This window comes from Brachyistius frenatus, unplaced genomic scaffold, assembly GCF_029030835.1.
Source record: "Brachyistius frenatus isolate BFR_SWC_R1_liver_20210118 unplaced genomic scaffold, ASM2903083v1 Contig_441, whole genome shotgun sequence".
NCBI classification, from domain to species: domain Eukaryota; kingdom Metazoa; phylum Chordata; class Actinopteri; family Embiotocidae; genus Brachyistius; species Brachyistius frenatus.
The window spans coordinates 32,931-105,019 of NW_027211040.1; the positions used below are offsets into that span (position 1 = coordinate 32,931).

Here is a 72,089-nt window from a genome sequence, read left to right on the forward strand (position 1 = left end):
TATACTTTTTAAATAAGAAGATCAGAATCATGTCATCCTTTTAACGCAGTCTAGTATAATACCATAAAACAGTTGTTTACTTTTGTCTGAACTTGCATGTATGCTTGTACCAGTTGTTTGATCCACATATAATTATTAGACTACATGTGTTTACACACAGAACAAGAAGAGGCAGTGACAAGTAGCAGACATATTAATCAGTGAATCTATGCACGCTCTGTGGCCTCTTTATTTGGTAAACCTGTACAATCTAATGCACTCCGAGGTAACAGCTCATTGTCAACTCAAGTGTTGACAGGGTCGTAAATTAGTTGATTCAAATTTACATTTATTACTGAGGCCATAGTTAAAGTGATTGATTAAATGAAATGCCATCCTCTTCACCACATTAACTACGACCTCAGAATTAAACACCTCTATGACAACAAAACTGAACGTTATACACATCATAAAAGAGGATTTTATAGCGGTGCATTTGTATTGGACAGCAATAGATTGTACAGATGTGCCTAATAAACTGTAAGCTCTTAATGAGATATCACAAATTCTCTAAATGTGACATCGCAGATGGTTGTGGGTGCTGTGACAAATATACTGGTTCATGTAAGAAAGATATTGAAATAGGTGTGCTCCTCAATACAGCCACAACTGTTCCATTATAGAGATGTGTTCGATGATTGCTGCTGCACAGACATCAAATTCTTTTTTTTTTTTTTTTTTAATCTTGCTACATCATTGTGCTTCACAAAAATGATTTGTTGATCAGAACGGACACAAAAACAACAACAAGTGAACGGCAGTTGAAAAGGTAAGCAACACTTACCATACTTCCATCATGACTAAATAGATTGCAAGTCAAAGACACAAAGACTGTGAACACCTATAGAATGTGTGTTGCTCCTAACGTGCAACTGCATTTGTATAAATGATATGTATTTGGAGAAAAAACCCATAAAATCCCCAAATATTATTTCTATCGTGGGCCTCATTGGACAAATATTCATTGTGAAACAAAAGACCTTAAAGTCAAACAATTCCAGCTAAATACATAGACAACAGATGAAATAAGCAAACTTGCAACACGACTTCATATTGATAATTCAAAAGCCATTTCTTCACCAAGAGTTTAAACCCCTCTCAGTCTGCTGTTGCTTCAAGGCTGCTTATTAGAACTGCAGTAATGTATAAGAATATAATTTACTGAAGAACTTACTCAATCTGAACATTACTTTTATTGGCATTTTTGCTGCCTATTTAGAAATGACAGACAAACATGTACGTCTACAATTGTGTATGCATCCAAAAAAATACAGTAAGTTTTCTGTTGCTTCATGTCACGTGTCCTGATTACGTAGCGGAAAACACACTGATGTAACAGACTGAGTAATGACATCGGAAGCTAACGTAGCATCACTAGCTACCATTACGATGTAACAACATCCCCAAAAAAATCTTTGCTTTCCCCTCTGCACATATTGTTTGGAAAGTGCAGCCCCCTGCTCACCTCCTCCGCAAACCCTGAGAAATCCTGGGGATACACATGACTTACTGATTGAGTGTAGACAACCTGATAGCAGTTTAGGATCACAGTAGCGTTAACACACTGTCAAATGCCAGGCAATGAGCACCTCAACAGGGGACAGATGAGAGTAACATGTGAGCGTATGCTGGCCGTGTGCATATGTATGCGCATAGTATACGTAAGGGGTGAGCATGAAATGAGTGTGTATCTTGTATGTGTGTGTGTGTGTGTGTGTGTGTGTGTGTGTGTGTGTGTGTGTGTGTGTGTGTGTGTGTGTGTGTGTGTGTGTGTGTGTGTGTGTGTGTGTGTGTGTGTGTGTGTGTGTGTGTGGAAGAGCAAAGAGTGTGTATACGTCTGTTTGTGTGTGTGTGAGGGCTACCCTGCTCAGGGCATTGACTGAATTGTTTCCACATGTGTCTTAACGCAGAGTTCTGGGCGGGTTTCGGAGGACAAGGGAGCAGAGGGGGGCTGCAAAAGTTGCTGGTGGTGGTGGTGGTGGTGGTGGGGGGGGGGAGGGGGAGAGGGTGGGAGAGGGTGGTCAGGTTTCATAGCACCATGCAGCAGCACATCTGGGCTGCAAGAGCAGAATTAGAGTTCCCACGACTGAAAACACATAGTCTACACAACCTCACATGCGTCTACACACACCTTGATAAACTACTATTTGTACACAAACATCTGTGGTGTATAAGCAGTCGGCATGTGCGCACGCTCCACCGTAAACACCGCTGCAACACACAATATGCGAGCTACCACACACATCGTACAACCAGTTACATAGTTCCTCATTAATGCAGTGCAAGTGCTGCTTATTGTGTCACGCTCTGTTGCTTTTTAACCCTGGTCTCTCTGATGCTTAAGATGCACACTGTCATGCATGCCCACACACACAAATACACTTAAACACAACTTCTTCCCTGGCACAGCTGTCCCAAATGCTGCGGGCACACGGGCGTTTCACTGGCAAGACACATGGAAGGAAAATCTGAATGTGTTCTCACTAATCAGTCCCCTATTCCACCCAGAGAGGGGGATGGGGGGGGGGGTGGACTAAAGGATGAGGGATAGACCTGGGACTGTACGACCTGTATAGCAGGTGTTGAAAGGTGAGGAGGCAGGAGACAATGTGAGTGTCAGAGTGAAAACACGAGAAGAAAGAGAGAGTGACAGAGCGAGATAAAAGCAGGTTAGAGGTGAATGGACGGTGAGAGCGGGGCGGGAGAGACACAGAGGGAGAGAGAAAGACGGAGTGAGATGGGATAAATGGGGGCATGCCAGTTCCATAAAATGTTTAATTGCCAGCAGGTTTATTCATGTTAAGAGAGAGAGAGAGAGAGAGAGAGAGAGAGAGAGAGAGAGAGAGCAGAAGAAAGAGAGAGCTTAAACAGTACAAAATCTGTCTCGAGCCCCAAATCTAATTTACACAACAAACAGAGAGAGGAGAGAAGAGAGGGCAAAAACGGAGGGGAAGGGGGGGAAAGAGAAAAGGAGAGGGAGAAACATGCTAATTGGCTACAGTTGGGCATGTCTGGCCTGAGATGAAAGAGGAAGAGGAGCGAGAATGAGGGAGTAGGAGGGAGGGATGAGAGTGCAACTGGAGGAATCAAGGAGACAAGGAAGAGGGAGGATGGATGGATGGATGGATGGATGGATGGATGGATGGATGGATGGATGGATGGATGGATGGATGGGTGGGTGGGTGGGTAGGTAGGTAGGTAGGTAGGTAGGTAGGTAGGTAGGTAGGTAGGTAGGTAGGTAGGTAGGTAGGTAGGTAGGTAGGTAGGTAGGTAGGTAGGTAGGTAGGTAGGTAGGTAGGTAGGTGGGGTAGGTAGATAGATAGATAGATAGATAGATAGATAGATAGATAGATAGATAGATAGATAGATAGATAGATAGATAGATAGATAGATAGATAGATAGATAGATAGATAGATAGATAGATAGATAGATAGATAGATAGATAGATAGATAGATAGATAGATAGATAGATAGATAGATAGATAGATAGATAGATAGATAGATAGATAGATAGATAGATAGATAGATAGATAGATAGTGTCATCTGTACCATATAATGTGTTGCAGGCATTACTGTTGCTTCCTCTCTGTTTCTTCCTCCCACAACTGTTATTGAATATTTGTTTTCTTTCTGAAAAACAGTAAATGATCAAATGAAAGAAAATAAGACCAAACGACAGTCATCTGCAGAAACGTGTTGGTGTTGGGAAGGAAGATAGTACAACTCAAGACCATTTCAGTAAGGAAAAATATTTATTTTTATTGCCACCATCTCTGTGCTTAATTCGTTGCAATTTCTTGTTTGACCGCACCATCAGTCAAAGAACACAAAAGATTATTTTTAAAAGGAATTAAAAAAAAAAAAAAAGGAAACCCAATTAAAATGTCAGTCATTTGATCACATGTGGCGAACATTTGGTCGGCAGCTACTGTTCATTGGTATAATCATCAAAATAGATGAGGGGAGAAGACGGGGTGGTGTTGCATTTCACTGTTCTTATTAACACTGCAGTGGTATTTCTCCATCTGTAGATGCATAGACTTTGAATGAAGTCCACAAATGTATCAGATTGGACTTTCCCAGCTGTGCAGAGGTTTGGCGTTGTCAGCTGCACTGGTGCAGGAATACTGGAACTGTTTTGGAGAGTCCTTCATGAATTGCAACAACTTGTAACCTCGACTTCTGCACAAAAGGCTTAAAATTCTATTGGTCTCTAGCACATGTCGGGACCGTCTCCCCCTCATCTCAGCCCATTTTACCTCTCAGTCTGTATATCTCCCCCGTTGTGTCTGTCCTCATCTCCTGTTTCATCACATTTTACACCTCCTCCTCTCTGCCTCCCTTTCTGTGTTTTTACTTAAGCTTATTCCCGTATTACTCCAAATCCCCCTACGAGCCACATGTGGCGAGCACAGCCCAAATGTCACAAAGAAAACATGATACCAACTTAATAGGTCAGCTTTGTCCCGAGAAAGGTCAGAGCGTTTCTTGGACTCGGCCAGCCTTTGGACCTGGCGAGATGCAGTTGTGTGTTTTAGCTAAACGAAAGGTGGGGACATTCTTAAAAAGTCTATCTCTTTGTGTTTCTCCCTCTGTAACGCAGACCTATGTCTTCAGGCTAATAGAGCATCTGTGCTTTGTTAAACATATTACTGTTACGCAAGAATCTGGGGCAAAGAACAACAACACTTGCTAAATATGTTGTTTATTGAAGTTAAAAATGCATTCAATTGCGGTCATGAATTCTGCTTGAGAACCCTTCACTCCGATTAATCATGAAAACAAAGCAGCATTTAAAAGGTAAATAAATGGAGGCCGCTGGTGGAGACTTCACCTTTGGTGTGTACCTGACCAGCTTTGGACTTGGGCCAGAACCCGGTCAGGAAAGCAGGTCAGGGGGTGCTGTTCTGCGGGAGATCTGCTTGGAGTCTGCTCTGTGTGTGTTTTCATGTTTAGCACGGTTTAGTCAGTCTCCGATTTACAAACATTGAAGGCCCCGCTGCTGCGCTGTTTCATTTTTCATTTAGTTGCAGCCCAAGGCCATGTCCCAGATTGGAGACTGCTACACAGCACACCGCTGCACTCTGCACCACACCGAGCCGCTCCCCTCCTCATTGTCTGGTCTGGTCTGAGTAGATGAGGACCTGCCGGTGACCCCATAGCCCGACACACACACACACACACACACACACACACACACACACACACACACACACACACACACACACACACACACACACACACACACACACACACACACACACACACACATTCTTGCACACTCACACACATACAAACCCACTCCGTAAGCAGACATATTTCTGCTTGTGCACACAAACACACACTCTTTCGAGGGAGACGCAGACAGAACACACACAGTCAGACAACATACGGAACAAGCCGTCTAATTCCACTAATACGAAGAAATCTGCAGGGACAGACAGGTATAATACAGCAGCCATTACAAACACACACAGAGACATTACATACACTCTAGTGCACAGTTATGTGTTTAGCGAGGTTTAACTCTAACACACACACACACACACACACACACACACACACACACACACACACACACACACACACACACACACACACACACACACACACACACACACACACACACACACACACACACGCAGACAGTTACACATACACACACTGAAACACCTGATAACCAGTCACATCCATACTATACAGTCCCTAATGTGCACACACACACACACACACACACACACACACACACACACACACACACACACACACACACACACACACACACACACACACACACACACACACACACACACACACACACACACACACACACACACACACACACACACACACACAGGTTTAAACACACACAGATGCTTTACTACCACATCTGAACCTTCTAACACCAAAACAGAAATACGTACACACAGAACATTTACACACACACACACACACACACACACACACACACACACACACACACACAACAACAACTTACAGTAGATACAAGTGTGTGTGCACAAACACACACCTGTGGTTTCAGGCCAGCACACAGAGAACTCTTTAGTCTTTGAGCTGTCTGTCCCACTTAAAGTGAGCGCTGCTTGTGAAGAGGACCTGACAGACAGAAAAAACACACACATACACACAACGAACACACACACACTGTGATGAGTACACTGCAGGACCAGAAGACCTGACTAAGCTGAATTTCCCCCTGCTCCCCTTTCCTATTTTCCATCTGCCTCAGCGTAGGAGAACCTGCGTAGGGAAAAATAATGCCCACCATACACACGCCACGCTTCACTTTCTCTACTCTCGCTGTGACACTCCTTTAAACACACACACACACACACACACACACACACACACACACACACACACACACACACACACACACACACACACACACACACACACACACACACACACACACACACACACACACACACACACACACACACACATTGCTAATCCAGGCTGTCAATCTCTGCAGTTTCCCTCTGCTTTCTATTCACTGATTTCTTTTCATGCAGCCTCTCAGTATTCTGTCTCCACTCGTTCCCCTAATTTCCTTAAATCCGGCCTTATCTCTGTTCGGTACCCTATCTTCTCCATCTCTCCATCCCTTTGTTGATTCTGTGGTGCTGTGTGGTTGACCAACAGCCAGGGAGAGACAAGTGCAAGAGTTCTGGCCAAACTTGCCTGCCTCTCCGCCCAAATTACATGGGACAGTCCCAATTACCCTGTGGCCAACCAAAGCATTTCCTGGGTTAGCACTGGTGACGCGTGCCCCCCCTTTGCTGTGGTTACAGGGGGTGTCATTAGACGCTTGTTTTACTGCAACCCCAAGAACGTGCCCGCCGGCCGCATCCACGCCGCGGGAAGCACAACTGCAATGTTCCAATAACTTCTCTGGGCCTGATGGATGACAAATGGAAGAACCTTCGGGGTAACACTGGAGCTAGTAGTAAATTCCTGCTGGCCAAGAGGGAGATGCAAAGGGAACGTTTCAGGGAAAATAAGAAATTCTAGACGGGCTGCTGTGACTTCTGGGACGAAAAAAAGAGTGAGCTGTAATATTTTGTGGGATTAAAAACACCGGGATTAAATAAACTTTTTGGACACGTTATAGCTTATACTATACAAGGTATAGGTCCTGAGGTATATAAACCATATATTCAGAAAAGCGTGGGTTTAACAGCAGTGTTGTTGGTTGTAGAAAAAAGAAGTTGCAATTAAACATGCAATCAGTTCAGAAGTGTCAGATTGAGATATGAAGGCAACAAAAATGATAAAGACATAGATTTCTCAGGGTACAGATTATTCTCCAGTATCTATACCTTGATTTTTCTGCAGACATATTCTGTACATATCCATTGATACACCTGTATGTGAAAGTCCATGAGAGAGGGTGCATGTCACCCTTCATGGAACATTTTATTTCCTCAAGTAATGTAGATATGGAAAAAGTGTATTTCAATTTTATGCTACTTCATACTCCTGACAAAAAAAAAAAACTTTTATGGCTGATATATTTATTTGACAGTTGCATTTACTCATTGGTTTACAGATTAATGTTTTATATAAGGGTTTATACGGAGTACATGTTCACAATTTATAACATAATTCAAAGATATTTATAATATTAAACTAATATTGCTTACTTGTTAATGGATAAATAATAATTCAGTATTATAATATATATAATAATATAGCCCTCAAAAGTACTTTTGCTGCTAAATGTAAATGTGTTTTGTTTACATAAACCGAATGAGCTTTTTTAAATATGGGACCAAACAAAGCAAAGCGGGAACAGGGGAGGGAAGGAGAGAAAGCGAGAGAAAGAGATGGATCTTGGAGAGGAGAGCAGGAAAACAGAGAAGGGAAAGTGTAAGGGACTGACGCACAGAGCAGGATGAGGGTTTTGGGGGGGTGAGGGTGAAGGGTGGAGGGGAAGGGGGGGCTGGCGAGAGGTAGAGTGACGGAATGGATGAGAGGAGAGAGGGATTAGTTGAGTGACAGAGATGAAGGGATGCTCCTTTGTGTCACCCGTCCTCACTCTCACTCTGTCCATCACTCATCGGGAGCATCGTGGGGCGAGTGTGTGGCAGCTGTGCATGCCAGCTGTGTGCAAGTGTACGTGTGTAATCAATTTGTTTGCATACATTTCAAAGTCTGTTTATGCACATGTGTGTATTGTAGGTATTAATATTCCTTCTGTCAATCTGTCAGCATTAATATGCACCATGTGTCTGTGTACAAAGTGTGTGTTTCATGTACGTATGCAGTGTGTGTATGTATTGTGAGTCTACATGCAATGTGTCTGCTTCTTGTTGCCCATCTGGTGCTGCTATGCTGTGCTGCTAAGCCAGCTCTCTAATAGCTCCAATAAGCCTGTGGTTTGCTGCCTCATACACACACACACACACACACACACACATACATATATACACAGTTATGTACACACTGGCACATGAATACACACACACACACACACACACACACACACACACACACACACACACACACACACACACACACACACACACACACCTATACACACATGCTTGTCTCGCTGTTAGTCTTCTTCCAAGAGAAAGAGGCCGAAAAATGACCATTTATTTACTTTGAGCTCTGGGGCTGCGGCAACACAGCCTGCCAGTACCAGGAGAAAAAAAAAAAAAGAAAGAGTCAAAGAGCGAAACAGAGGAGGGAGTAGGAAGGCGAAAGGTAGGCGAACAACAGAAGAGGACAGAGGGAGGAACAGTGGACGAACAAGAAAAGAACAGAGAGCGCTACAGGTTGTGAGAGAGAGAGGGGGAGAGAGTTTGCTGGTGGATGTGGAGTAGCGAGCTGTGGTTTGGTCCGGTGCAGCGTTTGGTTGTGTTAGTCTGGCTGTGGCTTGTGTGGGTTGGGCTGCAACAAGCAGTGAAACAAACCCGGGCAGAGAAAGTGGGTGAATTCACTCCAAGCACTTGAAAACACATATTACAAGTTCTTAATAAACTTATCTTCCAGGTGATTTTCATCCATGTCAAGGTTGTGTAAGTGTCTGATGAGACGAATTAAGGTTCACCTCAAGCATTTCAAATATTTTCAGGCATATTTATGTTTGTCCAGGTCTGCTGGAGCGAGCAATGCGTGCCCTACCCAGCCGGCTCCTGGCCCATGCAGCTGTTGGGGCTCCGTTCAGTAGCAGAGTGTCTTTCCAGCTCGTAGGGCCACACCAGGTCCAGTTCCAACAAACTGAGAACTTATTTACATTCGGCGGGGGGGGAGGGATACGCCTTTTCAAATATGCCTTACAAGTCATTTCTAGCCAGATAAATATTTCTACACATGTAAACAGGACAAATTGTCAACTTAACTTTGACGTGATTCTCCTGGATGTGGTGGATTACGCTCAGATTCAAAGTTGTTCCAGTTTATCCAACAAAACAGGTCTCTCTTCAACTAGATGTTTATTTGAATCCCACTGGGAAAAGCCAGGTGTTGCCAGTGTACACAGGCCTAATGTGGTTTAGGGAGTTTACCTCAGAGTGCAGACTACAGGTGCTTGTAGGAGTGTGCAGCAGTGCTCAGAAGATAAGATGCTGAGATGGGACGGGAGAATGTAGCCCAATATGTACAAAAATACAGACAAGTAGATTGACTGACACACACACACACACACACACACACACACACACACACACACACACACACACACACACACACACACACACACACACACACACACACACACACACACACACACACACACACACACACAAACAAATGCCTGTCTACTCTGAAGGCTAAGGTTGCCACAGTTACCTGCTCTCTCTTTTTGCTCCCTCTTCTGCTCTTTTTCATCCCTCTCTTTCTCCCTCCCTCGTCTTCTGTTAATCTGTTCCAGAGCATTGTGATCACATGGAAAAAAAACATAGCAAGTGCACATATTTCCCCCCTAGCCAAGAGTGAAAAAAACACATACACACAGGAGTGGGGTGGGGTGCAGGGGAGTCGGGGTGGGGTGCAGGGGAGGCGGGGTGGGGGCCTGGGGGTGTGATGGGGAGAAAAAAAAAAAGAAAAAAAAAAGCGAAATAAACTGTTTATTCAAAGGCAGCGCTGAGCCCTTTTGTTGTGGTGGGGACCTGTCTTTTATTAGCAGCCTGAAAAGCCTTCAAAGGCTGGAAAGACAGAGGACATGCCAACAGACGAGTGTATACAAGGCAGAGGAGAGGAGAGAGGAGGACGGGGTTGAGGTGGGGGTTGGGGTGAGGGGGGGCAGAGAAAGGGGGACGGTGAAGGGGACAAGGGCGAAAAGGTTTAGAGAAAGGCAAAACGAATGGGGTCCGAGGACATGAATGGGTAGAAAGGTCTTGCGGACGAGCTGACGGAGGGTTGCGAACTTGAAATTGTGCCACTGGCAGTGAGGACACAGAGCAAAGACCAGCGCAGAGGGAGGGGAGGTGGCAGGGGGTTGGGGGTGTGGGTGTGTGTGTGTGGGGGGGGGGGTGCTGGGACATTTCCAGATGGACCATAATATGGGGAAACTCTTCATGCCTGTTCTCATATGTTTGCAGCTTTTTACACTGGCAGGAGTTTAACAAAGTCTTGTAACTGATTTTGTCTGTGCGTGTGCATGTGAGTCTGATGCAGAGGTTAAGGGGAGAATGATGTTGTTGTTTTTTTATCAAATCTTGAAAGATTCAAAATATTCTGGCAAAGACGATTTGGTGTGCGCGTCTGTACCTACATATTCACACAGTTATGAGAAAGTGTTTTTCGGCGTGCTGTGTGGTAGCTGTTTGTGTGTCTGTATTAGGGAAATGGATGTATTTGAGGATAGCTTGGAGAGGCAAAGGAGACATTCCCTCATTGCGTAACTTCATTTCTCTTATCTCTGCTCTCAAAGCAAACTGTCAATGCTGCGTTCCCACCTCTCTCCATCTCTCCTTTCATCCCTCTCTCTCTCTTTGTCAGAATCAAGTCTTCAGGGGCACAACCTTTCTGCCTTCCTGCCCTCTCACCGTGCTTTCATTGTCATCTACTGAGCATTCAATCTGTTTGTCTACTCTGGAAAAGTGCTGTGAAAGTGATGTGGCCACGATGATCCAACCTTAAATCACTTTGTGTCTCCGTGTGTGTGTGTCGGTGCGTGCCCTCAAAATATGCTGATGGTATGAGGCGTTCGTGGGCGTGTGTGCGCGCGCGCGCGTGTGTGTGTGTGTGTGCGTGCATAATGCGTGCAATCTATTTTAGTGTTTGTGCGTTGCGTGTAAGCGTGCGCACGACAGTGCGCGGTGACCGCTCTTGAAGCTGAATCAAAGTGCTCTGCTTTCAATAAGAGTCACAATCAGTAAAGTGGCAGCAAGCAATGACATCACTGCAGCTGGGTCCCCAGCTGGAGCACAGAAAGGACTTTGGCAAGTGTGTGTGTGTGGATGTATGTGTGTAACCAGTGTATGTTTATTTGTAATATGCATATTTCATGCAATTCGTAAACTCTGTGGCAGAGCAAAATGCAGGCAGGTTCATGCCAGTGTAGAGCCTTTCCTTGCAGCGTTTATGAATAGGTGTGTGTGTGTATGTATATGGTGGCTGAGAGTATAAGTGAGATTTCCAACCTCAGTCGTCCCCATCAGTCTCTCTGCACATTCTGTGCCTTGTTTCTATTGGAGCAGACAGTGCTGCGGTGAGAAAAACAACAGGAATTTCATCTGTCATTGATTAAGCCCATTAACGGTGGTGTCTGATGTCTTTTACACTCATTCCACACACACCGACATGCAGCTGCACTCACAAATACACAAAGTAACACACACACACACACACACACACCCAACTCCCCCTACAGTGCACTGCTACCAAGACTACCATACAGTAACGGACACAACATGGAATATCATCAAGATCCACACCATTTGTGAGTGAGTGAGTGAGTGAGTGAGTGTGTGCGTGTGTGCGTGTGTGTGTGTGTGTGTGTGTGTGTTTGTGTTTGTGTTGGGTGTGAATGGATTTTCACACGCTAAGTCATGCAAGCCGGAAAATACTGATCATAAACTTCCAACCAGCATGAAAAACCGACAACCCCACAGAGAGCCAATACACACACACAAACACACACACACACACACACACACACACACACACACACACACACACACACACACACACACACACACACACACACACACACACACACACACACACACACACACACACACACACCACGCTTACTGGACGCTCAAGCTACTGACTCGATATACAAACATGCATGTACACACACACACATTATACCTTGCACTCATTTGAACAAACCATGCTTTCAAACACACGCAGAGCAGAGCCACTGAAAACACTCTGCTACTGAGCACACTGTGCAACCAGACACTCCAAACTCACTAAACAAACGTCTGATGTTGTCACTCTGGTATTTACCACACCACCACTGTCATTTTATAAGCCAGGCTTTGAATGTGCAAGCATTGTGATTTTAGCTGTGTGCTGAAAGTACCGCTCACATAATGTGACAGTTATTGGTTGAACAGGACTGCAGTGCTCCATCTCTGTTTCACTGCAGAATAAAAACAGGCAGAAAATGTAATTTATTAGTTATCTACCTGAACACTGGAGTTGTAAAGTACACATTGAGACACAACTCCCAAATCAGTGTCAATTCATGCTTAAAGCAGCTCTTTTGAAACTTGTATAATCTGAAAAGTCAACTGAATCTGCAGCAGTCCAAACACTGGAAGTGAGGCTTGAAACTAAAGGTCAACTTAATAGTCTTTTAAGAGCATTCAACCAGATTGTTTCTGCACTGTTAGACCAAGTGGAACATTTATAATGCATTTGAATGTACACAATCTGACAGACTCATTTAGTTTTCATTCTTTCACTTTGGAAACAATAGTTTGAAAAATTAAATTAATCGCCAACCAAGTCATGGTGATAGAGGGGTTATAACCTCTGTCGCTGTACAACAATTGTCTTTTCACATTATGAAAGCCGAAGCTTCAGCTGGTCAGTGGATCTTAAACTTAAACTGTTGAATGAAATGTAACGTTCAGTTTACAATCTGCCTGTCATGCAGATTACTGGAAATTGTGCATCTAATGAAACAAAAGATATTTCAAACATTCTAGTAGATAAAAATGCAGCCAAAACACGTCAGTTTGGTTTTAAATATTTGACTTAGTTGCATGTGGCAAACAGTGTTTTTCATCATTTACTTTATATTTTCTAATTTTTATAAGGAATATCAGGTTTGGAGGCTTGATGAAAAAGAAGAGTTTTTAAATCTACTTAAGAACATTTAAAGAGCAGCATGACAAGATTTAAAGAAAGCAGCAGGGAGATGTTAAATCTACAGATTGGTGACCAATTAAATAAAAAAGCATCATAAAGCGTCTTGGTAGGAGGCTGAGGCCAGAATGCAGAGAACATGTAATAGGCCCTAGCATATATATTGTTCAAGTCTCTGAACTGTACTGATGGGATGAACACCACTCTTTCCTCATTTGGGGGTTTTAATGATGGCAGTGCCAAGAGCACCAACACGTCTCACAGGTGTATAGGTGGGTTGAAATCTGCTAACTATAAAGGCCATAATTTCCATGCTCATTAAACTGTTCAATGAACCTCTGGGCCTCTGCGGAAGCATCTGTATTTGTTAAATTTTTTCAGTATTCGTGGGTTGTGTGGGAATATTTTTTTGGCTCGGCTTAACACAATGGAATTTAGATGACGATAATTAGTTGTGTTTAATATGAGTTTCTCTGTTCTTTTCCATTTTCAGTTTTTAATCCAATATGTAGCTGTTTGGGTATTTATAGTCTCTGGAGTTTCCTTTCACTTCGGTCAGCGCAGTTCTCACCAGATCATTTGGATCCAAAATAGTTGCTTCATAATAAAAATGATTTTCCTCCAACCCCACTGAATACAGGCTACTGAGCTGAAGAGAATAATTAAACCCAATGGTTGTCTACCAGCTGTCACTACTTGATTCATTCATGCTTTTCATTGCAGAAGAGAAAGGCAGTTATGACTTGCATGATGTAAAAATAGGGCTTTCAAAACTGCAATTTAATCCTACATTAACCCAACTTTTAGTTTCAGACGAGTCAAAGACAAAAAAATATTGTCTCTAGAATAGAATAGAAAAGGGCTAAACACAGAGCATACAGCAGTGTAGCAGAACAAAAGACTGAGGCCAACAGCAGAGACCTGAGGGAGCAGAGCAGTGATGAGGGACGGCTACCAGAGACACCCAGCAAGTCACATGGGTGTGCAAGCAACTCACGCACACTAATACACGTGGGCCATAAAGCACACACCAACAATTATACACACAGATACACAGGCCAGGAAACGGTTCACACACATGCAGCCAGTGCTCGCAAGTACCTACTCACACGAGTAATTACTCAGACAACACACCTGAAACACATTTTCAGGACTGAACACATAAAGTCCTGCTTGTTGTCATGAATCCTTTCTTATCTGCACGTTGCCTTTCATCGCTCTCGCTCTCTGTGCTTCTTTCTCCATCGCCGTCCTTCCTCTTCCTCTGTCAAATTCCAGAGATCCGTCACATTCCATATTTCCATCACAGGAGACAGCCCCACGGCCCTGCCGCTCTCTGGAAGTCCACGGCTCCGTCCAACACACCAGCCTCCAGAACTCTGTCATGTGCTATAATTTAGCTCTCTCCAGAACACTTTGCTTTCCCTCTGACTGTCACTTCCCATATATAGCTGTCACTCAGCTCATTTGTCGGGGGTCTAGGGAAAAAAAAGGGCTACGGGTGACTGAGCGGAGGTGTCATCAGAAAGAGTCCTTCTTGGTTATTTGCACTGACCCCAGCACACATATATATACACACACACACACATCTAACCTAAGTCTGAATGACAAAGAGTAGAGGGGGAAGGCAGGTGGGTTTAAACAGAGTGAGAGGTTGAAGAGAAAAAGGAAGAGAGTGGCAGAAATCAACAGAGAGAGTGCGAGTGAGGGGGGGGGGGGCGTGGGGGGAGAGCGTGAGAGAAAGAGGAAGAATGAGCAGAAAAGGGAGAATAAAACAACAGGCAAAGTGGGAGAGAAAAGGAAAAGGAGAACTCCTCCGGAGTGCTTTTTTCGCTCCAACGGGACAAAAGGTTACAGCATGACGGGGGTAGGTGTCAGGTGATGTGTGACAAGTCCAAATTAAAGATGACATAATGGCGGGGGCCCGGATCGGGTCCAAACTTGGGCCTGACTGAGAATGAGGGTGGGGGCAGACTGTGGCAACCAAGTCGAGCTGGGCCACGCTGGGCTGGGCTAGGCTGGAACTGGGCAGCAGGGGGCTACCCTGCAGGCTCCTCCATATGGAACGTGTTAGCCTAGCGATTGCTAATGAAATGCAGGCTGACGTCAGGCAGACACCCACCCATTGTTTCGCTGCTTAATTTGTTATAATATTTGTCCTACAAATGAGGATATTGCCAGGACAGAGGAGGAATAAGAAGCTACGGCCTCAAATAAAAAAAAATAAAAATAAAAAAGAAGGTGGGCAAAGGGTGTCACAGTAAGAACAGCAAACAGGGTTTTACCATTCATAGTTGGAGGTAGGGAAACACTTACTTAGCATAGGGGTCTTAGCATAAGTGCAGAACACAAGAAGGGCCGGGGCCTCAGCTGTCTAAGTGGGAGGTAGAGTGACCGGAGGACTAGCATGGGTGGGTGCACTGGAAAGGGAGGGACTGCTGTGTGTTAATTGCATATGGAAGTTTTTAGCATCAACAAACATTTCTGCATTACTCACAACAATTTGTTTTAGGAATGCATCATTCATGCCTACTCCTGCAGTTGCCTGCTTGTTTTATGCATCCTCATTTACACTCCTACAGTAAGAGCTTTTTTTATTTTTTATTTTTTATTCTCCCTCTGTGTGTGTGTGTGTCTCTCCCTCTCCTTCTCGCCCATTCACTCAGTTTCCAACATACAGAGAAGTCTTCCTAAAATAGGCTGAATGGAGCAAGTTTAAGAATGCTTTTGTTATTCCAAAAAGGAGTCGTGCTGTAATTGACCACCACCTGGGCATCTGGCAGAAGTCACAGTTAGCCAGAGAGAGCAGGGGATGCAGAGGGAGAGGAAGGAGCTGTTGTGGAAAAAAAGAAAGAAGAAAGAAATGACAAAACAAAGATGAACAAATGGAGACTGAAGAAAGACAAGAAAAGAGGAGAGATTAATGGAGAGAGGGGGTGAAAGATGGAAAGAGCGTGCTATGCCCCTCTCTCTCTCTTTCTTTTTCTCTCTCGCTCTACCCACTCTGACATGTCAATTCGGAGGTGCTTTATTGGCATGAGTAATGATGGTAGGTGTTGCCAGGGTAATTACATAGCACATTAAAGGGTTTCATAAACATTACAGTTCCTCCTCTGCCCGGTGGCAAGGCTAAAGGGGCAGTGAGAGGGGAAAAAAACAGAATGGGAGAAGTGGACATAGTGAGAAGGAGCAGAAGCAGCACAAAGGAGAGCGCGGAGAGGAGGATGGAAGAGTAAAGGGCACTCACTGGAGGAGAAAGGGGAGGAAGAGAAAAGGGAGAAGGGAGGAGTGTGGAAGAGATGAACAGAAAAGATGACAGGAGTGAAGGTTACCATGCTCATGGATTCCATCGCTGAGCGCCTGAACATGAAACAGGAAGAAAAAAAACACAACATGCCAGATCAGCGTCCAACACAAACCACAGCTGCAATTCACATCACAGTGCATGGAGAACACAGGATAACTCTCTCACACACACTCACACACACACACACACACACACACACACACACACACACACACACACACACACACACACACACACACACACACACACACACACACACACACACACACACACACACACACACACACATATACTGCGGGCATGAAACACACACCTACACAACTCTGTGCATACTCTTGTTGACAAAATATTTGCATATAACCAGGAACCATTCACACTATGGCCGCAAAACCTCCCACACTCAGCTGTGCACAGTCTGTCACCGAGGGTCATGACACACTCACTCAACCAAAAACACACAACCACAAGGACCATAATTAAACAAACATCCAGCCAGTCCCTGGCATTGCATATTTATGTACAACCTCATTGGTCAAAAGCAATTAACTTGTACATCCTCTCAGAGCACACAAAACAGCCTCCACCAATCAGCGTCAGACAGCATGCAGTGTAACGGCTGCTGCAAATCTCCATCACGCAGGTTTTTTGTGTTTACCCTTAAGTGTTGTTCAGTTTCATACATCTTAAATGTCCAGTTGATTGTTCAGATTGTCCCTATTGTCGATGGAATTCGTTTCTGTCTCTGGTTTAATTTTAGCAAGATGGTCAGACATTCTTGAATAGTTGGCTCCAACCACAAGGTTCTGTCAGGAGTACCTAATGATATTGATATATGATCCAGGTGCATACAGATGGCGCCTTCCAAGTTTGATGTCTTCATGTTTTTTACATACTTCATCGATGCAAAATGTCCAAACTTCAACAAGTGGTCTTGCCAGATGGCAAGACAAAGATGAGACAGTCTCGCTGCTGGATTGCATATGTTTTTGGCTATAAGGGTAGTATTATGCTCTTGGTTAATCTGAACAGCACAGATGTTTTGTGTTATTAAGTACTTTGGCAAACCTCACCCACAACAATGACAACAACCTCCCGAGGCTGCTGAATAAGTCACATTATTAAAGTTGTGTCCTGCTAAGAATGCAGGTGTAGCCTGAGGAAGACGACCAACTGGGCACACTTCTCTCTGTAAAACCAGGATTTGGCTTAACAATGACAAGCTAGATTGCATGAATAATTACCCTGACGCGAGTCCAAAGCAGCATCAAACCCTCCAACTTGAAAGTGTCAAAGTAAAGTTATTCCAGTGCCTCAGCTGGGCTATGTATAGAGACAACAGCTGCAATGGATTCCGGGATGGAGCAGAGTAAACGTTCATATTCACTGGATTAATCTTGTTAAGCGAGAGAAGGGAGCAGGCTGTGCACCACCAACATCGCTGCTAATAAAAACAATATTTAGCTTTTCTCTTCATCTCAACCACGGCTCACTATCGCTCGGCGCTAATTAATTCCTGCTCTTACTTAGTTGCAGCTGTCGATTCTCTCATCTCGGAGACGCGGACAAGTGGCGAACAGGTTCCCATTTCAAAGCCAGGCACACTGTACACATTCCTTGACTTCGCATGGGCCCCCCTGTCATCAAAGGGCCTTTATTAAGTGTCTCATACATTTACACATTGGGGAACAGTTTAAACTTGGCCCATGATTAACAGAGTGGGGATATCTATCCCAGAAACCAATGTTAGGCTGACATCTCAACATCTGATGTGAAGTTTAGGGTCCATGTCTGCAGGTATTAATCAAAGCCACAAGCCCCGCTTTCCCTCCGGAGATTGCACATACACACAGGCCTGCCTCACTGGTCCCTCCTCCCATCCAAACATATACAGTCCGTACCTTATAGACAAAGCTAATTGGACCAAATCCATTGCACTTGACACATCTAAAAAACTAAAAATCTGCACAGTGTCAACAGGATGATGGATTGCATTTATAGTGTTCAAAGTTCTCAAAGTGTCGAACACTTTGGAGTACCCAGCAGGGGGATGATATTGCCTGTCTGCCAACTTGTCTCTGACTACATCTAAACCAAGCCATATCCAAACTTGACTCTTTACCCACACCTCCGCACATGCGGGCGCAACTGCTGTAACGAGTCAACAACTGGCCCAAAGCTCTGAGCACTCTGAGCTCTGCATTAGGTTGTACTCCAGTCACCCATAACAGAGTCCTGCATGATGACCTTGGGGTCAGGCCAGAATGCCCTCATATAATGAGAGTGCTGTTTGGGGATTTGTTGGACTGTGATAGAGAAAGGGCGAGCACACGCAATGCACCCTGGGTCTTTGTCTGGGTGCTGACGGTATTGACGAGCGCTGATCGATGTTAATTGCGAGACAGAATGGCCATATTGACCAGGCTCCCTGGATGAAGAAGCCTGCAGGCCGAGTCAAAGAGAAAGAGAGAAACACGAAGACAGAGAGCCGGTCCTGGACTAACAGCAGCCACAGGGCCCCATACACACACCAACAGAAACACACACACGGGTCTCATTCACTTTAATGAGTCGAGAGAAGAACACAAAGGCATAACGTCCATCAATGCCAAGTCTATTCATCACAACAGAGGGTATATGCAAAAAAAAAAAAAAAAAAAATCTGGTGTCCTGGTGTGTGTGTCACTTCGGTTGTGTTTATGTGCATGTGAGTGCATGCACATGTGCATGAATGGATAATATGTGCGGCGGACTTCATCCGCATGGAAGTAGGATGGTTTTCCAGTATGGGGAAATGAGAAGGGGACATCCATGTTTGTGAGGATGTTTGTGCATACAAGTTTGTGTGTGTGTGTGTGTGTGTGTGTGTGTGTGTGTGTGTGTGTGTGTGTGTGTGTGTGTGTGTGTGTGTGTGTGTGTGTGTGTGCGCGCGCGCGTGCGTGTGTGTGTGTGTGTGTGTGTGTGTGTGTGTGTCTTAGCTGAGGATCAATAGGCAGGAGCTGCAGAGGCAAAGACATGGGCAATCAATATGCTGGCTGCAAACAGAGGGAGGGACAGAGTGAGCAGATAAAAAACAGCCGTGGAGATTAAAGAGACAGATAGAGTGAGCAGAAAATGAATGGGTGAAAGAGTGATGTGACAGAAGGAGAGAGGAGCGAAGGAAAGGCCTGGTTGGTTTTATATCCGTTTATCTGAACCAAGTTATTTTGAAGTTACTGTTTATATAAGTTTTGTCATTTTCTAAGCAAAGGTAATGCTCAGTTGTATTCAGTGTTATTGTTCTGCAAACACATGTCGACCATTTTGCCCATTATCAAAGCCGTAGACACATCAACCAATCAGTAGATTGACAAAGAGAACATTTTGTAACTTACCATATGTATGCACTTTAATGAATGAGCATTCAGTCTTTTTTATTATCTCTACTTTTCTGTTTGTACTTCAACCTTGATGTGAGCTCATGTGGCTGAGCCAGATATTTTAACTCTTTTTTTCCCGATACAATGTTTGTGTAACATAAATTTCATGGATTTACATTGGAAGTAAAACCACCTCAGCATCACAATCCCTTTGGAAAATCCATTATTATGTACAAATCTACTTTTACAATCTCCCACTGTTGAGCATAAAGGCTACTACTGTCAGGCTTTTGTGTAGAGCATGTGAACAGAGCTGGGCTATTTTTCCTGCTATTTCTTATTTCAAGATGTGCTCCCCATTCTGAACCCTTCCATCTGGGCTTAAGAGTACCAGACAGGCCCATACCTCATCACCAGAGTGTGGTTCAAATCCCTCTCCACAACATTTACACTCGTGTCCCTTGCAGCATTGTGGTGAGCGGTGAAAAAGCGCCCAGACACAGGTGCAAAGACGGAGAGAGCCAGTAGTAGGAAAGAAGGCCAGAGGCTTGTCTATGGAGCATGACTGGAAAGGCATTCAACCACAGTGCCCCTATAACCAGCCCAGCTCGGCTCTGTCCGTTACAGAATTCTGTGTATGTGTGTGCATGTGTGTGTGATTTGAAAGTACAATGTTGAAAAGAATAAGCCTACAGTTAGAGCCAAGATAACTGTCCCTGATGTATGAGGCCAACACCCTCCCACCTCCATTACACACACACACACACACACACAAATGGACAAATTTACTCTCTTTTTCTCTATTCTTTCTCTGTACGTGTGTGAGTGTGCGTGAGTTCATGTGTGTGTGTGTGTGTGTGTGTGTGTGTGTGTGTGTAAATGAAAGGTACGGCAGGAGTGTTGTGTTGGCTTGGCTGACCGTCTGCGGTTGTGCGGCGGTGAGAGGGAGTTTTGGGAGCGCAGAGCGGGCGTTGCTGCCGAAATCCCTGAGAAATGTTCGTTTTGGATCCATGTCCATGCTTACATACCGCCCTCCCGACTGTCTCTCATTCTCCGTTTCATTTTTCCCTCTTAAGGTTTAACTTAAAAGTTATGAAATGGGGAGTCAAAATACATCACTTGAAAGCACGGCAACTCTGAAGGGTGTGTGTATAGTGAGAGAAAGAGAGGGAGCACTGCCCTCAACCTTCCACCCTCCATTCTGAATCCAGGGCCACTGAGGCTGCAGGAGTGAGGTTATCTTTAGTTGAGATAACGGAGGCCAAGAAGTCCACTTGGTTTTAAGACAGATGTTCCCCAGAATAAGTCAGGTGTGCTTGTGTTACAGTCTTTCGGCCCAAGACACTTTCAAGAGTCCATTTGCCTTGAAATGCCCTTTAAAAACTTTTTTTTTTAAATGTTTTTACTTGTATTTTTCTTAACCCTCTGCGCCAATAACAGCTGTGGCGCGAGACATTCTAATTTCAGGTTGTCCATCTTTACATACATCTCCAACTTGTAAACCTCCCATCTCAAGAACAACTTGAGGAAATTTCTTCAAATTTGCCACAAACGCTTACTCGGTCCCAAGAATAAAGTGATTCGATTTTGGTGATCCATAGTCAAGTTCACTGTGACCTTATGTCTGACCCATTCGTTTGAATGCAAAGTCTCAAGAACGCCTTAATAGAATCTCTTCAACTTTGGTACAAACGTTCACTTGGTCTCAAGGATAGACTGATTTGATTTTGGTGGTCAAAGGTCAAGTTCACTGTGACCCCTTCTTTTCATTGAGATATCTTAAGAATACCTTGAGGGAATTACTTCAAATTTGGCACATATGTTCACTTTGATTCGATTTTGTTGGTCAAAAGTCAAAGTTCAAGGTCACTGTTACCTTACCTCTGTACCATAATTGTGAATGCAGTATCAAAGGAACACTTTGATAACACTTTGGAGAAATTTGGCAAAAGCATTCACTCTGAACTGAAAAAGATTTTTGTGGTCAAATGTCAAGGTCACTGTGACCTCAAATCCGTTCGAGTCCATCCATCCCATTCTTGTGAAAACAATATCTCGGGAACAGCTTGAGCCAATTTCTTCAAATTGGGCACAAACTTTCAAATGGGCTCAGGGATGCACTTATTACATTTTGGTTGTCAAAGGTTAAGTAGTCTGTTATCTCATATCTGTCACATTCTTGTGAATGTCACACCATAACACAGGAATAGAGTTGGAGACTGTGACCATAAATCCCATTCACTCACATACTGTAGTCACGTTTTAGAATTTGTAGCTTCTTTGCAACATCCATATTTAAAGCATTGTCTACTGGCATGTCTACAACTTTGTTTTCCATCAGAATAAGCTTTAGTTAAATATATTAATTGAGTCTGGCTCGACATAAATGTACACTGAAAATTGACTGGCTGGCAGAGGCATACAACTGAGGCAGTAATCTTTTTTTTTTTTTTTTTTTTAAATTTCGGCTGAATTGCTCTCGGCACCATGACATCATTCTAATTGTTTCCAATACTATTTCCACAAACAAATATCAGCTGGAACAAGGTAACATAACGCAGACAGCAGTGCAGAAGAACGTGCCCGATTCGAGAAATTTATTGAACTAAGTCTGTTTGAATTGTAAACAAGTGAAGTTATCTCACCTCATTACCAGACGTAGGGAACACTTGTTAAAATGGATATTTTTGCTTTGTAAGTTTGGTCGGCATCGCATAGCGACTGACTAATCCCATTTTGATCCAATAAGTGTGCGTGCGCGTGTGTGTATGTATGTGTGTGAAGGGGAGATAGAGAGGGAGAGAGAGGTGGGAGGGAGTGAGGACAGGAGGGAGGGAGGATTGATCCGCGTCTGTTAAAATCTTGTTCTGTTTTTTCTTGGAGTGAGGTCTGTGCCTGCCGACGCGCCTCTCCTGTGCAGCCCCCCTCAAGAAGAGCTTTTTATGAAAAGAAACCTTGGAATATTTGAAAGGGAGAAGAATCTGCATAATACCAGTGAAGTGGATAAAAGCGCACGGCTGGGTTCTTTTTGCGTTCTCTCTTGCGTTTTCTCCTCTGGTGTCTGAATGAAACAGGGAGGTAGATATATGGGGGAGATCGACGGTGCAGGTTTTGGACTGGGTGTCGATCTGTCAGTGTGATTTTGAGTAAACACATTTCCAATGCGCTCGCTTTAACTTTTATTTCTTCAAAAACTGGCGAGCTCGACTTCTCTCCAGCACCGCGGAGTTAGTTTTTTCTCGGAACGAAGAGACTTTGGTGTTTCTCCCCCTTCAGAGAAACTGCTTAAACTTTCTACGTTTAAAAAAATAAATAAAAAGATCGGATTGCATTTTCCCCCTTCAAACATTTTGGAGGTGATGTCATCGTGCTGTGTGTTGGCAGGTATTGTGTCGAGAGGGCGCAGGGAGGACTGCTGCAGCCAGGCGGTAACCAGCGGCTGAGGAAAGCGGGGAAGTCCGGAAAATCAGGTGCAAAGTGCGGCTGTCATTTCCTCGCTGTGTCGCGGGTGGCTGAGTCCGCCACCCAGTCACAGCTGTTCCCATCCTCTCCAGCCACCCCTCCCTCCCTCGTCTTTCTTTCCCCTTTATTATCCCCTCCCATTCCCATTCAGCACTCTCCATATACCTCTCTGAGCTGGACCGCTCCAGGACCTTATCACCCTCTCTGTCGAACACTGTTGGTCGGTGTCACCTGAGCCACAGATCCGTTGAGCCAGCGTGGGAGCGCAGACATGACCGAGGCCGCCTTGTATTACCCTGCGCCCACAGAGCCCCCATCTCCAGGTCGCCGTTTACTCCAGCAGCCAGCCCAGGTAGCCCACCTTCAACAGCTTCGGACCCTACTCTACAGGGACTAAGCCTGCCTCCTGCTACTGTCTGTGGCGGGACAAACACTCTTTTATCATCTCATCAACTACAGAATTATTTTTGGAGACCAGAAGCTTGCTGTTGCGCTGAAACATTACGCATTGGATTACATAAAAGATTACGCACGCGCCGCATCTGTTCCCGGGGCCAAGCATCACTGTGAGGGTCAACAAGGTCGATTGGAATTGGCTATCTGTGAAGCGTGAGCGCGCTTTCACCTGTTCCTCTTCTTGTCGGGTACGCGCAGCGTCTCGAGTCCTAACCCTTTGCTCCCCCGCCCATCAGTCCCTCCACCGGTCTGGACAGCTGTTCGAGGTTGCCCGGCGGTCACAGTGGCACAGTTACCCCCGCTTCACACCCCACCTTACCCGTGCCCGCACATTTACCTACACCGGGGGAACCGGGGCACACCGCCGCCGATGCCAACAGGAGTGCCCGCTAACTCTTTGACTCTACGCAACATCCAGCGGATTCAAAACACAGAGGGGAACTCTCCGGACTGTCGGACTGGCTCAGACCGAGCGAGGAGACCGTCTCTGGGCCAAGTTCCATAGTGGAGGGGGGAAGCAATGTGGTCCCTTCTTTCCACGCTGACCGTCTTGTAAGTCTCTAAAATCACTTTATCATGTAATAATCTGATTTCGCTACTTAGCGCCTAGCTTCTTTTTTTTTTTTCAGTTGTTTAAACTAGTTTCCAGTCTCCGCTACAGATGAAGAAGATGGAGAGGAAGGTTGCAGTGTCTAGCGATTACATCACTCCTCATCAGTCCCCATAGAAAACATGCCATGGAAGGCCCTGTTTTGATTGGCTGACAGTTCAGGGTCACTGGGTCAGAGTCAGGGCCGTGTTACTCATAAAACCTGCCATAAACATCTCCATCACCATCTGCACTTACTTCAGGGATGGCCAGGCTGGCTTAGAAAAGGACATTTTCCCATCGCCAAGAAAATGTGTTTTTCCTATTGAAAATATTTCAGAAGTTGAGTCAAATAACACAGGCTTTATCTAGTGGGATAGGAAAATGATAAAATGCCAAGAGCAAATCTAAGGGAGGAGGATACAGACTCAGGGGGCTTGAGTTTGCCCATTTGAGGTGTGTCTTGTTAAAAGCCAGGGGATTTATTTTTCTTCCTTTGTGTCGGCTGTACTTCTCCCAGATGGCAGTCATCTCCAGATACTTCTCATTCCTTACACAACCTGGACAGGGTGTGTGCTGCTGCTGCTGCTGCTGCTCCTGGTGTCTCCATGACTTTCTCTCTTTGTCTGTCTCCCTGAGCCTCTCTCCACTTACCCACCTAACTGCCTACATCTGTCTTCCTGTCTTGCCTGTATCCCCCTTTTTTTTTTTTTTTTTTTTTTCCATAGATACTTGCTCAGATAAAAAGTATGAATTAAGAACTGATAAATGATGGCACCCCTGGCTGTATCTGAGGAGGAGCAGACTCGCCGCTTAGTCTGCCGGTTTGAGCCAATCATCTCGCCATTCATTTCCGTCTCATCTATCGCTATACATTTCTTCATCCACATGCCGTTTTACAAACTTGATCAGAAGTCCTAAGCTTGTGAGAAAAGCCAAGGGCCTTTAGCCACAACAACCTGTTACTGCTGCAGCTCCATGTCTGGGCCCTCTGCTTTTCTAACATTGCTCCGCCTCAGGCCCTATTACTGCTGATACCACTCACACATCCACTGGTCTAACCATGATTCTTAACCAAAGCCTGCTGCAGAACATCTGAAACTCTTGCGCTGTCCTGAAGCCCACTGCTCCAATGTTGGCCTACCACGTTAACCACTGCTACACACGGCTGAAACCGCTGCACTGTGCTAAGTCCCACCAGGTCGACCACTCTCATTCCACGCTGGTGCCCACTCTTCAGTGCTGAGGCCTGCGAGTCTAACCACGGCCTCCATATGGTAGATCTGCTGGAACGCAGGTTTATGATGTCAGATCGTTGCTTGCATTGGCAGCGGGCCAGGGCGCACCGGGCTTTCCCTCTCTCCATACCTCCTTCTGCCTTTACTCTCCCCGACTTTTACTCTCTCTCTCTTATTCTCTCATTTTCTCATCCCTCCCCCCACCCCCGGCTGATCCTGCCTCCCTCTTTCCTCTCTTCTTCTCTTTCTCTCTGTGGCTGGCATAATATGGAGTGTCTGTGGTTTTTGTGGGAGCGGGGGAATCCAGCGCTGAGGCACTTTTCCGACAGTGTCCTCGGCGGCAGTGCAGCAGTGGTGTTTTAACAGCTGAGAGTCCTCACAATGCACAGGCGCTCAGGTTTTTTCGGCTGCGCAGGCAAAATGTGAGGGCCAGCGCTCTACTGCGCTTCTCAGGATGTCTGCATCTATTAGAACGACTCGGGAGCCAGCACACCAGCTATGAGTAAGAAATGTTGAGAAAGGAGAGGCGAAGGAGAAAGGAAACACAAGGCTTGTGATATGTGTTTAAGAGTCAGGAGGCAGTGAGGAGGCAGTGACGTGTGTTACAATGTGCATGAGTCGACCACCCCTCCTCTTCTTTCTTTCTTTATCTTTTTGTCTACTTCTCACATCAGTCCTCAGTCTGTGGTCACACCTCTGTCTCCCATTTTGCCACTTTTTCCTCTTCCCTCCTCCGAGATGTGTAACCTTGGTGTTTTTGACCCCGTCTCCTCCTCACATCAGTGCATCTGCCCATTCTTTCTGATTTGATCTCCCGCCTCTTTTATTCTCCGTCAGCCGTATTTGGCTTCATCTCCCCTCTATTTATTCTTACATCACCTTCCTCTGTCCTGGCTTCTCCCAATGCCTTTGTGTACCTCTCAGTCTACCTCCTTGCTATCTCCCTTTCTCAGCAGTGTGTATGTCTTTGCTTTGGCCCAGCTGTCAGCTGCCTGCTCCTCCTGTACACACACACACACACACACACACACACACACACACACACACACACACACACACACACACACACACACACACACACACACACACACACACACACACATCTGCACATCTGCGTGCATGCCCATGGGAGTGTGGAGGAGTCACCTCGCTAACCCCAAACATAAAGGAAGATGGGAGGCAGGGAACGATTGGAGAAAGGTAGAGTGGACAGAGAGACGGTGAGGGAGAGATAAAGTTAGAGGAGAGATAGGGAGGACAACAAGTCAGAGGAAGAGAGGAGAGCAGAGAGAGTGAGAGAGAAGAGGCATGCAGAAAGATAGCGAAAGATGAGGTGGGGAAAGACAAAATTCATAGAATTGCTTTTCAGCCCACACACTTGGTTCTGAACTTCATCAAGACATCAGGCACTAATTCAGAGCAGTTCAAGGACTGCCAAAGTAGATTTTGCGCAACACAATCACTCCCTTTGTAAAGTTGTAAATAATATTTGATATATTCAAGGTCAAGGTCTAAACTTCATTTAAGCAATGTGATAAAGTGAGAAGAATTTTAATTGTAACTGTTACCAGCTGTTTCAATCACAACGGACATAGATAGAAAAAAGTAGATTTTCATATGAACCGTACACGTAAATTCTGTGTGCGACATCACCACCAATCGATTCCTCCATAACTCATTTTTCCACACTTTTTGGTAGCTCATGTTCTAACTTATTCACAGCATCTCTTAATGCAACCGCAGCCCGCTGCTCTGAAAAGCCACATCACAGCCGAGTGTACACCTGTAGTCCAGCCCAGCTGTCTACATACACAGCGCAGCCAAAAAAGGCAGCCCATTCCCTCAGATGTCCAAATCAAAACATGTTCTAGTTGTCTCGGCATGTTTGCCATTTTGCTACGGTCCAATCAGGTCATTTATAGGCCAGGTTTTGGTGTGGCAAAAGTCATAGACGGGTCATGAAAGTGGGTTCGGACAGAATGCTGGTAGCGTTACTATAAGCACTGCTCTGGGTGTTGTCTGTCTGCCGATCCCTGGACATCTGCCGCTCTCTATGTCGAGTCGCTGTGCCAGCCTCACATCCAGCAGTGTGAGTAATCACCCAATAAGGAAATGAAATGCTGAACGGACAGGACGGCAGAGAAGAAAGAGATGGAAATGATGGTGTCATGCCCGACTCTTCCAACATTCAGTGTTGCTTACATATTTCTAAACTCATCTGTTTCAACTTTTTCCAGATGTATCCAGATGTTGCTGGTGATGTGCAATCCATTACAGGTGAGAGTCAGCATGCATGACAAAGGGTGATTGAGCAGCATAAAAGACAAGCTGTATATTGGTTTTACGGGCAGTTCTTCAGGCGTGCTCACGTCTCTCTGCCAACCGGCTGGATGTCTTTGTGGGTGTTCCAGCAGGTACTCGGTGTGGATGGAGTCAACTTCAGTGTGCATGTGGAGAACCAGACACAGGTGCGAGACACCATGAGTCGGCGACACCACCGCGTCTACCAGCTCTACAGCCGCACCAGTGGCAAGCATGTCCAGGTGCTGGGACGCAGAATCAGCGCCAAAGGAGAAGACGGAGACAAATATGGTAAGACACACAAACAAACGCAGACACAAACGGTGGAAGACATGCACACACTTATATGTACGCGTATGCACACTGAGAAAGATGCGTACTTGCACACACACGATCTAACGGCTGCCAGATACAAAGACTTAAAGGTTGACCAGGTGCATGCATGAACGGAGACAGAATGCAACTGTGCAGGCACATTCACAAAAGCACACATACACACGCCTCCCCAGGCTTTGGCAGAGGGGCAGTGGAGCTTGTCTTGGGAGTACAAAGACCTCATCGACTGGCTGCTGACTCAATGATTCACAAGAGAGCAAAGGGAAGTGAGTGAGAGTGAGAGTGAGAGAGAGAGAGAGAAGGTGTTCGTGCAAAAAAAAAAAAAAAAGTGTGAGTTAGAGGGAGAAGCCTGGCAGGTAGAGTGTTGGACAGAGTGTTAGAAACTCATCTCCTTCATCGATCCCTCCATTGATTTCTCATCCTCCCTGTTGTCTCCTCTGGATTTAAAACAGCAGGCTTCCTCTCCCTCCCTCCCTCCCTCCCTCCATCCATCCTCTAACACTCTGTCCATCCCCCACTTCCTCCCCCCCTCCTCTGCAGCTTCTCCATCTGTAATGATGGCTAACCCATTCTTAAACCACACAGAATCAATGGGAAGTAGAAAGCCGAGCCATAAAGCTAGAGTTCATATTTCTGTATGTGGTCCAGCAGTGGCTCATACGGCACATCCTCTCCATTCACAAGAGTCTCAGGTCCCTGGTGCGCCACTTCAAGCCAAAGATGAGACCGCAGATGCAGGAGCCGCTCTGTTTTTTGTCAAACACCACTTCAAAGATGAAAAATTCCGCCTAAAACTGATCAACTATGCCGACGAGATATTACACAGAGGCAGCAGGAGCAGAGCGAGAAGAAATAAAACAAGTGCGTGAAGGTGTACACGTGAAGTGAAACAGCAGAAGGGAGACGAAGAGGGCAAGAGGGAGGGAGGTATTGATTTCTCTTGACCCCTTTGTTGACTCAGGTCATGTAGGAACCGTTTTAGGGATTTATTTTTAAACAGGCAGAAGCGCTCTCTAAAGATGTGTAGTTAGTGAGGCGGTATTGCCTGAAAGGATGAACACGCATGCACCTGCACACATACGCACACGCACACCCCTTAAAACAACAACGGCATCAGACAGTGCGAGTGTTGTCCCGCTCCTCTCAGCCCACCGTGCTCCATCTACTGCGAGCGCTTATCTTTTTTTTACAAGGCCCATTTGTGGTCAGTGGCCTCGCATCCACGCGTGTGATCGGCCTTATCCGACGACCATCTGTCCAGCCAGAGACATTTACAGCCGTCTGATTTACCAGCGCTTTTAATAGAAACTATGAATCCTTAAAACTGTGAGATTCGGTGTGAATGCCTTATCTGGTTTAACAAGTTTTGTTGAAATTTAAATGGTGGCTGGCAATCTGTGCAATTAAGGGTGGCATTTCCTGGCAGTAGGTCCGTCGGCGTAAGCTTGAATGTTGCCCTTTGCTATGGCAAGTAGTCTCACGCAAATTGAATCAGAACAAGCTATACATTTGGGATATGCTTATCTTTCTGTCTTAATATATGTTTGGTACAATCTAATAAACCTGTGAAATAATATGATTTAGTTGTAAAGCACCCTTTTGTACAAGAAATGCAGCTCAAAGTGCTTTACAGCAAGAAAATGACATGCGGTGCTGACAGACGTAAGACAGATGTAAAGGAAAAGAAAAACTTGTTCAAATGTAATTTCAAAATAAAATAAATGCATAAGAAGATAGAATTAAACACAAGACAACACGTTAATAAAACAAAATGAAAGAGTTAGAATTCAGAAAAAAAAAATGCATTTTGAAGGCGGAGTGGTGCATAACTGCAAGAGAGCTTCATGTGTAACTCGTTAAAGGCTAAAGTAAAAAGATATGTTTTAAGCTTTCTTTGTTCTCCAACTCTGGTGCATAACTAATCCCCAATTTTATTTTTGGCTGTTGCTGGGAACCTCCAGTAAGACAAAACACAAAAACATACTGTGGTTCTCCACATTACCTGTGTCTCTAATGTCTGTCTGTCCCTCTGTCTGTCCCTTCACAAGCCCAGCTCGTAGTGGAGGCCGATACCTTCGGTAGCCAGGTGAGAATCCGGGGCAAAGAAACCAATTTCTACCTGTGCATGAACCGCCGAGGCAAGCTGGTAGGAAAGGTGAGACTTTTGTCTTTTAGACATGTTAAAAAATTTTTTTTTTTTTTTTTTAAATGGTTTTTACTATCTTGCAGTTTGCTGACCTGCCTCTCTTTCTTTCCGTGTGTGCATATACCTTTGGTTTCTCTGCTCTCTCAGAAGGCCAGTAATCGAAGCGCTGACTGCGTCTTTGTGGAAAAGGTTCTGGAAAACCATTACACAGCCCTGATGTCAGCGCGCTACGCCGACTGGTACGTTGGCTTCACTAAAAGAGGGCGTCCTCGCCGTGGCCCGCACACGCTCCCCAACCAGCAGGACGTACACTTCATGAAACGCTTCCCACCTGGGGAGCAGCCTGACCTCACTACCCCCTTCCGCTTCACCACCATCAGCAAGCGGGGAAAGAGGGTGCGCGCCACTGGGCCCCGCTAGTAGTGGCTAACGCTAGCACCCACTGTCTTGTCACGCAAAGCCTTGACCTGAGCCTGCCAATGGCTAACCCAGGCGTCTCCTCTGTCGCACTCGACTGAACACCTACCTTTGTTGGGACAAACATTGACCAGAAACTTGATGAATCATTCATGGGGTTTAGCTTTACACCTCCTAATTTGCCACTATAGCCCCCTAGTTAGTGATCAGTCCTCTCAGTTTTAGTTCCCTTACTGGACCAAGTGGACGATAACAGTACCAATGCTGGAAGCTCTTTGGACCTGGTCTGCTTCCTTTCAAAAGGCCAGAAACACTGACAGAGAACCTGAAGGGCAGCCAGAGTCCCAGGCTCTGCAAAGGCCTTTACTCCACAACCACAAAAACCACAAGGCCTTCGTGTGTCTCCTGTTCTGGACCAGCTGGTCAAGTATGGGATTACAACTGGACCATGCAGGGAGAACAAGGGAGGTAAAGACTGACTGAACAAGAGAGTGGGTGCTCAGCCTACGGATAAAGGGAAAGCAGGAAGGAGAAGACAGGAAAATGGTGGCGAGGACAAAGGGACAGAATGATCCGCACGGATCAAATGGACCAATAATGGACTGTTGACATGTGACGCACTTATTTTGTCTCACTGCTAAATTGGTGGGAACCTGTGAGGCTGTTGGATGAATGATAGGATGGATGATAAAAGGATGAATGAGGGAATGTCTTGTCCGAATGAATTACTGAATAAATGCATGTTTGTAAGAGGAATACGATGAGGAGATGCGTGCTTGTGTGCGAGTGAGTGCAACAACCATGAGTGAAGCTGGATCACGAGGGACTCTGGAAAGGGACCATGCAGTCCCAAGCTTTAGGAACTGGAATGTATAAAAAAAAACAAAAAAACAAGCTGCACCAAAAAAAAAAACAACAGCCTGCCAATCACAGCAAACCAAACCAACGACCAACCAAAGACAACTGGAGACCTTCTTCATGACTCCTCCCCACGCCCTGCTCTCCCTTCTCCCTCTCCCCCCTCCCCCCGACCCCCCCGAGGACACTTCACCGTCAGCGTTAAAGTGCAGAAGGTGATGAGTGCAGGGGCGAGCCCAGCAGGGAGGGTGCCTTCTCTATTTGCATCGCTATAGAAACGACCCCGGGGATGATGCTCCCGTGCGATACCGTGGATACCGAGTGCTGCTACCAGGACATTCAGTGGAACAAACCAAAGTCTCATGCATACACACAGGAGAACAAATATTAAAGGGAACAATTTATTGAAAGTTATATATATATTATATATATAAAAGAAGACAGAAACCCTAAATAAGCAATCTTACTATGATGGTTACTATAATTATTACGATAAAATTATTTCATTTATTTATTTCAGCTCTGTGTGCAGCAGTCTTTCTCGACTCAGTAAACCTTACAGAAACATTTCCTGTGTCTCTCAGCCTCTTTAAACTGCTTCTTCACCTGATCTTTTCTGTTCACCAATTTTATGCAGAAAGAGATTCAAGGTCACGGATGCTCCAGATGTGGTCGCCTGGTTTTAGCACTCAAAAGGTTGATGGGCAAAAATATTAATTGGAAGTCATTTTCATAATTGTTTATTAATTATTCAAAATTTAAGTCATTTATTCAGCAAAATGCCAAACATCTGCTGGTTCCAGCTACTGGAATAGGAGGGCTCGATGGCTTTCTCCGTCTTGTACCATTCTGAATTTAACATCCCAGGAAAGAAAAACAAGCAATCTCAAGACATCACCTTTGACTGTGGGACATTTTAAAAGGAATTAGGTATATGATTATATGACACGGTAACAATCAGACACTGTTCCACACTTTTCCTTTATTATCTCTGGTTCTATTAAGACTATTGTGGGAAATGTTGTGAATCAGTGAGGGCGACTCAGTTCTGCCAATATAGGTTTGGAGGACATTCGGTGTATGGTAATTTATTAAGCATTTATTTCACTGTTAAGTGAATCAAATGCCAAGTTATTTTATCCAAAACCACTTCTCATTTGAATTTACAGATATTCCATGTCACTATAAATATTTTGATAAAAAAAAAATTGAATCTACCACGTGTGAAGATGCTCAGTCATCCAGAGTCTACAAAAATAGATATAAAAATGTTATATACCACGATAGATTTTGTTTTATATTGCCCAGTCCTAATCAGCATTCGTCACTATATTTTGGCTTTTTTTTTTTTTTGACAGAGATTATCTTTTAAATTAAAAAAAAAATCTTGACAGAGTTATTGTTTCAAAATGACCAGAAAACTCAACAGATCTGAAAAAGTGCAAATACAAGGGACCATGGCAGCTTCACTCTTTTCCTCCAACCAGGTGTGGGAGTTACTGGGAAGTTATTCAATCCGACAACAACTCAAATGTACAAACCGAGAGAAATTCTTTGCCCAGCACAAGAGACAAGGCGTGAGCACTTGAAGGCCACGGTAGAACAGATTCTCAAGTTTTCATAGCTCTTGTCACTGTGATTCAGTCATTAAACTGCATGGAAAACACATATCTAAGATTTATCAGCCTCTCAAGGGAACACTTTAAAATTGTTTTAAAAAAAAAAACAAAAAAAAAACTGCTGAGCATCAATTGTTATGCAGAAACCAAGTTACCTTCACGTTGCAAAGCTTTGCTGTTAATCTACAGCATAAGGGATCAGTCAGAACAGTGGAAGTAAAACATGCAGTAGTGAGATAGAGTTTCATAGCTGCTTCTCTCATTTCTCCTACTCTTATCCCCCCATCCCTCCCCTTCCTTCCCTATCCTAGCAGGAGGTCACTGAAGAGATGTCACCGCCAAATGACCCAATCATGTCGGCAAGACACAAACAGCTGACTCAGGGGGGAAAAGGGCTGTACCAGAGGATTCCTATTGCAAGACAGCAAGAATCTGTGCTGGAGGGTGGGGAGGGGGGGGCAGGGTTAGGGGGTAGTATAAGGAGGAGACAGTGGGGTGGGAGGGAAACTGGGTGTGGGGGTGGGATAAAGAAGAGCGAGTAGGGGGTGGCGGCGGTGGGGTGAGTTGCTCATTTCTGGAACGTTGCTCCAGTTCCACTCGGGAATGATGGAAATATTCCGCGTAGCCAAACCCAGAGTGGAAGGTGTATGGTAATCATGTCGGGGAAGGAATGCCAAATATGTGCGTGAGAACGGAGCTGTGACCTGAGAGCTGCAGGAATTATGGGCCAAAATCCCACAGACCCAGAGGAAGCACACACACCCATATCCAACACATACACACATCATATATTAATGGTGCTCCACCAAGCACAAATCCATCCCACATTACTTATTCCCAGAATTTGAAACATTCTACTATACTGAACTAAACCCAGAAATGTAGAAAACCAGCCCCCTCGGCAGGCCACCTCCCCTCCTCCTAGACAACACACACACACACTGCACAATAAAGTGGACAAATGCATTGTGAAACGCATCTACGCCACACAGAACTTCACTGTAAATGCACCACTCTCGAGCATTTTCAAATATACACCCCGTCCTCCACTGACACCGTGTTTGCAGGAGTGAGTGTGTGATCTACTGTAACAGGTTGTTCAGACGCCAAACTTGGCTACCCAACAGTCAAGAGCCACACGCTCATAAAAAAAAAAAGACTGCTCCGTAGAAGAAAGGTGAGTTTATACTCCCACCTGGTGGCCGTGTTCAACACAGCCCATGTCGGCGGCGCAGTTTCACCGACATGCAGCTCCTTAAATGAGAACCTCGAAATTGAAAGAAAAACAAAACAAGTGGCAGTTATGAAATGAAGTGTTTGCACACTGGTTAGTCTTAGTGACCTGTGCAACCTGTTGTAGCTCTTAAAATGTGGCCACGAATGAAACAAAGTTGACTTTAACGTTGCGAAAGAAAGGATGCAAAGCCTTTAGTTAAAAACAAAAACAAATAGCCACTTGTACTCACTTAATGAACATCTAAATAAATGTTATCTGCTGGTCTGACGCCTGAAACATAAAGTGAGTACAAGTGATCAGTTGTGCAGGATGGGGGCGTTTTTTTTTTTATTTAGTCAAAATCTTCAGAATAAAATGAACCAAAAGTCAACTTGTATCAACAAAGTCAGTAATACAACACTGAAGTTGTTGCATTTGTGTCCACTTTTTATATATATATGTTAAAAATATATACATTTTCAGGTAATGCTTATGAAACTGCTACTATTGGTGGGACTACTACTACTTTGTAATAAAAGTGATGGGACAAAAAGAGAACTACCTACCTAAAGGCTGCTGTCCATATGGATGACCACACATAACACACAAGACTTGCACATGCGGCTTCAGCGGGGTTTGAGCCTTTCCGACTTCTTTTCTTTTGCAGCTTTTCTGAAGCGGAGTTCGAAAACCTTTATGACATCACTCCCATCAGTTCTCGGAAATAAATGACAGCAATTACACGATAACTTTAGTTTTCATGTGAAAAATGGGAAATTCCATACAAAGTTGCAGATATCTAATTTCCTTGAACGCAGACCGCCACGAGTTCCAAGCTGTTTGTCAGAAGTACAAAAGGAACAGACTGAAGCTCTACGGAGCTGCATATACAGGTCAGATGGAGGCAGCAGAGCACAAATCCACACATACACACATACATACATACATACATACACACAGACAAGAACAGATAAGACAATTAGACACTCATTCATGTTACAGTTGGCTCAACACTCCACAACTGTCAAGTACTTTATTCACAATAAGGTCATTTTCTTCTTTAAAAAATCATTTTTAATATACAACACAATTTTTGACAAGACAACTCCGTTTACAGCTAAATTTGAGCTCTTGAATTCCAGCTTCTCTCATAACCAAAGCAAGCACGTAGATGATGTGGGAGAGAAAGATGGCGCGAGAGGGACAGATGAACAAGGGTCGAAGTTAGAAGAAAGAATGAGGGAAAAGACAGAGAGAGAGAGAGAGAGAGAGAGAGAGAGAGAGAGAAGATGGAGGGGGGGGGGTAAAGAGAAAGAGGACTACGCTTAGTATGATTTTTGTACTAAGAACCAAAATACTCAAATAAAATTAGAAAATAACAGTAATAAAAAACAGTAAGAAAGTAAGAGTTAAAGAGAGAAAAAAAAAAAATAGCAGAGGTGTACCGGGATGCTGTATCCAAGGCAACCTCACATGCATGTCTGTCTGACGCTTCTGCTCTGTTCTGCCGTTTCACAAGTCCACATACACAAACACACACTCACGCAAACTTGAGTGTGTGCGCCCCCCCTGTATTCCAAGCGAGTGTGCATCTCCGGGGGTTGGGGGGGTGGGGTGGGGAGTGGGAGGGGGAGGGGGAGGGGTGTGTGTGGAGAGGGAGAGACAGGGAGGCGTGAGAGGGAGTGAGAGGGAGCAGGGAACTCATCCCAAACGCGGTTCTCCCTCATTCACTCCCCTCCATCTCCCATCCTTCCCTTCTTTCCTTGAACTGAGCAAAGAGTCTCTGTCTCCCGCATCACAGCTCCGGTCATCCTCTGTCCAACTGTGCCACTGTGTGTGTGTGCGTGTGTGTGTGTGTGTGTGTGTGTGTGTGTGTGTGTGTGTGTGCGCGTGTGTGTGTGTGTATATATGCGTGTCTGTGTAATATATATAAATATATATCTAAAAGCGATTCCATTTCTGTGGAAACCTGTTTTGGCAGGGGTTGAAAATTGAGGAGCAGAAGCTGCTTTAAGTTTGTATCAAGGGGACAAAGGGGAGCTTGTGACTTATATATGGACTATGTTAATACTGTCATTAGTGTACTTTACAAAACATAAATTAGTAGAAGGTGAACTTCTCGGGAGAGTTGCGTTGGTTCTGTTGTAGGGAATCCTCATCAGTGTTGACCTGTGTGTATGTCACTGTACTGGCAGGCAATGGACACAAGCTTAGAGTCTGTCAAAAGGGGCAGGGAGGTGGAGGTGGTTGGTGGGGGGAGGGGGGCTGGGTGGGAGATGGACAGAGAGATGACGAGGAGGAAGGAGAAGAGATGAGCTCCTTTCCGTGACGGACGCACCCATCAGTCAATCACCTCTGGGTTCCTCCAAGAAAGGTTGTGGTGGATGGCGCCACCTGGAAAAGGAAAACAGTCCGCAATCACACACGGGTCTGAACGGCCCGCACGCTCGACTCGTCACACGACGCGCACGTGCGACGCCGACTGACTGCGCTCCGACAGAAAAGTTTCGACGGCCGAGTGCGTGTCTGGGTACCTGCTATCTAGAAATGTAAGTGTAGGTGCGGGAAGGAGACCGTCCCTCTGACTGGCCGTTGGTTGAGACGTTCAGGAAGTCCCAGATCAGAATGGTGTCGTCGTGAGAACTGCTGATGATCTGGAACTCGTCAAACTGCAGACGGAACACGCGGCCAGAGTGCTCCTGGAAAACACCAGTGAGAAAATGAAGTCGCCGTGCCGCGTGCAGACAGCCTGGTCCCCGATGTCTGCCCCGCAAGCATCCGTAAGCGGAACTGACAAAGCAAATGGCTTCTTTCTTCCTTGAAATGTTTGCGTTACTGGAAGCGTCCCAATCAAGTCTGTTCACCAGGCATTTATTGCCGAGTATCTACTGATACAGAGTCCCAAACTGATACTGGTGTTTTGCTGGATAATACAGCATGCACAGTGCAACACTTCAAGTTCACGAAAAATGTAAAAAAAATAAAAAATCTATTGTATATTCTTGACAACTGAAGAGGCCTGTAGAGCGTCATGAAAAAAAACAAAAAACTGCTTGCTAAATGTTTTTGTTTTTTTCACAAAATAAAAATATATATATATATACATTTCGTTAATCACAATGTCACTTCGTGGAGCATTGGATTTAATCTTTTTCTAACAAAATAAGGAAGTAAACAAACTACAAGGTATTTCTTATCAGTTCCACTTTGTGCAGCATGGTAGTAAGAACACACTCAAAATGACCATTATCATCACAATTCCACTTCAAAGGGGGCATACTAGCACAACTAGAACATGCACAGTCAAAGCAAGTTAAAAAAAAAAAAATTTAAATAAAAAAAAAAACAGCAAAAAAAACTTTTTCAGTTATCGGAGTGAACTCATTGGATTTGGTTGAGCGTTCATTTTTTTTTTTAGGGTGCTGCAGCAAATGAAATGCTTTGCACAATAGTCGCATTGCAGACATTACAAGTGGCGGTTGTGCTGCTTTTACGTTCACACTGCACCCACCGTGGCTGCACACAGGCCACATGCAAGAATGCACTTCTGCTTCCTGCCACAGAGTGCGCTCTCCGTTTATGACAATGGAGGGAAAACAAAGACACCCGCTTAATGTAGCTCAGTATCCAATGCCGAGGAGTTCACAAACGCTTTTAAATGGGCCGGCATCTTATCCGTTGAGACTGACCGAGGACATTACGAGTAGAAACACGGCTCCCGTTGCAGCTCGACGGCCTCATTATATAGTTAAAACTGTTAAAACCAAAGCCACTTTGAATTTTAAAGATGTAGGACATTTTTCTTTCAATACTATATTAGCTTGAGATTTAAAGCCAACTTCTAAAAAGACGCCTTCAGTGAAAGACGCTTGTGCCGTTCGCTCCGCCAGTAAGCCACTTGAGAACATGTTAATCAACGGTACTCACCACTAGAGTGCGCAGGCATAATGTGCTGGCCGGGGCTCGCGGGTCCAGGGCTGCCTGCAGGTCCCACACCTTAATCTTACTGCAAAGGGAAACATGACGGGAGAAAATGTCAGAAAACCAAACCAGTCTCTGCGCAAAGCTCCCGCGCGTTAACGGCACTCACCCGTCGTAGGCGCCGCTGACAATCCTTTTGTTGTCAAAGCGAATGCAGCGCACCAACTCCTCGTGACCTTCCAGCACTCGCAAACACGCCCCGCACTCGATGTCCCATAACCTGCAGAGAGGCAAACGCTACTAAACAAACGGTAGTAAACGCAGCCAGCGATATTTGCGCAGCAGCCGGTGCTGACCAAGGACGGCTCAAAGCAGGATTCTTCCTTCAAACTTCATATGTAATGATTTTCAACTCTTTAAGAGTTGTATCGATATCGAACTGAGAGTCGTGTTCATGTTAACAAATCCCTCTACTCAAAGTGATTTTTTTTATTTTTATTTTTTAAATCGACCACATGATGAAAATGTTTTAATAAACAAACCAGACATCTTTTTAAGACGGCTAACATTTCCTGCATCGACAAGCCGTTGGTTTAAATATGCTGGTTTGTGTGGTGTGGGAGTGTTAACACACATACCTGATTGTGTTGTCAGATGAGCCACTGACCACCAGACGATCTCTGTACTGTAGACAGGCGATTCCCCGCTTATGGCCATTTAGAGTGCGCACAAACTCGCAGGTGCTGGTGCTCCATACCTGCAGAAGGAGCGACACGGGGGGGGGGGGAGCTTCGTAAAACAATAGCCAGTACAGAAGTAGACAGGATTTTGCATTCATAAAAGTAGAAATATAGTGAAAACCTATGAGAAGCACCATCTAGTGCATGCCGCAAACCTTTCCCGCAGATATTTAATAAACCTCTGCCCTGCGTCAATTATCAAGAGACATGTTTCTCTAGTTGCCCTGGTCACCTTGATCGTGCGGTCCCCCGAGGCAGACACAATGTATTTGTCATCGAAGTCAACCACGTTGACGGCAGCCCGGTGTCCCACCAAGACGCGACGTAGGCTGATGTCCGTAGGCGAGGCCATGTCCCACACTGCGATTGAACGGTCCTTGGAGCAGGTGACCATCAGGCCGTTCGCAAAACGCAGGTGAAGAACTGCCTCGTTGTGGTGGATCAGTGTGTTCAGTACCTCGCCCGTCGTCACCTCCCACACCCTGCGGAGGAAACGGTGGCGGGACAGAAAACAGAAGCGGCGAGATACATGTCAGTGAGGCCGAGTGTTGAGAGCAAAGGTGACGAGAGGGAGGAAAAGATGGAACGGGACAAGAAGGAAAAAATAGGAATGTCGAGGGAGGGGCGTGGGACAAAGAGGGAAGAAGTGACAAAAGGGTGAGAAAAGAGGACCACGGAGGAGGAAGGGGTGAGTGGGAAAGAAAAATGAGAGGGGTGGAGGGGACAGCAGGAAGAGTGGTCAAAAAGAAGATGGAGACGGAAAAGACATGTAATGAGAGCAGCGGAAAAAGGAAAACAATGGAGACATGAGAGAGAATGATGTTTATTGGTTTTGGTGCACTGGTGCACACTTGTACACACGCACACGCACGCACGCACACACACACACACACACACACAGCTGGGCACAGAGTCGAATGCAGAGCACACTGGAAAAGCTGACAACTAAACCTACAAACAAAGTGCCTGTCAAGCTGTTGCTAAGGAAGTGAAGTCACATTTTCCTTGGATACCGCCCAGCGAGTACGCCTGAAGTGTGAAGTAATAAGAGAATTAATGTTGAGCTTCTGTGTGCAGTAGCCAAGCAAGTGTCAACACACACACATGCCCGGTATTTAAATATGTGCAAGAAAACATATTCCACTATCTCTTTACGTCTTTGTGAAATAATTAACTTCAATTTTATTTTTTTCTCTCTCATGTACGTGCAGTATATTTCTTGGCAGACTGTGAGGAGCAGCTGTTGGTTACGTGGGAACTAATTGTAAACTGGGGGCTGAAAAACAGGCATCACGACTGGCTCCGAAACGGACCGCAAGCATGCAGTGTGCGAAATGTTCGGTGAGCTACGATGACTTCGACGAGCAGGTTAGAGAGGCACATTTTACCGACACATTCTATGAATCACGTGATGCCAAAAATCCCTTTTCAACAAAGATTTATCTGCAAACTAGTATCGTTTGAAAAACAACTGCACCGTATCTGTTAGATTGCAGAGAAGTATTCGGCACAGGTGTTGTTTTTAATCCACTCGCCAACATTGCAGTACACAACTTTTGTACATTTGGATGTCCGAGTCGTTCCGTTTCTCATATTTCCCTTTTGGTCTCATTATTTAACAGGGATAATGCTGTATACATTTATAGTACCACGTGAAGCTAAACGTTTCTATCGGTTGTCTCTTCCAAGCATTTGTTCTACAGAAGCACTCAATTCAGGAAGAAAGAAAGAAAAAATTCAAACAAGTTGAAGACCTTCTCCACGATGAATGATTTCACTTAAAAATAGCAGTTTCACCTATTTCCAAGTGCAATTTGATTATTTAAAAAAACATTTTTTTTAAAGGGAAGTCTTCCTGTCTTATCAATTCGCAAAATAAAGACAAAAAAAAAAAATCCCACTGCTATTTTAACATCACAAGACTCCACCTATCAGACGGGAGACACTATTTGTAATTTGTTAATCATGAATCCATTTATACGAGAGAATTACGGCTGGACGTTATGGACACAAATAAAATATCACTATATTTTTGACCAAACACCGCAATATCAATATTGCACTAATATTGTACGATTTTTGATAAATAATCATCCATAATGTGGATGCAGTGACCATACGGGTAAGCAACAGAACAGTCTGGTAAATTCAGATAATTACATCCGTTTACCGTAACGCAGCCTTTAAAATCAAGAAAAGAAAAGACCGACGCCGTATCCCCATAATACAATGTCAAAAATCGAAGAAAACATCGATATAAAATCGATATATTGCTCAGACCTAGAAAGAAAAAAGAACTAATCGTCTCATAATCTGCCATGATAATTGCACAAGTAAAGAGATCATTTCAATTTAATAGCCACACTTAAATCCAACCCTCCTCTTTGTTCTGTTGTCATTGAGAAAGTATTTAAAGATATACTGTGGAGCCACATTGTCCTCTTGAGGTTATAACTGGTAAATACAGTAAAGTGACACAGCTTTCCTTTAGAACGAAAATACGTTTTTCAGTTAAACATTTTTTCCCCTGATGTATTTATATATATATAAAAAAAAAAAAAAAAAAAAAGAGCCATGTCTCCTTCTGGAGTGAAAACGTGTACAACTACCATGTGCACCGCTTTATCATCGACATGTATGACCTACATATTTCCTCTTCTCGTCTGACCAAACCTGATTCCAATCATAAAGCGCTCCCTTCAGTTCGTGAACATGAACTGCAGGGAGCCATTTGTTTCATGAAGCCAAAGGTCTAGCTTCTGAACATGAAACAAACACGTCATGTACTTGTGGTACGCAGAGGATGCACCTGAACGCGGTCGAATTTCTGGAAACATTGCGCATTTCCTGACGCGCGTCTATTTGGCATCTCTGGATGCTTGCCTGCTCTTCGGCCCCCGCAGTGTCAAGGTTAACCAAGGTGAAGCGCGTTCAAACCGAAAATGGAAACGTATATGAGCAAACGTGGAACGATATCCAACGCGTGTCTGGCCGAGTTGCGCAGTAAAATCCCATCAACCGTCCAGACGTCACGTGCAATCAGCACTCCCGAGACACAACGTGTTCCCTCTCTGTGACAAGATGTACGATCATACCTGACGGTTGAGTCGGACGACCCGGTGACAATAACCCTCTCGTCATACTGGAGACACAATACTGAGCCCGTGTGACCGGTCAGTATCTTCAGACACTCCAGAGACTGCTTATCCCAGATCTAAAAAAGGAGAAGGAAGAGAAGGGCAAAACGATGAGCGGAGAACGACACGAGAGAAAGTGGAAGAATAAGTGGTTTTCGAAAAGGATGCAGATTTGGGTCATGCCAAGAACGGCCCATTCTCACAGCGGTGTTCGTGCACTGTTCGTGCCCCATTTCCCTACCGCTGCGCCGAGCTCAGCGTGCACGCAAGAGCTATTCAGCTCTTCCCTGCGTGCGCATCAGCCTTCCCCGTGACAATAAGACGACAAATCTGCTCTTCTCCTCCCTCTATCCGCCCCTCCTCTTCATCACCGTCACCTTCTTCTTCTTCTTCTTCTCACAGGCCAGATAAGTGGAACACACAACGAGTCTGGAGCTGAGCCCTTTTATCCTATAATTCACTTGTTCTCTGTCGCGGTTCAGCCCAGCGCCATACACAATAAGATGTTAAGCCATACTGAGCCAGAAGAAAAAAAAATAAATATAAAATTCAATTCATAAATACACAAACAGGGCTGGAAGAGAAAAGATACACACGCGCGCGCGCGCACACACACACACACACACACACACACACACACACACACACACACACACACACACACACACACACACACACACACACACACACACACACACACACACACACACACACACACACACAGAGAGAGAGCAGGCAGCCAACAGTTTTTTTTGCCTCTCTGTGCTGCTGGTGCTTAAACACACTAATGGATCCATGATAATTACTTCTACACCAGAATGATTTCCACCTTCAGCACACTCAAACAGCCAAAAAAACAAACACTTTTGTTTTCACTCCCACTTTTTATGAGTTGAAGCAAAAGATCAAAAGCTTTCTATTCGCACAAAAAAAAAAAAGGATGACGGCGCTCAAATTGTGTTCACTCATTTGTTTAAATCCTGACAGGTGTGGCACATGAAGATGCTGAGCAGCATGGTTATTGCGCAGGTGCGCCTTAGACTGGTCACATTAGAAGACCGTTCCAAATGTGGAATTTCAAATCAGTCAACACGGATGTCACGAGTTTTGACAAGAGCGTGTAATTGACGTGCCGAGTACAGCAATGTCCAGCAGAGCTGTGGCCTCTAAGACACTTCGAATATTTCCACTCTACATTTCTCTGGCTTTGAAAAGGTTAGAAGAAGAACCGATGGGTGGCAGTGGGCAGCGGAAAACATAAAGCTGGAAAGTAAGTCGGACTCGCTGTGATGATTCAACTTTCACGCGTACCTTGATGGAATTGTCCCTAAGGCCACTGATGATCTTGTCGTCGTCGTACTGGAGACAGTAAACCCCTTTACTGTTTTCTGAGCGACACTGAATCCTCTGCAAGTTGTGTCTGCCGCATCGCCAATTAGCCTCAATCGTCTGGAAGGAAGCACATTAGTTGTTGGGATTACACAACAATGAACTCTTTTTTTTTATTAACTGCTCATCATTTGATGCGTCGACATTAGTGTTGTAATGTGAAAAAGTACAAATTTAGCACTTGATTCAAAACAAATACTTATTTGAATAAGACATTTTTTTTTTTTTAAATCAATGTGAAGGTATATAGAACAAAATTATGTCACTTTCGTACTAAAGTCCAGATGTTGACTTTATGTTTTAACAGACGCTATAAAATCCATGTTTCGGAGACTCTGTAATACAGTCCACACAGATCAAACATTTTCAACAAGGAAGATAAATGATATCTGGTAAGATAATAAAACCTACAAGTTTCTAAAATGTTGTGACAATACAACTGTCGAGTTACTCGTGGTGTTCCGTCTTACCTCGATGTCTTGGATGATCTTGGGATAAAGGGAGTGATAGTAGGAGTTGGGCGGGACTTCTGATGTGCGGTTCTTGAACAGATATTTCTCCCTGGGGGAAGAAGGATAGAAGAATGTCAGCGGCCGCTTTAGTGTCTCTGGGTTACGGAAATCCCAGTGGACTCAAAGACCAACCGAGTATAACTTTACTTTCTCCTCTGGTTTTTCCTTTAACCACAGCTAGCTAACAAGCACACTAAAAAGCTAATATTTTACTAATATCGTCAACAAACACCCGCTGAATTTTGTCCGTTATTAGTCTCTTTTTTTTGGTTTTTGTTCTTGATCCAAAAAAAACAAAACAAAACAAAAAAGGCTCCATACGAGTGTGCGCCTGCATCCTCACCACTGGTGTCTCTCTGACAGGCCTTTCCAGAGTGGATCAGTTCGGACCATGCGTTCAATGAGCTTCTTCCACAGCATACCCTCGGAGATGACCCTCTGCCACTCCTTACACACCAGCTCTGCCGAGCACAGCGAGCGTGCATCCAGGAAAGACAGGATGTTCTCCGCTATGTGATCCAAGCCTTGGGCTACAGAGAGGGCGAGAAGGAGCCGAGTAACTGTGTGCAGCAAAATTAATAGGATTTCACCTGGTTGGTTATCTGTGCTTTGGGCTGATTATTATCATTTTTCTTTTTCTTTTCGATAATCTGTGTATTTCTTTTTTTTTTATATTGAAAAAATGCTTTAAAAAGACCCCAAAACAACAACAACAACAAAAATCCCACAAAAACTGGGGTAAACATTTTTTTTTTTTGCTTTAACTTTCTTCAGTTTTAGCTTTTTGTTGTTGCTGCGCTCAGAGGCAGAACTTTCTCTGGCTACTATGATCGTCTTCATGCAGCAGAACAGAACTTTTGGCTTGAGTGGTCATAAAACCTGGAGGATAATGCGTTTTCAAAATTGTACGCTTCGATAAAAAAAAAAAAAAAAAAAAAAAATCATGAAATTGAGCACAGGGAAATTCACACACACGTTTATGTTTGCCTAACTACATTCGGCCCCGCTGCGGCTGGGGAAGATAAGACATCACACTGAAGATGCTGGCACTAATCGCTGCATACATGTTCCATTAATCTGCATCAGTACCTGGCAGCGCAGTGATGAAGTCCCTCTGCAGCATGGGTTTGAGGTAGGAGTTGATGTGGCCGTGCTGGTAGTGGCACATACGGGAAATCAGGCGCTCGACAAACTCCACCTGGTCGGCCTCCGACCACTGGTCAAACAGGGCCATGCAGTGTTCCTTCTCCTTCTCATAGTTCCCCTCTGACGGACGCTTGCGAGACCCCACAACAGGACCATTACTAAGCTGTAAAGATCATCAGCAGATTTATTAATAGCTAGTTGTGTTAGAATAAAAAGCATTTTGGAGATATTGAAATTGAAGCCAATCAGCAGAGTTGAGTCTTCAGGTTTCTACGTGACACACAGGAACTCATTTCAACTTTCTTGTGTAACACGGAGAACACTGGATGGTGCCGTCACGTGTGGAGTGGGTGAATATATTTGAGATTTGTCAGTACACGGTTAGAGGGAAGCTTCGATTTTGAAAAATATAATTTGAACTCAAACGTAGTTACAACAGTAGCACGGCATTACTTGAAATACCTTTTCAGTTACTGAAAAGCTCATTGATTAAAGAAAGGGGCTGAAGCTGCAGTTACTGAATTGGGCTTTATTGCAGCCTATCTGTAGGACTGAGAGTCTTATTGTTGCAGAAAGTTAATAATCAATTTTAATTACAAAGCTGTAAAGCTTGTTAAGCTCGTAGTGGTGGGTGTACGCGTGTGGGAAAAGCTTTAAAATAAAATCGCAGGTCGACAGCATTTGTCAACATCAGTGTTGGTTGTTTTTTTTTTTTTTTACTCGAATGGAGGCATGAAGGGAACATCATAGTCACAAAGACTTCCGATGTCACAGGGTGCTGGGAACCCAAAATGTTCTGTTTTTAACACGGTTGAAATCAACAAAAGCTCCGTTATGTCAAGAGTTTAGACAATTTACACAGAGTCCCTCATTCTAATGCTGCGTACACACATTTGAAATACGGCGAATTAAAATGAATTCGCACCTTGAGAACTGTATTCTTCTGCGACAGGTCGTCCACGAGGTTCTGTGACTCCATCCCTGATGTGTTCTGTGGATAAAGAACAAAACAAAGAGAGGGCGTGGGTTAGCGTTTCATCCTCACACAGTCTGCGTTAAAGGCACTGTGAGAGCCACGGCGGCAGTGTGGATAGCGCTCGACGCAAGAGTGCCACAAACACAGCCAAGGAAGGGAAACCACCAGGACTTCTGAGGCGTGCACGCACAAACAGCCGTGCATACACACACATATGGAGTGAAGTAAACTGAGCACTGCAACAAAAGGGATCTATCTGCTTGCTTGTCTGAGATGTGGGCTAATGTAGTCTTGACAGGAAATTAAAGTGCAACATCCTGGATATGTGACTGGCACCAGCTTAGGCATGACTGTAATGAAACGGGTAGTGGTCTTGCTGCAAATACGGGAGAAAAAAAAACAACAACCGAGGTAACTGGATTGCACCGATTTTTAGCGTGTCTCACAACGGTTTGAGACATTTGGAAGTGGACTGTAAACGCACTAAGAGACTTGAGTCATTTCAATAAATACGGGGTTATGGCACAAATAACGTTTTAAGAGTTACATAGTGAGATGTTCTTGACACTAAATAGATCAATTAGATAATTATCTGCCAAATGTATTAGACTTTTCTGGTAAATATCAGGTTCTTTAGAGTGTGTATACTTGTTTGGGAGCCATGGACAGTCAGAAAACAACATCATGAACTTGCATTCATCATTAGACACATTTAACACCGACACGGATACCAACTGTACTCTTAAAGGTTTGCTGCAAGTGGCTTCAGCGGTGACTGAAGACACGTCGGACTGATGACGTTAGGAGGGCATCTTGAACCGTCATGCTTGCAGACTGCAAAACTAATATTTCAATCAAACTAGCATATCCCTGAACTATGCTGACCCTGTGAGACATAACACTGCTCTCTGGAAGGGAATTTACCAGAGCAGCATAACTGTCAGATCACAGCTACATTTGAGAGCAAATGAACGCATCATTGGAGTTCGCAGGTTCCCTCCTAATTTTGCACATTTTTTTTTCAAACAATGTATACTCTCAGCTCCTTCACATAATAGTTTGGGGAAATAGGACACAACAAGGTCTTTACCTGGGAGAGGGTCAGGCCATCGTATATCCGTGTGTGTGTGTGTGTGTGTGTGTGTGTGTGTGTGTGATGACTGAGCCGAGGTCAGCCTCTCTAAACGGTTGTGTTGGCAAAATATCTAGGACAGAGTTCTGCCAGTTTATACATCATAAAAGTTAATCTGTTGGTTCTACTCCAGTAGCTGAGGAATTGCCTTTGGTAGTCTAACACAGCCCTCACCAAAAAAACAAAACTGTATCACTTTGTTATGTAGTTATCATTTTCTAAGTAAAACCCAGAACCCCTTCAAATTTGGAGCATAACGTCGGAGCTGTTCCAGGTTTGCTCAGTGCGATTATCCATCTTTCTCGGTGTTGCTGCTACATTTGGAGAGTAAAACCAAGACGTGGTCCAAGTACCAAGACCAAAGCAGACAGGACAAGAAGCCAGAATGGTCTTGCTGGTGTTGATGATCATGCAGAGCAGAAGAAGAAGAGAAGGAGACATAAACCAAAAACAACAACAACAACAAAAAAACAGACAGACCAGGTTTAGCCAAGCAGGCAGGCAAGCAAGCATGTAGCCTCTCAGAGCTTGAAGGAAGATCCCCCACCTCGGCCCTCACACCTCCAGGTAGAAGGGGAGAAAACATTACTCCTCAATGCATGGTTTTTCTCTGGTACACCCGGCATCCTTTCTCCAACTCACACCATACTACTAAGGAAATACTGTACTATTCAAACTTATACGACAGAAAAAGTATCCAGTTTTCATTACAAGCCAGCGTCAACTTACAACTTTTGACTTTTTAGGTCTTCTAGGAAGAAGTCTGTTGTAGTTTGTGCCGCTAGAATTCCGTTTCGAGCGGAGGGTTTGAGGATGCACCAGAGAAGAACCTAAGAGCAGAGTGCTTCCAACGGGGAGGAAAGGACAACGGAAGGTGAGGAGGTAGGAGGGTGAGGGGGGGGGGGGGGCGTGAGTGGGCGCGGTCTGCACCAGGGTGATATGAGAAATCGTGTGGAGTGGGCGAAGAAAAGTGAAGGGTGAGGAGATGGCGAGGGAGGAAGGGAGAGGAGGAGGAGGAGGAGGAGGAGGAGGAGCAGCAGAATTAAGAGGAGAGAGGCAGAACCTGGTTGTGAGCCCGGGTGGAGGGGATGCTCTGCAGGCACCTGAGTGCACACAAACTCTCAGCCACCGAGGAGCAGCCCAGCCAGAGAGAGCGAGGCACAGAGCACTGTGTGAAAGAGAGAGAGAGAGAGAGAGAGGAAGGGAGGAAGGGAGGAGGAGGAGGAGGAGAACGAAGTGGACAGGGTGAGGGAGGAAGAGAAAGTGAAGAGCGCGAGACCAGAGATGGGAAGTAAAGGAGGAGAGGGGAGGAGGAGGGAGGGGGGGGGGATGAGGGAAGTTGGGAGGAGGAAAGCAAAAGAGAAGAGTGAATGTCAATGGATGGACAGATGGGTGGTGGAAGTGGCGAGGGGGTTGGTGAGGGACAGGACCAGCGGAGTGTGGACGCGTGTGTGAGAATGCAAAAAAAAAAAATTATGCAGAAATAAATAAGGTTTGGTGTGAAATTGAGAGGAGGTGAGTGTGTAACCGTCAAAGGTGAAGAGAGAAGAAGAGGGGAGGAGGTGGGGGGGGGGAGGATAGTGAGGGGAAAAACCAGTATTAGAGCTACACACACATTGGCACAGTGAGCGCAGGAACACACACTCCTTCACACACAAGGTACAGACTGATAAACATACACACAGAAGCATTATTAGACATGAACTGGGTGGGGATAGGTAGAGGAGAGGGGGGGGGGGAGCAATGGGATTAATTGTCAATTATTGTCACTTGTTTTGAGACCCCACCCACTGTTCTGCCATCCCCACTCTCATGAGTGGTTAGTGAATAACACTGGGAACAAAACAAACAAACAAAAAATCAAATCAAATACACAAAGACAACTCGGAAGAAATTGAAAATGTCCTCGGGGACTGTCCCATGTTGGTCCCCAAACTCTGCATGTGTATAAAAAAATAAAAATAAAAAAAACCTTCTCAGTTTCAGTATGCGGACGCTTTCGCCCCTGTAACAAAGACAAGTGTAAGTCCACGGGCTGAATACACGCCGTGTCAGGTAAACTAGTTGACTTTTACACTTTGAATACGTTTTAAATATTGGTTTCTTATTCTGTGGTTGCGTAAGAACTTGGGATACATGGGGTTGTTGTTTTTTTCCGTTATTAATGTCATTTATTTCAAACACCTAACGCTCAAATAATCCATTAAAGATTCACGTTTGAATACGCGATTGAAAGTGCTGCTTTATTTATTGTGATGGACTTTTAAACCGCTTCCTAAAGTCCAGGGGGACCGCAAGTCAGTCTGGATGACTGCATTAATAATGCGTTTCTGTACTTGTAATTAATCACTTTAAAACTAAAGTGCATCTATCGCGCTGGAGCGCCGCAGCTTCGGCCTGAGCTTCTCTCGGGCATCCGACACAATAAGACCGGTCCAACATAATCTAGTGAACAAGCTCGCGTATTATCGACTAGGCCCGACTCGCTGCTGTCTTTAAAAAAAAAAAAAAAAGAAAGAAAAAGCAACACTGGATTTGTTTTGTGGAGAGAAACGGAGCGGCGTTTTGGAGACGCGGCGTAAATGCGTTCCCCGAAGAAGCGGAAACTTCCCGGTGTCTTTCGGTGTCTTTTTAAGTTTCGCTGACCAAAACACATCCGCGCTTCATCTTCATCGACGTCTTCCTCGCGACCACTTTTGACCCCTGTAGCGTTAATGGGAGCTACTCGTAGGCTACACCTAGCTGGCTAGCTCACCGGGACGGCTACTGCGTTTAACAAGAAAACTGGAGCCTATTTATGGACTAAATCTGGTCCGAGGAGCGAGGGGTGACGGGCGGAGGGGGGGGACGGGACGATCAAACGGACATAGTATACCAATTTGTATGTTTTGGTGTGGAAATAGCTGTCAGGTGTACCTTAGCATATTTAGCACGGTGGCTATTCAGCTCATTGCTAACGCTCGCTGTGAATGAAAACCAACACTTCCTTCTACGCACTTGAGAAATATAAACAGACGAGCAGCAACATCGTGGCGATTTTTTTTGGGGGGGTGGAGGTGGGTGGGGGGGGGGAAGAGTGTGTGGAGAGGAGGGGGGGGGGGGGGGCAGACTCCCGTCCGTCCGTAAAAATACGTTTGACGGCCATTCGCGCTCATCAACCTTTTCGTACGTCGTCCCGGACCGAAGACGACATTAATGTCACAGCGGTTCATTTACGTGGATTCGTTCGCCTCGTAGCCGAAAGTGTTAGCAGGACGGCTAGCCGAGCGACCGGACAGGGCCCAGTTAAAGTGGCGCAGCGTCACCGCAGTGAAACGCTGCCCCGAGAAACCCTCGGCTGTCTTCGGCCGACGGCTCCACAAGTAACCTGTCCATCTCCCCTGATTTTTTTTTTTTTTCTTTTTTTGACCATTTCTCTCCCAAACGACTCATATTTATCATTGATCACGTGACGATGTCGAGGTCTCGTTTGATCGATCCGACCAGGATATAGAGGCTTTCTTAGCTGAATATAGCGATCATTTCGGGCCCTCCCTCTTGATTTCTGGTCCCACCACCTTCCCCCCCACCACCACCACCACCCCCACCCACCGCCGCCGCCGCCGCCACCACCACCTCTTCTTCTTCTTTCTCCTCCACCTCTCCCGACAAGCCGCTTCAAGCCCATTCCTGCCGTCGAATCGAGCCTCGGCGCTTTCCCCCGAGAAAAGACTGCCGGCGGTCCCTTCACGTGTTCGCGATGCCACATTGAGACGGATCTTACCATCAGTTCCACTGTTTTGTCCTCCATCTCCGGCTCCATGTTGACGATCCCCCCCGAAACTCGCTGTGAAAATGGAAACCCAGCCCTGCGTCGGCGGCCCGCAAATTCAGAGACGTCATTCACTTCGCTCAACCACACGGCTTTGGTAGGGCAGTGTCAAAAGGGTGGGTGGGGGATGGGAACGCCCATGCAATTACAAAGCACGCCGATTGGTCGGTTTTTGTCTAAGGGGGCGTGACTTCGCCACTTTGCTTTTTATTGATTGGCTTACCGTGCTACCAAGGCTTCCCCGGTGACTCCCCCAAACAAAAAGGCAAATGGATGAAGATGCTGTTGCTATCCTGAAGAGGAATACACTAAGGCAAAAATCAATCATCCGCATAGCTTTGCTTTGAGATGCTGCAGAATGTTGGCTATTTCCACATGCTACATGTGATTAAACTAAATTGATCATTTAAATCCGTTTCATAAAACTGTTAACAAAAATCGTGGCTACAATTCAAGATCGAGTGCAGCGCCAGGTGTGTGAAAATTACTGTCAAATTACATTTTTGAGAAGAGGCTTCGGGTTATTTCGGTAAATGTCCATTAAAAATTTCATTTTAGTAAACCCATAAAGGCTGCGCGCGGCTAAAATGTACACAACTGAATAAGGAGAGGGATAAATCAAAGTGGCACATTGGTGACACAACCATCAAACACAAGCAGAGTAACTGAGGTAACTGTGCACAGCAAATCCAGGGACTGCCTGTACATGGACAGATGTAAGAAGACCTGGTCCCAGCTTTATTCAGCCAAGTAATCCAGACAACGCAGCTGCGCAGGTTCTCAGACACACCTCCAGTCGACATCATCCTTTACCTTAGTTCACCTTTTGGTGACGCTTTCCTATGAATCGCATTTCAAAATTGTAGCGCTGACAACCACTTTGAATTACTCACATCCCTAACCCTCAGGGCTGTTACACTATCTCAAAAAGTCATTTTAATGCCATAACTAGCACGTTGTTTCGCTCCTTAGCACCCCAGAGCCGGAGAATTCATCATTCATAAGTGCAGTTTTACTTCCTTAGTTTGTAACGTGAATAATTAAAGGAAAAAAATGGATGTTTGGTCTATTTAACAAGGTAATTTTTTTTAACAGATCCTTAGAACTTCTGCCGTCACATTCCCTCCACAAGGCATTGAGAATGAAAACACTGTCCTTTTCTATAAACTTATTTCCCCTCATACAGACAAGCAAATAAGAAATGTCATTTTCTAGACAACTAACACATCACATTTAAAAATTTATCTGCAAGAATTCATTGACACATTTAAGATTAGAATGGTTTTCCAATTACAAAAGGCTGTCACAAATTTACAAAAATTTACAAATGCAATCAAATGTGTCATACATGGAATCGATTATCAGGATTCAGATATTTATAAAGTAAATTATATTTGACCCGATCATCGAGCATCAAGGCTAGGGGGACACTAATGAATACTTCTATCCAAGAGATGTGATGTTATCGCTTTCACTATTTAAAATGAATTCAATTTCAACATGAAGTGGTTCCGATTATCCAATTAGAGAAATAAACCCCCTAGAAGTCATGCATACTTCACTCACAGGGCTATGCCCATATTTTCATCTGATGTCAGGAAAGCAGAGAAAAGGTCGGCCTTTTACTGACAGGTTGAACACAGCACAGGATTGAGACCACAGCAGATGCGGAGGTAGCAATGGTTTTCAGCAGTTCAAATTTAATACTTTGTCCCCCTTTCTCTACAGAAACCCAGGTAAAAAAAATCCCCCACTCTCATAAAATACAACAGCAGCAGTTACCAGTAAAAAAATGAAATGCAAAAAAAAGAGAGAGAGAAAGCATAGAAGGAGAGAGAGAGAGAGAGAGAGAGAGAGGGAGAGAGAGAGAGAGAGTGTAGGGACATGATGAGGCAAGAAAGGAAAATATATTTTCTATATGTGAGGAGCGAGTCCAAAGTTCATCTTCAGACCAGGTTAGGGGCAGCGAGGAATCTGGGAACTTGCTGTTGTGTTCATTCAAAATGGAGGGGAGGAGGAAAAGAAGAACAAAAATGAGTCGAGTCCAATCCAACTAGGGGAAGGAACCAGCACTCTAAGGCAGGGATTTATTCAGGAAGGGCTTTCTCCCTCTCTGGATGAAAGAAAATCTCACTCCTCTTCGGCCTGTGTGATGTATTTTGTTGTGTGTACAGATGTATGTGCACGTTTGTGTTTGCAACATGTACATTGGAAGGTGTGTCTGTCATATATATGGTCAACACAGTTGCACCTCTCACTTGCTGTAAGAGAGGTGGCATTTTCCTTTCCGTATTTCTTCATTCATTCCTTTCTTTTCTTTTTTTCTCTCCCAATATCAGTCCAAGACTACCTAGTAGTCATCCAAATCAAAGAACTCATCGTCCTCTCCTTGGTACTCCATGCCCTGGAAATCCACCCTGTACCGTAAGATACCTGAGGAACACAAGAGATGATCGATTAACCAGCAGAATATAAATGAGTGGAACACGTACGTCATGTTCCGCAGATGGTTGTAGCACAACTGGAAGAATCTTTCTTAGGATAAACTGATCACGAGGGGCAACAAAAGACCAACAACATAACATTTTGTTTCAGTAAATAAATGATCAAGGAATCCCTTGGAGGCCTGCCAGTCGTTTTTAAGTATAACGGCATTAGATGATTTTCAGATTATGTATCAGTCAAAGATTCTACATGATGAAGGTCTCTATAATACTAATTCCTAAAGGACAAGAACACATCAATTTGAAAAGGCCTTACCTGTAAGCAAGAACTCATGTTTCCTATAGTTTGAACAGTCTGATTAATTACGGCATTAAGGTTGACTTATGATGCTAAACAGCTGGAAATATTAACAACATGCACCCTAAGGCCATCCTTAAGACCAAAACAACATTCACACAGTTGGTAAAGGAGAGATAATGTGAAACTTTATTGATCCCTTGAGAAATGTTTAGTGTCTGCCTGTCCTCTAGAGGACAATTACAGCCCGAGGATTTCCAGTTTTCTTGTGTATCCAAAGGATCAACTCAGACTGGGTAAAAAGCAGGAGGAGGGTGAATAAGAAAAAACAGAATGGAACAGGAACAATCGTCCCTTCTTGTTAGTATACCTCACATACTTGAGAGACGTGAACCTGCACCTTCCAGCTGATTGTCAGTACAGAAAAAAAAAACGTATCATTTATCATGAAATAACCACACACATCTTTCACACTTCCTAACTTGACTTTGAACAAATGTACAATTCCAATGTCATAAGTCCTCTTGACCTTTTTCACGGCAGATGTTTGGTTTTGTAGAGAAAGCACCTCGTGTATTAATGATGGCTCAGTTTCATTAAATGTCCCAGTACACAACGATAGTGAACGAACATGCACAAAAGCAGGACCTCTCCTAGGTGGGTTACAGCCATCATTCACGCTTGTGCTTTCCCTACGCTGACATGTACAAATATCTGCTGTGAAAAAGGTCTTCTATAAAACAGTGTGCTCACCCCCAATGCCTCCGAAGCCCTTGACGAACTGGGACCCTTCCTGGCTTTTGTCTGTTACAATCTCCAGAGTGGCTCCAAATTTCTTGTAGTTGTTTGCGAACCACTCCAGCAGCGGCATGCTCTCGATCAGCTCATGTTCCTGCCCCGTCTGGAAACACAATCGAGAGTCAGGAAGACATTGCATCATGGGTAACGGGCCTGACTTAACTCAAGAGATCTAGCACCATTGCAGCACTCACCTCCTTGTCTGTGAAGTGAGACTTGTCTTTCTCCTGCTCCGGCGTTAAGTACAAAGTCTTTTCATCTGAAAATGAAAGAAGAAACATTAGAATTCTACAATCACAACAAATGTATTGCCTTACGTCTCGGCTTTAACAGGACACGTGTAGTTTGTGTACCGTTCTCTGCTCCGTTGCTCTCTGCCCCGTGCACACGTAGAATGTAACGCATGGTGTCTAAGTTCTCATACACTATGAGGATCTCCACTGCTCCCATTTCCAGGGCTTTGAGGGTGTCCTCAACACCGAAGCAGTACTTCCCTGTATCCTGACTGATCTCATCAAAGTACCGTCCTACAGGGAGAGAGACCATTATTAGGGAAAATCTCCTCCACAACAAAGCCTGTAAAGCCTTAAAACGGCATCGACAGACGATGGCTCACCTATGAGCTTCTTCTCCTGGATGAACTTGACATTTGAGAGAACCTCTGCTGAGAGCTCGATAGCCTGGTTGAAACCATTTTCTCCTCCGTAGGAGATGTCCACCAGCTTCAGAACCTTGGCCTGTAACCTCTGGAGAAGACAAACACACACACCGCTTGGGTACGCTGTCAAGATATCCACAGAGGCATTAATTGATATCATTACAGTCAGATTCAATATGAGTAACCTTTTCCTCAAAATTTAGCAGCTTGACAACTGAATCTTCGTATTTTCACTTAAAAAGTCACTGACGGGAAAAAGAGGAAATGGCTATTAACGGAAATATACTGACATAATGACATATTATGCTGTTTAGATATGTGGGAAACTTTATGTGTTTATATATTTTGTGGGACATTTAAAACATTGTTTTTAGAGTGCTGTTGTTTGCGGGTTAGCACCAACCCAAAGAACTACCAACTTCCGATCCATATAAGGTATGGGATATGCAAATTATTTTCAATTTGTTTGCCTCGTTTTTACTTGTGTAATGTTCTGCCCTCGTAGCAAAATATTTAACACATATATTTCTTAATAATGCATGTTAGGGAGTTAACTCGATGTTATTCAACCAGGAGACTAGAGCAAAGTTAAAATTGTACTAAAGGGGGCAGAGTAAATGACAGCAATATGAATAAGGTTAAAATAGCAAGCTGTGCTCAGAGGTACCATCTCCATCATGGTATGGCTCAATGTAATATACTCCAAGATTAAAAGGTCTATTAACATTAGAAATAAACTACCATCGTTGCAAGAAATACACACTTCAGGCCAAAAATGAAACCACACCTTTAACACCAGGATGTCAAATCTATTTAATTCTTCAATCTAAACTAAACTGATAATATATGTTTTTATAAAGGGCCTTCACAGTAACATTTATTACTATTGTACAGCCAGTGTGTGTGTGTGTGTGTGTGTTTTCTTAAATATAATATTAAAATGAACTTTTTATTCAGGTATTTATCTTGTTTGTTGTGCAACAATTACTTTTGAAAAGCCAACAAGCCAATCTGCCTTTTTTCTGGTGTCTATCCCCCACAGCGACAAGTATTGCATGTGTAAGAAATTAAAAAGAGATTGTAAATTGCTTATGGGTCTGGTTTTCTGAATTCTTTTGAAAGACATTCACATTAATCAGTTAGTGATGTGTTACACAATACATGCTTAACTGTTGCTGCGTTCTATCGGAACAGACAAATACTTACTGGGTCAAACATGTCAGACTGGCTGAGTTCGGTCTTGAAGTCAGCAGAGCCAGCCAAGACCATTCCTGCCACATTGACTTTGTCATTGGACACAAAGAGCTGGACCGCTGTCTCAGCTACTTTTCTCACATAGTTATGTCTCTTTTCCATTCTCAGACGAGCAAAACGCAGAGCAGACTGTCCTCCTCTGCCTGAAAAGAACAATAAAAGATAAGAGACACGATCATTAGGTGTTTGTGTGAAGGCTAAACTTAAGGCCTCAAAATAATATTTTACAATTTCTCCAAAATCTCTATTTTGAAAACGTCAAAAGGTCAGTGTTGTGTGAGGATTGTGGGTCAGTACCGTGCTTCTTGGGCAGGTCCACAGTGAACTTGTGCAGCACCTCCCTGGTGTTGCCCTGCAGTGTGCCAAACAGTGCCCCACTACCGTCGATGACAATAAAGCCAAACTTACTGTCATCAGAGAGGAGGGCTGTCAATGCCTGTGTTAGTGGGAAGTGAGGAAAGAAAGGATAATTAGAACGTGACAGACAGAAAGTGTAATAATGATAACAAAAGAGGAGATTACATCCCCAGAGTATTCACTCAAAGAAAAACAATGTATCTGCACCCAGAAACCACGCAAAATCTCACCTCGGTATGAAACTTGTTGTCGCAGAGGTACAAGGAGGTGTTGATTGGCTTAAAAGGCTCAAAGTCAATATTGACTTTTTTCTCCTTGCCTTCCTCTGTCACAATGGTGCCACAATAAACAACCAAACCATTGGGTGGCACTGGCAAGAGAGAGAAAAGTCAGAGGCCAAACGGTTAGACACGTAATAAACATTGTTACAGACACAAGGCACAGTTTCTGAAGGAGAAGCTAGAGATGGCATCGAGTGAAGGGCAATATTTAGAGAGATGTAACCGTTGAATGGTCTGGAAGTTCAGAATATTTTGTGGCAAAATGTTTGAAGTTTTATACTTTTTGAATGTTTAAACAATTTCTAGGTAAAGAGTCTCTCCAGCTGCCTCCGAGAACCATTCTAAGATAATTAGCAGGGTTTTTACTGTAATACATACCCTTGTTGTAGAGTTTTAGTCTTTGCTGTACGGAGGTGATCGCCCCGAGAACAGAGAGCCTGTTGACTCGACTCTTGATGTTGGAAGCAGTGCCAAACTCATCGGCCAACATCTTGGCCACTCTGGATATCTGGTCCTTTGGAGGGATGATCAGTGAGATCATACTAGTGCCATTACTACAGGGAGAGAGGGAAGATTTAGTGCGAGTGCTCACACAAACGCGCAATTACATAAAGAGAAGGTGTTGTGAGATGCAGTTTAACAACACACCGCTCGTTAGTATATTACAGGTTAAACACCACAGCAACGTATTTCACGTCTACGTCAAGAGTGACGCCGGTGCGACGGGTGACCCGGAGCAACTAGAACCAACTTTATTACAGCAACAACCACAGCTGACCCGATCCACCGATTCATGTTGTTGTTTTTTACCTCCAACTTTCTTTCTACAAATTTACTTCGGTCAAAACAAAACCTTTCCTGGCAAAAAAAAAAAAAAAAAAATCCCCTCCACAAGGTCTGAAAGGTGAAGGGACAAACAGAGTGGGCTTCCCGCTACACAGTATACAATGTCTGCCCTTGAAACCAAGGACTGAGTTTCATTTCCATTGCTCCACACTGTTGTCTCTCCATGCACAAGTCAAAAAGACAAAGCATACCAGTACAGGCTGACACTGCGCGCACGCACACACACACACACACACACACACACACACACACACACACACAGAGGCAGGTAGCAGTGGCTGGTTGAATGTAGGGCAAATAGTCAACTGTGTGTGTGACATGGCAGGCGAGGGGAGCACAGGACAGCAAATTCTGCGCAACACTAGACGGCAAGCTGTCGCAGAGCAAAGCTTCATGTGCAGTATAGCAACACCCACATTTCACATGTCGTGTCTGATCGTTCAGGAGGCCCGCTGGGTGCCTGCCGGCCCCCAACACCTGATTTGGGAATTCTTTTCACCTGACTACTTTGAAGCCGGCGAAGCTTTTAACGCAACGCGGAGCACCCCCCCCCCCCCCGGGTCGCCATGAGGTGGCTAACTTCGGGGACTGTGGAGGGGAATGAAGAAGATCTGCCGTATGCCGGACACGTAAAAAGGCAAACGGCATTTGAAGTTGTGAAACGTGCCAACCGGAGCACGTGCAAAGCCCAATTGCATGCTAGCCGGCCTCCCTCTCTCATCAACGTGCTTCTTCTTCTTTGTGTGTGTGTGTGTGTTAAAGACACCCATGGCGGCCTCTTTCCCCCAGAGGTGACGTCTGTTAGTGGGTCTCATTGGCCACGAAGCTAGCATCGCCGCTTACCAGCTTTCTGCCCTTTTGTGGGGTCTTGAAACAGAATTATCCATAAATGGCAAACGCGCCACAACGCGGACAACACGAAACGCGTCTCCTCGCAAAACTTAACACACGAGGTTTCCGGGCCGGCAAACAAGATTAAAAGGCGACAGCGGTTAGCGGTTAGCGTGCAGTTAGCCAGGTGGCAGCAGAAGCTACGAGAAGCTAAGCTACCGATGCTAAGCTAACCACTCCCAAAATCCGGCCCCGCTTCTCCGAGCTCCAGCTGTTCGCGGCGGTCCACGTTCCCGTCATCATCCGGAACCGCGAAGTATCGGTACGGTGTCTTTGCATCGACGCACGCATCTGAGATCCGTTACTTACCCGCGGGCAGCTTCCAAACTCTTGATCAGCTTCTTGATTTTCCATATCTCCACGTTCCTGTCCGCCGCGCTGGGGTCGTCCGCCATCTTTCTGCTGTAATCGCTTTCAGCACCTAAAAAAAATACGCGAAAAAGAAGAGAAAAAAAAAACACGTGCGGTGAGACGATCAGTAAACAAACTGACCGATGTTCATGGTCTTGCAAGGCTGGCGATGTTGTTGTTGTTGTTTTTTTATCCTAACTAGCCGGGACTAGGTACCTCTCCAAACTAGTGGCGCGGTGTCTGTTAAGGCACCTGGACCAGTGCTGGCAGCTGGACTGACCGTCCGTAAAGGACTCTACCCGGGCTGCCTCCGTCAGTACAGAGCGCGGAGAATACCAGGCCTCCGGTCTGCCAGGCCCTAGCGTCCACCCTGTTCTTATCTAATACGACCTACTTTTCTCGCGTTCCCCTGGAAACCGTACGGAAAACAACTGCCATCTTCTCAGACGTTTGAGAATATATCGGTATAAACCCGGCAGGTACAATACCTGCCTCGGACAACGCCGCTCCGCTCCGCTCTCTGTCTGCCGCGCTACGTTGAGTCGGTGGTCCGAGGAATGACGTTGCTATCCCCGACCGGTTTCTGACTCCTCCAACACGCTGCGCGTGGTGTGCTAACCAACTGGGGCTCACATGTGGGAGGTGGTTAGAATTGTGGCGTTCACTTCCTGGAAACCACATAGAAACCAATGACGTCTCCTGGATGCCATGTCAATCAGAAAATTCGGAACAACGATTGGACCGAATGTGAAACATTTGTCGAAGCTTCATTGGCGTCCGTGACGGGGGATTATGGGACTTGTAGTTCGGTGATTTGAACACTTCAGCTGAGTTATCAGGTTTTGCAAAATGGCTCAGATATATTTACTGTTACTTTCGGCACTTTAAACAACTTATTCTTCTTGGTTTAGTACTTTAGGCGAATTACTGATTGTAACACATTTTTTATTTAGCTTATGCATATTTAGGATGAAGAGTGACATCTGCTGGCCACCTTTAAACAAGTAATAAATAAATTCGACTTTCCAACCGAGCCAACGACTCAGTGTCAGTTCCACTGGTCCACAATCTTTGCATTCATAACCTGTCCCAAAAGACACATACCTGTACAGGCGTGCAGTGTACACACTGGCAAAGGTCCACAGAGATTGGTTGCATTTTTTTTTTTATAACATCCATTCTGGTCCCATGTAGAGGAACATCTAGGGTGAAAGGGATTCAGTAGGCTAATTCACTAACACAGATGACATCATTCATGAACATCGGAAAGCTCTCCACATCAACCAGATATCAAGTTTCAGTGCCATAGAGATAACCCACTCAGCAGCTTGAAAGCCACATTGTCACAGATGCATAACATTCAACACACTTGTTGTACCAACAAGAGAAAATGCCGTTTCAAATTAGGGTTACCATTATTAGAGAAGCCTCTTCTAAATGTTGTTAATACAAATGAAAATACTAAGGTGTTTAAAGTCAAGGGACTTGGTTATCCAATTTGGTTCTGCCGTTGAGGTTGATGATGCGGATGCAGATTACTGAGTGAGTTATGTGTAAGTCTAAAATTGTAATGTAGAGGTCAATGTAAGCATAGTGTGCTTAGTTTCAACACAATACTTCACTGCTGAACCCATCAGCGTAAATTTCAATGAAAAACATCTGGATATATTTTTACAGGAAAACATAGAATGGAAAAGAAAAATGAGAAAAATATCACAGTGCAGACTTCATATAGCCACACATCACATGAAAAATATTGGCGACAAAAGTTATTCACTGTAATGTTTAATACGTGTTGATATTTTTTTTAAACTTCTTAGAATTTTGTTTTTTAAATGTACTCCAATTTCTCTTTGCATCCTTTATTATTACAAAAGAAGAAATATTAAATTTGAATGACGTGCATGGGTTTTTCTCATTTTTTTTCTCAAGAAATATAAATAAATCTTCCAACACATATTCTTTACCTCTCACGAACATACTGGAGTTGAGATCTGATGTCATTTCTGCTTAGATATGACTCTTTCCATTTTTCAAGATTTTTTCTAAATCGACTTGGCACGTCAAAGGTATATTTACATAAAAATGTACCAAAATGCTGTGATGGTGAGAACCTAAATGAGAAGCTAAAATGGCCAAAAATAAATGGAGACCGGGCAGTAAGATCACCACAGAAACAAGCCTACATTGTTTCATTTACATGAAGCAGTGGAAGAATCCTGAAGCCTAAACAGATTCAGACCACTAGATGACAGCGTTGGTTAGTATAAAAATATATGGCTTCCACAGTATGTCACTCATTCTTGTAAGCTAGAGAACCAGATCACATCCCTGGAGCTTCTGTTTCCCTGCGTTACTCAATGGGACATTCAGAAGTCAGGCCTTGTTGTGTGTTTGTATTATGAATTGCGGTATACAGTTTGTTAGATGTTATTAGGTTGCCATATGGTGGGTATTAGGCAGCGTCTTTAGTGAATTGTGACTGTTTGTGTCAGGATAAACATCTGTTTGTGCATGGAGCAACAAGCTCAAGGATGATCCCTGCTGTATTACCAATCTCTAGTGAGCCGAGGGAGTGGGCGGAGGCGATGACTACATAGTGGAGAAAATGTGATGAAGCAGTTTGTGCAACTGACTGCCTGCAAAATTGCCCAGAACTGGTATCAGAGCCAATTCATCACCATCTGCCGACCATCAGAGCTGTAATGATCTGTCACTTGGAAATGGATGGTGCTTGCTGTGCTGTGAATGGACGCTGTCCTGGCCAGGGCAGCGATTCCTCATTTCACGTTATATTTCTCCTCACACATGAACATTGAGATGAGCAGAGAAGGATGACAGGTTGTTGATTCTTTGGAATTTTAGCTAATTCAGACATCACTGAGGTTACTCTTATCATAGCAGTGAGAGATGCAGCAAGCGTATCAGGGTTTTCAACCTATTTTTACCCTGTGGCCTAAATTTCTAGATCAAACATTTCAAACGCTGTTACATTTTATCTTGTCATAATTTTGTATCTTCATTTTTTAGGGGAAGCAGAGAGCCTCAGATCAATTGTATTGAAACAACAATATTTCAAAAAATTGTATGCAGGCTATTCAATTAAACAAATAAGAGATAAATCATAAAGCATGGATCATCATTGTTTAACTTCTTACAAATGTTTAATCACAACTGAATTGTCTCTTTCTCCTTTTTTTTTCTACTTTGTGTATTTTCCACGTGTTCATATGTATATTTCAGTTTATGTATTCACTCTGTGTATATGTATTTTATTTGGACATAACCAAATCTTTCAGAGAGCCAGGGTATTGATGTACTTGTACACTTTACACGAGTAGTGTCTTTGAACTTAATGTTGGAAGGACAAATAAAACTTGACTTGATTCTATAAACACCAAAAACTATAGTTAAACACATAAAACTGCAACCTTTCTAAATTAAACTGTTAAGAGTACTCACACCTGATGAGTAGATTCAAATATAATACAGTTACAAGATAGAGCTGCGATTCCTTTGTTATTCTTTTTTTGTTGTTGGTGTATTTGTTCTCATTATTTTTCCTTTGTTTGTCCAAATGGGTTGATCTGTTTGAGTCGACCAAGACAGAGAGTAAGTACACTGATGACTGAAAGGAACCTTTTATTTAATGTTATTAATGTATGATTAATATAAGGGGGTAGGACTGGAACAAGACCCCTAATGAATAGCAGCCAACGGACTTCTGACACCTCGCCCGGATCGGAGAAACCGGGGCAACCTGGGAGGGGAGCTCACCAGCGAGCGTCTGGTGGCCGGGGCTTCACCCATGGGGCCCGGTCGGGCTCAGCCAGGAAAAACAACATGGAGTAGACACCCTGTGGACCCACCACATGCAGGGACAAGCATCGGGTGCAATGCAGACCGGACCAGTCGATCACCGGCAGCATAGACCAGCTCTAGGGACGTGGTAGTCACCTCGCTCGTGGGGAAGGAGCCGGAGCTGGTACAGGAGGTGGAGCGGTACCAGCTAGACACAGTATGTGGTTTTGATTTGATTGTTGGCTACTCGCATATTAATGATGATCTTGTTTCTGTTTGCTTGTTTTTATTGTTAATATCTTCATTTTGTTTCTTTACATGTTCAATAAACTGATAACTACCAAACTAAAGATTAATTTGGTGCAGCCTGGTGTAGTCTCCTGCAACCATATTTAGGGTTAGTGCATGTACTGCATGTGCCAGTACTTTTAGTACTTGAATAAAGTCTCTGTATGTCTCTTCAAAAGTAATGAATTTCTCTTAAATGCCGTAATCTGTCTGAGAACACTGTGCGTGGCTTTAATTTTGTAGCAAAAAATGAATAGTAGAAATTTAAAGCACTGTGGATGATTGGCAGTTTTGATTTACTTAAATGTAATTCTTTATATTTTTCCCATAGAGCCACGGTGTTCAACAAAAGTCTCTGCCCTTTTCAGGACGTCACACTGTGCAATGTGCAGTACCAACAGAGACCTTTCCCACCCCTGTACAGGTAACAATGTCATAGTGGGAGTGACTAATTGTCTGTGTTGTCATAGTGACATCTGTGTGTGCCACCGTGACCAAGCTGTAAAAAAGAAGGGAGCACTCTGTATGTGTGTGAGGTGGAAGTACATGCAGGAGAGATGTGCAGAGAGTGACCAGAAACAGATGCCAGCAGGTTCACAGAGGCTATATTGCCCATCTGTGGCCATCTGCTGAAGTAGAGTTGAAGACAGAAAGGGATGAGTGAAGGTGGGAGGAGGGACTCTCAGGGGTATTCAAGGACACAGTCTTGCTTGTCATCATGAGGAGATTTGAGTGGGGTACAAAGACAGTGGGAGTGAGGACGTGTCCAATTGGGCACTTGTAGAAAGAGGCCGTTACATAATCAGAGATAAACTTCTTGAAACATGAAACAAATCCAAACTCTGCGCCAAGAGTTTCTGTGACTCTTATAACTTTTCTGTCACGGACATGTTAAAGCCTTGATACTTCTCCTCCTCATGAAAACATTTGCTCCTCAGTGGGAGCAGTGCAGCTCACAGCGTACAGAAACCTTTGAACTCTTCAGAGGGAATTAAGCAGCACGTATTCTCTGCTGACGAGCTAATCGGTGACTCAGTATGTGTCTGTCTCTGCGACTCGCTTTCTCTGTTCTCCCCATTGAAAGAGGATCATAATCGTCAGCACTTCAATAGCTTGCTTATGACTTAACCCAATCTTCTTAGGAAGTGCTGTATAAGTATGAGAATGTACAAATGCTGGTGTCTGCCAGCCATCTGCTGTGCCTTTATGAGTTTTTGGTTCTGAGACAAGCGCAAAGATTTGGGTTTGCAGTTGAGGGCGGGTTTGGGTGCAAGTATGATTTTTGTTTTGTTTTTGTATGTGTGCAAATCTCACAGTTGGCATTCTTGTCACATCCCTGGCTCACCACAGAGTGAGAAGGAGATTTACGGATCTGCGTCCTAATATTAAGTGGATTAATCAGGAGTGGAGAGTCGAGGTTGTCATAAATATAAATTAGGTCTTTTGAGGCATAGGGTGAGACATGCTTCATGTCCATACAGCGTAGGCTATTAGGAGTTTATCGGCGCAGTGGATTAAGACCAATAACCTCAATTTAGAGGCCAGGACACACAGTCAATCTTAATGATGCATTGGAAAGGGGTTAAACCCAAAGGTAATATGGACCAGCTGGCCTGCCAACACCAGTGACTGACCTAGGGCATAATCCAATTGTCTTTCACGCCTCAGGGAGCGAGGGCAGTTTAGTGTGTTTTGCAGTTTAAGTTGGACTTTAAAACTCTTTAGTTTTCATTTTCTGTATTTCCTGTAATGTAGACTACTAAATATTAAAGAGAAGCAGAATTGCTCAGGCAAACAATGTGCTACCTGTCACTGTTAGCCTGGGGGATAGTACTATGTTGAAGCCAACACATCCAGCTGATAAAACCAGTCACTCCCCAAAGAGAGATTACCCAGATGCTCCCATCAATCTTGCAGCTTTTCCAGAGTCTGATGGTATATCCGGTCAACAGTCTACAGTATGTTGGAGATTTTAATGTACATATTTAAACATGCAAAAAACACATACTTAAATTGTTTATCATTGTAAGGTTAATGTGCACTGCAAAAATAACTAATTTGTAAATATATTCTTAAAGAGCAACGTCTTGGTTTTCACTACCTACGATAACCAAGTTTTAATACCACTGAGTTTGGCACACAGAGTAATCCATGCCATCACTCATGCAGCGCAGCTTTAAACCAGTCTGAAATCATTATATTGTAGTCACCACCATGACAATCTCACAGATAGACTGATATGGAAGAGGGGGGTAGGGTATGGAACATGGGAAAAAGATGGTAGAAAATGTATTTTCTTCCAGCTGCATTAATCAAATTGACTACAGAAAGGGCATTATCAGTTCAATGGTTTTAATACAGTGTATTAAATGAAGACAAAGGCGTGTCTGGTGATGCAAATTTACTTTAAGGATGATGATTGGAATTATCAAAAGTCAATGCCGTTTGGGTGACATGCATGCCTCTTAGTGTCAAATTTTGTGTACGAATCTCTCTTGACATCATCACTCACATTCATTGAATTGTAAATGAATAAATGTGTGAGTCATGGTTTTTGGAAGGCATTTTAAACTGCAGCTGCGTTTCTGCAGGAATGTGCACATGTTGTGTATGAGACCCACAGTGTGTGCACTATGATGTTGTGTATGTGAGGCTCCTGCTGGCACATGTAAACTACCGTTGCTCAAATGAGTATGCTGGAAAGACAGCATGGTACATGGACACTTAAATGTGGAACTGTACCAGCACCATCTCATCAGAATGTCAAAATTGAGAAGAAAATAGCTCTGAAAAAAGGCTTCACAATGTTTGCACGGTGAGAGAAATGCCTATAGTAAAAACAGTGAATATCAGCTATCAAATTTTATTTAAATGTAATCTGGCTACTTATTACTTCTCCTTAGACATAAAAAAGATTTATTTTCCGATAAAAAATCTATACATTCATAAATAGATTCGCAATTATGGCCATTTAGTATTCTGCTTGTGGAGTCTAAAACATATTTTTTGTGTTTACATTATTTACAATATAAGTCTCAATGTGGACATTAGTGTTTGCCTACAGACCCCATCAGCATAACTTTATAGCGAAGACAGGTGCCAGCAAGGACATGGTATTTCACATCTTGAAAGGTATATGGGGAAGACTGGGGTCAATATAAAGCGAAGAAGAGAAGAAATGAGCCTATCATAATTTTCTGTAATTCATTCTTAAATGACTGAATCAATATCTTGCATTCAAATATATAAAGAAGAAATGGATGGAATTGATCCAGTCAAAGAAGAGCGCTTTTAGTGGATGTCAGTGATCTCTGGGTGGTGGTGAATATTGAAAAGATTATCAGGAAGTAGACAAAAGCCAGAGACAATGGGAAAGGGAAGAGTGTAAATGTAAAATTGGGCAGTGATATCGTTCTTTAACACACATTATCACTGTAATTACAATTTTGCAGAATTTTAATTCTGCCTCACTAACAGGAAGAACAACCCTGCTGACTGAGAATTAGATATGTCTTCACACTAATAACAACTATTGTAATATAGAAAAGCAATATTTTTGCCACTAATCTATTAATTTACATTACAGGAAAAAAATGCTCATGATTTAAGTCCCATACTGCTTTTCAAATTTTTACGAATGCTAATTTGGCATCAGTCTGCCTCTAATTCAACCATTCACATGCGGCCAACCGGTAGCTCTGAACTGAACCATTTAGAATGGTCAGTTATCACAACCCTGTGATTAGAGCTCAACCTGACCGACCTGCTGTGCCACAGATGTGCAGTTCTACTCTAAACGTCAGCTATTATTTTACACGAATTCATACAGGAGAAAAATCTGTCAAATCATTGATCGAATTGTTACCATGCTATGAATAAAGTTCCATCACTGTTAAGAAAAAAACATTACTGCATGAACAAACTCAACAAGTGTAAGTGGTTGCTATCTTTTACTGCAACAAAAGGACCAGTTCTGGTTTTGTGAAGCCAATTTGGAGTTGTTGCATATATGCATAATCACCATGAAACGATATTAACCATTTTTGATTTGTACATTAACCTAAGATATAATTAAAACATTAACTTATTAATTTAACTTTGTAATCCTATTTATACTAAAGGAAAATTTAAGACCGAACACAATAATTCATAAGTCAAGTTATACCAGGACTCAACCTCCTATAATATACCAAATCTTAATGTAGTAAGAGCCTACCATCAGTTGATTTCTTAAGACTAACGGTTATTGAAGGTGAGGGACAACTCTTGTGGGGGTCACACTTAGTGAATTATACACTATTTATGACTTTATGTTGAGTGAGCCAATATTAATGGCCTCACAGACTGATACCAGAAGATTTGACTGTGGAACACAGATGAACAGAGAGGAAAGAAAATGGAATGAGGGGTAAAAACAGGGAAGAGGAAGTGTCAGCCGCATTATATTTTGGGTTTCAGCAGGGTTGAGAGGTGACACAGCAGTTTCTGTTCTATGAGTGTTTGTTCAGTAATTGCTCAAAGTTACAGGGGCTGATCAGAGAACACAAGGGGTGGGGCCACTCTACCATAAAATGATCAAAACAACAACTACAAAAAACACACGCTAATTAGCAAATGATAGAATGCCAACATGCTAAACTAGACAGGATAACCATTAAACTTGCTTTACATCAACATGCTAGCATGCCTTTAAGCAGATACATGCTGTCCTGCAGCCTTCAAGTGGTAATTGGGGGGGGGGGGGGGGCAGGCAAAAACATCTACACATTTACAGACACTAACACAAAGGACATTTAAAGCGGAGTTTTTATGAATAGACTAATTTGCACTGTAATTAATGACTGTGGCCAATGGGACTTATGTACAATAGTCAAAAGTGTAGAAGCCAAGGCAATCTGTTGTTGAGCTTCATTTACATATTCTGTTGTCTTTGGACAGTACAACTCAGATAAACAGACTCGTGGGGCTCCTCTTTCAATTTCGAGTCTGGATATTAATTTTTACTTGGGGCAAGACAGTCCTATAAATACAGAAAAATGCAATTAAAAAAACTGATTTATGCTAAACAAAACACACTTTCATTGTCTTGCTTTTTATGATTCTGCAATCAACTCAAAGGTGTGTCTCTTGTTTCATACCATCTTTTCAGCAAAATTATTATTTTATTCACAAATAACTGCTACAGAACTGATTAGCCTTCCAAGCATTTCACTCGTGTCCGTCTAGCTATCTCCCTGCCCTTACCATGTTGTATGTCTTTCCTCTATTCCCCATCAACTCTCTCTGCATCCTACTGCAGGAGGCAGTTCAACCACTTAACATTTCCATCACTTGCTCCCCAACTCCTACTGTGAATGTCCGCTGACAATGTCCTATATTTGGTGTGCTGTGGAAAAGAGCTCAAAGAAAATTTTGTGCGCCAACATGTCTGTTAAAAATGCAGACACATTGACACACTGGTGTTTAGTCAGGAAACCAGAAGCAGACAGAGAAAGGTATTTATAAAAAAAAAAAAAAAGCAATTCTCTGAGAAGCATCTTATTTAGATCTGGTTCCTCAAAAATTTGACTAATGTTTTGTGATGCATGTTTCTCTGGTTCAACATTAATATTAAAAAGAACATTAGGAACTGAATGTAGGAACAATAGCAACACAAACTGTGTGTGTGTGTTTGTGTGCAACGCAATAACACTTTCACAGCTTATTGCCAGCTGGGAAGTCAGAGGTGAGAGAAAGCGTGCACATAACTAAGCAGGTAAAAATCCAACAAATCTCTTTCTCTTTCTCGCTCTTGCAAACATGCACACAGACACATAGACAGACACACACACACACACACACACACACACACACACACACACACACACACACACACACACACACACACACACACACACACACACACACACACACACACACACACACACACACACACACACACACACACACACTTGTGACACATTTGTATGTCTATCAAAAATACCCACTTTATCCTGAACAGGGTCACTGGAGCCTATCCCAGCTCACTTTGGGCGAAGGCAGGGTACACCCTGGACAGGTTGCCAGTCCATCACAGGGCCAACACATAAAGACAGACAGAAACAAAGACCATTCACGCTCTCATTCACACCAAAGGGCAATTTATAGAATCACCAATTCATTTGAAATGCATGTTTTTGGATGGTGGGAGGAAGCCGGAGTACCCGGAGAGAACCCACGCAGCCACAGGGAGAACATGCAAACTCCTTGTTAGAATATTTCATATTCTAATGTGATATTAAATATCACAATCAGAAATGTTATTTCACATGAAGTGGATTCATTAAGAACAATCAAAATTAGTAGAATCCAACGGATTCTCTTCAGCAATTTACTCTCTTCAGTAAACATGATTAAGCAGAAACATCTACCAAACCTATTTTCTCCTGACTCAGAAACTGTCTTGTTCACTTAAATATTCCCTTTCTCTGTTTCCATTCTCTCCCTTTGACAATTTTTGGTGTTTCATCACAAATGTAATGTTTTCATTTTCACTTTTCCTCCTCTGATTTGCCGCTATCGCTCTCTCAAATCTTTGCCTATGCACTTTCTTTAGACTTTGTACTGTGGCCTACAATGAGTCTCAAAAGGGCCCTCTTTTCTGTTTCACTTGGTATGGCCAAAATTGCATTGGACAGGCACAGTGCTACTGTCTCTGATGGAAGTCGTTTTGCTGGGCAGTGAGTCAGAAAGCTGGAGCAAAACACATTTGCACACTGGGAGGCACACAAAGGAACGAGATTCACAGAGACAAAATGTCCTGTTAACTGTTTCTTTCAGGAGCGCAGGGGCTCAGGTCGGCTTAAAGATGTCAGAGTCAGACACACGACTAACATCAAAGTTGTTCCACGGGGAATACACAGAGAACGCTTGTACTTTTAGAGCACAAGGGGGCTTAGTGGTGACTTCAATGGAGGCATTCAACATGTTGAAGTCTTCTTGAATGTGAAAGGCTGATTCTGCACTCTTTGAAATGGCAGAGCAAAAACTGAGTTGGCAAATCCATAAATATACTAGATTATTGACAGATTGAAGTGAAAATTGACAACCAGATAGGCATACGGATAGATGTATAGCAACCTGAAAGCTTTACCATGCTGACAGAGCTTTCATAAAACAGGACTAGAAAGATATAGCAATTGATCTTTACAGTCAAGATATGGATGTGTAGGTCATCCATCTGCCCTTCATGCAGTAAATGTCACCATCAAATATATGAATGGAGGAGAAAAAGGAGAGTGGAAGATGACATGGAAATGAATAGTACTATCCCGAAGAGGGAGAATAAAAAAGAAAACAAGCATGGGCCAACTATGCTTTGTGATTCTGTTTGTTTATTGAAATATCAGAAACAGTGATCTCTGCAGGACTTTAGGTGATTTCCACTGCAGGACACAGCAAGACAGGTTCAGCCTGAACCACAGCCTGTGAGGACACAGCTTTGAGGTATACGTGATCCCTTCCATAGTGTTGTCAGACAATTATAGTAAGAATTTGCGACTATCAGTGGTAAAAACAAGCACTTTTAGTGGACGTACACTGACGGACACTAATTGCCCCAGGGTTTCATATTGCAGCCTGTCTTGAGGCTGCTGGTCTCTGGACCAATTTCAAAAATTACAGTACTCATTTGCCACTCAAGATCCAGGTTATAATAAAACTGTGGAGTTTCCATTTAACATTACATGAGTTTCATCTGGAAGCCTTCATCAGGGTGTTGTAATAAAATCCAAACACAGAGTGCCTTGGATTTCGTACTCCTGTTTGGAAAGCCATGAAGGGTTAGGAAAAAAACATTAACACAAGCTGCCACAGCTGCCACATTTTTCTGATTTATAAAATTGTTATGACAAATATGTCGACAGCTAATTACCTCCAGAAATGAACTGATGCAGCACAACATGAGCATTTCTTTGAGCGGCATTCTGGCAACATGATGAATCCAACAATGAAGTCCAACATTCACTTTCTTCATTATGATTGTTCAGGATGAGAGGGGTAGAAAGTGGGCATAGAGTAGAGATGGGCAAAGACAGGAAGTCCATATATGGTCTGTAAATGGACTGACTCGTGAGGCTGTCTGAAAGCAATTCTGGTCTTTGTGTGTCTCAGGGCTTCACAAGCACCCAGGAGAAAGATGTAGTAAACAGTCAGGCAGGAAGGCTGTGTGTTTCTTGTCAAACAGACACTATTGATCTGAGCCACGAGTCAGATATCAAACACAGGGTCGTGGCTGGGAATTACCCCCCTGCCTTCTTTACTTCTCTCCACCTCCCTCACCTCTCTGTCTTTCATAAAGTATTTGTTCACTGAGATCAATAGGGAACAGACAACAAACAAAGCAAAGAAAATAGGATATGTTTCTCACTCTCTCACACACT

The 72,089-nt window shown here is 43.9% G+C and overlaps 3 protein-coding genes across 6 annotated transcripts; 1 reads left to right on the forward strand and 2 right to left on the reverse strand.

Annotated features, from left to right (window-relative positions):
- The first annotated feature begins 22,927 nt into the window (after positions 1-22,927).
- On the forward strand, positions 22,928-32,873 carry LOC138637207 (fibroblast growth factor 18-like). The gene is made up of 5 exons (XM_069725725.1): positions 22,928-24,470; positions 27,983-28,022; positions 28,157-28,337; positions 30,431-30,537; positions 30,676-32,873. Exons 1-5 carry the CDS (start codon positions 24,439-24,441, stop codon positions 30,946-30,948), a joined length of 633 nt encoding a protein of 210 aa, XP_069581826.1. The 5' UTR covers positions 22,928-24,438; the 3' UTR covers positions 30,949-32,873.
- A 2,755-nt stretch (positions 32,874-35,628) lies between these two features.
- LOC138637203 (F-box and WD repeat domain-containing 11-A) lies at positions 35,629-51,492 on the reverse strand. Of its 2 annotated transcripts, XM_069725717.1 has the most exons (14): positions 51,355-51,492; positions 48,655-48,759; positions 46,409-46,474; positions 45,427-45,646; positions 44,681-44,867; positions 44,296-44,386; positions 43,748-43,885; positions 42,395-42,513; positions 39,532-39,781; positions 39,198-39,316; positions 38,729-38,839; positions 38,566-38,644; positions 37,173-37,337; positions 35,629-37,032 (listed from the first exon to the last, which is right to left on the reverse strand). In XM_069725717.1, exons 1-13 carry the CDS (start codon positions 51,391-51,393, stop codon positions 37,176-37,178), a joined length of 1,686 nt encoding a protein of 561 aa, XP_069581818.1. In that variant the 5' UTR covers positions 51,394-51,492; the 3' UTR covers positions 35,629-37,032; positions 37,173-37,175. The 2 variants fall into 2 exon arrangements, with proteins under 2 accessions (XP_069581818.1, XP_069581819.1); XM_069725718.1 differs by lacking the exon at positions 48,655-48,759.
- Positions 51,493-52,629: 1,137 nt separating this feature from the next.
- Positions 52,630-60,196, reverse strand: LOC138637205 (eukaryotic peptide chain release factor subunit 1). Of its 3 annotated transcripts, none has more exons than XM_069725721.1 (11): positions 60,069-60,196; positions 59,539-59,650; positions 57,871-58,046; positions 57,442-57,581; positions 57,152-57,290; positions 56,807-56,997; positions 55,559-55,688; positions 55,296-55,469; positions 55,137-55,201; positions 54,898-55,045; positions 52,630-53,835 (listed from the first exon to the last, which is right to left on the reverse strand). In XM_069725721.1, exons 2-11 carry the CDS (start codon positions 59,622-59,624, stop codon positions 53,753-53,755), a joined length of 1,332 nt encoding a protein of 443 aa, XP_069581822.1. In that variant the 5' UTR covers positions 59,625-59,650; positions 60,069-60,196; the 3' UTR covers positions 52,630-53,752. The 3 variants fall into 3 exon arrangements, with proteins under 3 accessions (XP_069581822.1, XP_069581820.1, XP_069581821.1); XM_069725719.1 differs by having other exon boundaries at positions 60,073-60,157; XM_069725720.1 differs by lacking the exon at positions 60,069-60,196 and adding an exon at positions 59,797-59,897.
- Positions 60,197-72,089: the final 11,893 nt, after the last annotated feature.

Bases quoted from the DNA above. Each gene is read 5' to 3' on its own strand.
- LOC138637205 (XM_069725721.1), bottom strand. From the start codon at position 59,624: ATGGCGGACGACCCCAGCGCGGCGGACAGGAACGTGGAGATATGGAAA. The intron at 56,998-57,151 runs GTACTGACCCAC...TGTTCTTTTCAG, and splicing joins GGACCTGCCCAAGAAGCACG to GCAGAGGAGGACAGTCTGCT. The intron at 53,836-54,897 runs GTGAGCACACTG...TGTGTTCCTCAG, and splicing joins GGGCTTCGGAGGCATTGGGG to GTATCTTACGGTACAGGGTG.
- LOC138637207 (XM_069725725.1), top strand. From the start codon at position 24,439: ATGTGGTCCCTTCTTTCCACGCTGACCGTCTT. The intron at 24,471-27,982 runs GTAAGTCTCTAA...AACTTTTTCCAG, and splicing joins CTTTCCACGCTGACCGTCTT to ATGTATCCAGATGTTGCTGG. The intron at 28,023-28,156 runs GTGAGAGTCAGC...TGGGTGTTCCAG, and splicing joins TGATGTGCAATCCATTACAG to CAGGTACTCGGTGTGGATGG.
- LOC138637203 (XM_069725717.1), bottom strand. From the start codon at position 51,393: ATGGAGCCGGAGATGGAGGACAAAACAGTGGAACTGATG. The intron at 42,514-43,747 runs GTACGCGTGAAA...CTCCTTTTTTAG, and splicing joins TTAGGGACAATTCCATCAAG to ATCTGGGATAAGCAGTCTCT. The intron at 39,317-39,531 runs GTGACCAGGGCA...CTCCTTCTGCAG, and splicing joins CGGGGGACCGCACGATCAAG to GTATGGAGCACCAGCACCTG.